This window comes from Schistocerca gregaria, chromosome 3 (assembly GCF_023897955.1).
Source record: "Schistocerca gregaria isolate iqSchGreg1 chromosome 3, iqSchGreg1.2, whole genome shotgun sequence".
Taxonomy (NCBI): domain Eukaryota; kingdom Metazoa; phylum Arthropoda; class Insecta; order Orthoptera; family Acrididae; genus Schistocerca; species Schistocerca gregaria.
In genome coordinates, this window is record NC_064922.1 from 484,541,631 (window position 1) to 484,613,719 (window position 72,089).

Below are 72,089 nucleotides of genomic sequence, written 5' to 3' on the forward strand. Positions count from 1 at the left end.
GCGAGGACCATTCACAACCGTCTCCATGAAGCTGGGCTACGGTCCCGCACACCGTTAGGCCATCTTCCGCTCACGCCCCAACATCGTGCAGCCCGCCTCCAGTGGTGTCGCGACAGGCGTGAATGGTGGGACGAATGGAGACGTGTCGTCTTCAGCGATGAGAGTCGCTTCTGCCTTGGTGCCAATGATGGTCGTGTGCGTGTTTGGCGCCGTGCAGGTGAGCGCCACAGTCAGGACTGCCTACGACCGAGGCACACAGGGCCAACACCCGGCATCATGGTGTGGGGAGCGATCTCCTACACTGGCCGTACACCTCTGGTGATCGTCGAGGGGACACTGAATAGTGCACGGTACATCCAAACCGTCATCGAACCCATCGTTCTACCATTCCTAGACCGGCAAGGGAACTTGCTGTTCCAACAGGACAATGCACGTCCGCATGTATCCCGTGCCACCCAACGTGCTCTAGAAGGTGTAAGTCAACTACCCTGGCCAGCAAGATCTCCGGATCTGTCCCCCATTGAGCATGTTTGGGACTGGATGACGTGTCGTCTCACGCGGTCTGCACGTCCAGCACGAACACTGGTCCAACTGAGGCGCCAGGTGGAAATGGCATGGCAAGCCGTTCCACAGGACTACATCCAGCATCTCTACGATCGTCTCCATGGGAGAATAGCAGCCTGCATTGCTGCGAAAGGTGGATATACACTGCACTAGTGCCGACATTGTGAATGCTCTGTTGCCTGTGTCTATGTGCCTGTGGTTCTGTCAGTGTGATCATGTGATGTATCTGACCCCAGGAATGTGTCAATAAAGTTTCCTGTCCCTGGGACAATGAATTCACGGTGTTCTTATTTCAATTTCCAGGAGTGTATGTAGAAATTACAATTAAGAACAATTTAAATTCGAAGGACTGCACGGTAAATTTTGTGGGGAAGACGATTTAAAGACTATCTTTGTTTGGCAGAACACTTTGAAGGTGAACCAGATCTACTAAAGACTCCCTGCATTACGCTTGGGCGTCCTCGTTTGGGTTACTGTTGCGCAGTATGGGTTGCTTACCAGACAGGTTTAACGGAGTACATCAAGAAAATTCACAGACATCGTACACGGTTTGGGTTGGAAATCATTAAGGTGTCTTACGTTGGGGAGCGATCTTCTCACGAAATTTCAGTCACCAACTTTCTCTTCCTTATGAGAAAACATTTTGTTGACGCCATCCTACATAGGAAGAAACGACCGTCGTAATAAAATAAGGGAATCGGAACTCGCACGGACAGATATAGTCGTTCGTTTTCTCCGTGCACTGTTTGAGAGAGAAATAAATGAGATTTGTTGTGAGGCACTTAATTGTGGCAGGCACTTAAGTGTGATTTACAGAGTAACATGTAGATGTAGTGCTGTATTTGTGGTGTACTTAGTAGAATCATTATCCCGTTGAGTTATTCGCTTCTCTATATGAAGTTTGCTTATATAACACTTCCTGTTTTGTATTTTGTAGTCAAGTCAGACAAATGATCTCCAGTGTCAAAAGGTAACAGTTTTTAGTGGTAAATTGGGCTTTGCCTGAACCCATTTAAAAATTTCCCTTGCGACTTTGGCAACTTCAATTGTAGCAACTACAGCGACCAGCAAAGTGGCTGAATTCAGGTAGTTCCCGGTAGAGCGTTTAACCAGACACTTTAATATAGGGGCTAGTGATCTTTAGTGCTACGAACTTTCCGTATACGGTTGATATGCTGTAAAACGGAAGTGTCCCCTTTAACACTCGATACCTTGCCATGAAGTGCTGGAGGCTCATTTAGACTGCTGTAATTGCAGTGTGGCGGGCTGGTGTTGTCAGGCGTGGGTGGTCTGCGGTTGCGATCAGGGTGTCGGCAACAGTCGGTTTGGCTGGTACCCAAGCCTCACCGCAGCGGTCAGCCTACATCCTGCCGCCGCGGCCGCTCGCAGCAAGAGCCGCTGGTGTATGGAAAGCGTCGAATGGAAACTAACTTTCTGTTGACGTGACAACGAATTTGTAATCTGTGAACCATACCCAAAGATATAACAAAGACATTAACGATGCGATAAATCGGGATAAGGTGCATATAAAATTTTACGCGAAATAGTCGCATCAGTCACTTTATCTTCTACACACAGGGGAGACCGGTATCAGCTGTAACATTTTTCAGGATTTTGCTTCAATATCAGTCGCCTGAAAATGGAAGGTTGTGTGCTTTTCTAAAAATATAGGTTAATATCTTGTTCTTATGCGGATGCATAATTGTTTGCAATAAGATTTAATGATATTAATGGAATATTCCGTTTATTCTTGGAGGCACGTGGACATCTAAATAACTTAAACACACAGTATTAATACCTTGTGTTACTAGTAAAATTTTATTTTAACCGACGTTTATTAGTTTATTCGGGTAGATGTGCAGTGATACAATCGACCATGCTTCTTAATTATTTGTAACAGCACACGGCACAATTGTAGAATAACATTTTAAGTTCTAAAATTAATATTTTATCTTCAATTATGCAATATTTGTATGAAAATTTAAGTTCTAGACGATATACACTGATCCGCCGTAACATTATAACCACCTATTTAATAGCAGGTATGGCCATTTTTGGCACAGATAACAACGGAGTCGCGTCTTGACATGGTAGCAGTGAGGTCTTGGTAGGTCGCTGGACTGAGTTTTCACCACATCTGCAAATACGAGGCACCTAATTTTCATAAATTCCATAAATGGCGATGAGCCATGACACCACGTTCTGTCGCATCACACATGTGTTCGATCAGGTTTAGATTTGGCCAGTTAGGGAGCTATCGCATAATTGGAACTCGCCACTGTAGTCCTTGAACCACTCGATCACACTTCTGGCCTTGTGACATGGTGCATTACATTGCTGCAAAAAGCCGTTGCCGTCGCGAAACATGTTCGTCATGAAGGGATGCACGTGGTCTGAAACCAGTATACGACGCTCTTTGGCCGTCGTGATGTTTTTCACGAGCTCCGGGGAACCGCGCGACCGCTACGGTGGGAAGCCCAGACGCCGGCCGGGGTGGCCGAGAGGTTCTAGGCTTTGCAGTCTGGAACCGCGCTACGGTCGCAGGTTCGAATCCTGCCTCGGGCATGGATGTGTGTGATGTCCTTAGGTTAGTTAGGTTTAAGTAGTTCTAAGTTCTACGGGACTGATGACCTCAGATGTTAAGTCCCATAGTTCCCAGAGCCATTTGAACCGTTTTTCGCACTAGCTCCACTGGACCCATGGATGTCCACGTCAATGTTCCCCAGAGCATAATGAAGCCGCCGCCAACTTAGCTCCGTCGGGCAGTACAGCACTCTCCGCCAATGCGCCTACGTCCAGCGCCGATAGCCAAGTGCCATTTCAGTCGAAGTTGCCATTCTCGTGGTGTTAACATTGGCACATCAACGGGTCGTCGGCTGCGGAGGCCCACCGTCAAGAGTGTTCGATGCACTGTGTGTTCAGAAACACTTTTCCTCTTTAGAATACATTATGGCAGTGGCAGTGATCAATGTCTCACAAATATTTACTGTTAAAAACAGTCTTGATCACGATTTATTTATCAAGGTGACCGTTTTCGACCACTACTGTGGTCATCTTCAGACCATTGAGTAGGAATCTCTTTCTGTAGGAGAATCACTAGTGTCATTTCCTCTGTGAAATTTTATCGTGGGTAAACAACAATGATTTCTTTGGTTATTCAAAAGTAGTAACAACTTTCACAGTTCTGTTGTTTCACATGCTTGACGAAGTGTTTCGTACAGGCAGGAAATTTTCACGTTGCATCCATCCGGAGCAGATGGCTATTCCATCACTGGCTTCGCGGCCTTCTCGAATAAAACAGCCATGAAACGTATAGCTGGGAAATATGGAGATAGGCTACACATGACTACCATGAGCCAAACATGTCACAAAAAATGTGTGTCATTCTGTATCCTTTTGCTGCTCATATTGCAGATAGGGCTATACAGTTCTGATACAACTATCATCGGCACTGTAAATTTCATGGGCTTGAAACTTAGGTGACTCTATCGAGACTCGAAGCCTCTGAATTGCTTTCCAAAAACCCCTTTAATCATTGTTCACCATCCATTTCCTTCTTACCTCATGTAGATGGAATTTAATGTAATAAACATAGGACACTTGTATGCTAAACGACGTAAATCCATAGGTGGTAATGCTCAAAATAATTCTTCAGTTCGTTTCACATATGCACTCAATTGTTCTTCTTCTTTGACAATTAACAAACGATTATGAGGTTGTAACCGACTTTTTGATCTTGGCCTTTTCTGCATCTTTAATAAAATGTATATATGGACGAGTGACATATACCAATCATTTTTGCAACACTTCGAATGCTCTACTCTGAATTGATAATTTCTTTATAAGCTGCTTTCATAACTGATTGGGATATTTGATCTTTATCAGTAGTTTTAATTTCTTGGCATCCTGGGAAAACAGAGTGAGATATTTCATTGCCCATGTATAATTTTGTTCGTGAAATTTACCATAAAGTTTCAGAAGTATTGAGAGGTCTCTTGATTTCGGCAACGGGAACGATTGCAACGAGTTACAGTCATCACTGTACCATTGTTATGGATATCTACATCTACATCGATACTCCGCAGATCAGATTTAAGTGCCTGGCAGAGGCACTTCCAAATTCTCTACTATTCTAATCTCGTATAGCGCGCGGAAAGAATGAACACACAAAACTTTCCGCACGAGTTCTGATTTCCCTTATTTTATCGTCCTGATCGTTCCTCTCTATGTAAGTCGCTGTCAACAAAATATTTTCGCCTTCGGAGGAGCAAGTTGATGATTGGAATTTCGTGTGAAGATTCCGTCGCAACGAAAACGCCTTTCTTTTAATAATATCCAGCCGAAATCCTGTATCATTTCTGTGACAATCTCTCCCATGTTTCGTGATAATACAAAACGTGCTGCCTTTCTTTGAACTTTTTCGATGTACTCCATGACTCCTATCTGGTAAGGATCCCACACTCCGTAGCAGCATTCTGAAAGAGGACGGACAAGCGTAGTGTTGGTAGTCTCCTTAGTAGGTCTGTTACATTTTGTCAGTGTCCTACTAATGAAAGGCAGTCTTCGGTTAGCCTTCCCCATAACATTTTCTATGTGTTCCGTCCAATTTAAGTTGTTCGTAATTGTAATACCTAGGTATATACACTCCTGGAAATGGAAAAAAGAACACATTGACACCGGTGTTTCAGACCCACCATACTTGCTCCGGACACTGCGAGAGGGCTGTACAAGCAATGATCACACGCACGGCACAGCGGACACGCCAGGAACCGCGGTGTTGGCCGTCGAATGGCGCTAGCTGCGCAGTATTTGTGCACCGCCGCCGTCAGTGTCAGCCAGTTTGCCGTGGCATACGGAGCTCCATCGCAGTCTTTAACACTGGTAGCATGCCGCGACAACGTGGACGTGAACCGTATGTGCAGTTGACGGACTTTGAGCGTCGGCGTATAGTGGGCATGCGGGAGGCCGGGTGGACGTACCGCCGAATTGCTCAACACGTGGGGCGTGAGGTCTCCACAGTACATCGATGTTGTCGCCAGTGGTCGGCGGAAGGTGCACGTGCCCGTCGACCTGGGACCGGACCGCAGCGACGCACGGATGCACGCCAAGACCGTAGGACCGCACCGCCACTTCCCAGCAAATTAGGGACACTGTTGCTCCTGGGGTATCGGCGAGGACCATTCGCAACCGTCTCCATGAAGCTGGGCTACGGTCCCACACACCGTTAGGCCGTCTTCTGCTCACGCCCCAACATCGTGCAGTCCGCCTCCAGTGGTGTCGCGACAGGCGTGAATGGAGGGACGAATGGAGACGTGTCGTATGCATGTTTGGCGCCGTGCAGGTGAGCGCCACTATCAGGACTGCATACGACCGAGGCACACAGGGCCAACACCCGGCATCATGGTGTGGGGAGCGATCTCCTACACTGGCCGTACACCTCTGGTGATCGTCGGGGGGACACTGAATAGTGCACGGTACATCCAAACCGTCATCGAACTCATCGTTCTACCATTCCTAGACCGGCAAGGGAACTTGCTGTTCCAACAGGTCAATGCACGTCCGCATGTATCCCATGCCACCCAACGTGCTCTAGAAGGTGTAAGTCAACTACCCTGTCCAACAAGATCTCCGGATCTGTCCCCCATTGAGCATGTTTGGGACTGGATGACGTGTCGTCTCACGCGGTCTGCACGTCCAGCACGAACGCTGGTCCAACTGAGGCGCCAGGTGGAAATGGCATGGCAAGCCGTTCCACAGGACTACATCCGGCATCTCTATGATCGTCTCCATGGGAGAATAGCAGCCTGCATTGCTGCGAAAGGTGGATATACACTGTACTAGTGCCCACATTGTGCATTCTCTGTTGCCTGTGTCTATGTGCCTGTGGTTCTGTCAGTGTGATCATGTGATGTATCTGACCCCAGGAATGTGTCAATAAAGTTTCCCCTTCCTGGGACAATGAATTCACGGTGTTCTTATTTCAATTTCCAGGAGTGTAGTTGAATTTACAGCTAATAGATTAGACTAATTTGCCGTGTAACCGAAGTTTAACGAGCTTCTTTTAGAACATATGTGGATGACCTCACACTTTTAGTTACTTAGGGTAAACCGCCAATTTTCGCACCATTCAGATATCTAATCTAAGTCGTTTTTCAGTTTGGTTTGATCCTCTGATGACTTTATTAGTCAACGAACGACAGTGTCATCTGCAAACAACCGAAGACGGCTGCTCACATTGTCTCCCAAATCGTTTATATAGATAAGGAATAGCAAAGGGCCTATAACACTACCTTGGGGAGCGCCAGAAATCACTTCTGTTTTACTCGACGACTTTCCGTCAGTTTCTACGAACTGTGACCTCTCTGACAGGAAATCACAAATCCATTCACATAACTGAAGCGATATTCCATGACGCCGCAATTTCACTACGAGCCACTTGTGTGGTACAGTGTCAAAAGCCTTCCGGAAATTCGATCTGAAATCCCTTGTCAACAGCACTCAACCTTTCATGTGAATAAAGAGCTAGATGTGTTTCACAGGAACCGTGTTTTATAAACCCATGTTGACTGTGTATCAATAGACCGTTTTCTTCGAGGTAATTCGTACACAATATATGTTTTAAAATCCTGATGCATATTGACGCTAACGATATGGGCCTGTAATATAGTGGGTTACTCCTACTACCTTTCTTGAATATTGGTGTGATCAGTGCAAATTTCCAGTCTTTGGGTACGGATCTTTAGTCGAGCAAACGGTTGTATATGATTGTTAAGTATGGAGCTGTTCTCAATTCGAATTCACGAATATTTACTCCGTCTTCTTTTGTGATGGCATTCCGGAAGGCTGTGTTAAGTAACTCTGCTTTGGCAGTACTGACTTCGATAGTATCTCCATTGCTGTCGCGCAGAGAAGGCATTGATTGTTTATTGCCCCGCACATACTTCACATACGACCAGAATTTCTTTGGATTTTCTGCCACGTTTCGAGACAAAGTTTCGTTGCGGAAACTACACTCCTGGAAATTGAAATAGGAACACCGTGAATTCATTGTCCCAGGAAGGGGAAACTTTATTGACACATTCCTGTGCTCAGATACATCACATGATCACACTGACAGAACCACAGGCACATAGACACAGGCAACAGAGCATGCACAATGTCGGCACTAGTACAGTGTATATCCAACTTTCGCAGCAGTGCAGGCTGCTATTCTCCCATGGAGACGATCGTAGAGATGCTGGATGTAGTCCTGTGGAACGGCTTGCCATGCCATTTCCACCTGGTGCCTCAGTTGGACCAGCGTTCATGCTGGACGTGCAGACCGCGTGAGACGACGCTTCATCCAGTCCCAAACATGCTCAATGGGGAACAGATCCGGAGATCTTGCTGGCCAGGGTAGTTGACATACACCTTCAAGAGCAAGTTGGGTGGCACGAAATACATGCGGACGTGCATTGTCCTGTTGGAACAGCAAGTTCCCTTGCCGGTCTAGGAATGGTAGAACGATGGGTTCGAAGACGGTTTGGATGTACCGTGCACTATTCAGTGTCCCCTCGACGATCACCAGAGGTGTACGGCCAGTGTAGGAGATCGCTCCCCACACCATGATGCCGGGTGTTGGCCCTGTGTGCCTCGGTCGTATGCAGTCCTGATAGTGGCGCTCACCTGCACGGCGCCAAACATGCATACGACCATCATTGGCACCAAGGCAGAAGCGACTCTCATCGCTGAAGACGACACGTCTCCATTCGTCCCTCCATTCACGCCTGTCGCGACATCACTGGAGGCCGGCTGCACGATGTTGGGGCGTGAGCGGAAGACGGCCTAACTGTGTGCGGAACCTTAGCCCAGCTTCATGGAGACGGTTGCGAATGGTCCTCTCGCCGATACCCCAGGAGCAACAGTGTCCCTAATTTGCTGGGAAGTGGCGGTGCGGTCCCCTACGGCACTGCATAAGATCCTACGGTCTTGGCGTGCATCCGTGCGTCGCTGCGGTCCGGTCCCAGGTCGACGGGCACGTGCACCTTCCGCCGACCACTGGCGACAACATCGATGGACTGTGGAGACCTCACGCCCCACGTGTTGAGCAATTCGGCGGTACTTCCACCCGGCCTCCCGCATGCCCACTATACGACCTCGCTCAAAGTCCGTCAACTGCACATACGGTTCACGTCCACGCTGTCGCGGCATGCTACCAGTGTTAAAGACTGCGATGGAGCTCCGTATGCCACGGCAAACTGGCTGACACTGACGGCGGCGGTGCACAAATGCTGCGCAGCTAGCGCCATTCGACGGCCAACACCGCGGTTCCTGGTGTGTCCGCTGTGCCGTGCGTGTGATCATTGCTTGTACAGCTCTCTCGCAGTGTCCAGAGCAAGTATGGTGGGTCTGACACACCGGTGTCAATGTATTCTTTTTTCCATTTCCAGGAGTGTATTATAAACATCTCGCATTGAAGTCCGCGCTAAATTTCGAGCTTCTGTAAAAGATCCCCAATTTGAGGATTTTGGGTCTGTTTAAATTTAGCATGTTTTTTTCGTTGTTTCTGCAACAGCGTTGTAACCCGTTTTGTGTACCAAATTTATTTGGTATAAATATTTCAATTGCTGCCGATACTATTTCTTGGAATTTAAGCCACATATGGTCTACACTTTTATTATTAGTTTGGAATGAGTGGAGATTGTCTCTCAGGTAGCCGTCAAGTGACTTTTTATCTGCTTTTCTGAATAGGTATACTTTTCCCATATTTTTCGAAGATTTTGGGATTACAGTATTCAACCTCGCTACGACAACCCTGTTTTGACTAATCCCTGAATCGGTTTTGATACTCGTTATTAATTCAGGATTATTTGTTGCCAGGAGGTCAAGTGTGTTTTCACAACTGTTTACCATTGGAGTGGGCTCATGAACTAACTGCTCGAAATAATTTTCAGAAAATGCGTTTAGCACAATTTCGGATGATATTTTATGCGTACCTCCGGGATTAAACATGTTTTTCGCCAACATATTGCGGGTAAATTAAAGTCACCACCACCTATTATCTTATGAGTTGGGTATGCGTTTTCTTTGAACCTTTCTGCAACTGTATCATCTGAATTGGGAGGTCGGTAAAAGGATCGAATTATTATTTTATTCCGGTTGCCAACAATGACCTCTGCCTATACTATCTCACAGGAAGTATATACTTTAATTTCGCGATAAGTTAGACTACTTCTAATAGCAACAAACACGCCACCGCCAACCGTGTTTAGCCTATCCTTTCGGAACACCGTTGGGTCCTTCGCTAAAATTTCGGCTGAGCTTATATCCGACGTTAACCAGCTTTCATTGCTAATAACGTTTTGAGCATCAGTCCTTTCTATTAGCGCTTGGAGCTCTGGTACTTTCTCAACGCAGCTACGACCATTTACAACTGTTTTACCAATGGTTCCTGTATCTACGTTCTTCCTGTGTTCAGCCTGCCCCCTTTGTGACTGAAGCCCTTTTTGTGTTTTCCCGAGACCCTATAACCTGAAAAACTGCTGTCCACGCCACACAGCCCCAGCTACCCGAGTAGCCGTCTCCTGCATATAGTGGGCACCAGACCTATTCAGCGGAACCCGAAACCCCACCACCCTTTGGCGCAAGTCGACAAATCTGCAGCTACACGGTCGCAGAACCGTGGGAGCCTCTGACTGAGCCCTCCACCCATCTCTTTATCCGAGGTCCGCAATCGGTCCTGTCGACTATGCTGCAAATGGTCATCTCTGCTTACATCTTGCAAGCAAGACTGTCAGCCTTTACCACTCCTGTTAGCCGCTCGAAACCAGAGAGAATCTCTTCTCATCCAAAGTGGCACTCATTATTGGTAACGACGAGAGCAACCACCTGTTGTTGGCTGCACCATGTGCTCTTCATGGCATCCGGGAGGACCCTTTCCACATGTGGAATCACTCCACCCGGTATGTACATGGAGTGCACATCGGTTTTCTTGCCCTTCCTGTCAGTCTAGTCCCTAAGGGGCCCCATAACGCGCCTAACGTTCGAGCTCCCAACTACCAATAATCCCACCCTCTGTGATTGTCCGGATTTTGCAGGCTGAGTGGTTTCCTCTGAAACAGGACAGGCGACAGCATCTGGCTCAGCGACAGTGTCAGCTACAGACAGCACCTGGAACCTGTTTGTCGGACAAACCGGGGAGGCCTTACGTGCGGCCGCCTGGGAAATACGAGGTGCAATCAAGTTCTAAGGCCTCCGATTTTTTTTTCTAATTAACTACTCACCCAAAATCGATGAAACTGGCGTTACTTCTCGACGTAATCACCCTGCAGACGTACACATTTTCACAACGCTGACGCCATGATACTATGGCAGCGGCGAAGGCTTCTTTAGGAGTCTGTTTTGACCACTGGAAAATCGCTGAGGCAATAGCAGCACGGCTGGCGAATGTGCGACAACGGAGAGTGTCTTTCATTGTTGGGAAAATCCAAATGTCAGTAGGAGCCAGGTCAGGTGAGTAGGGAGCATGAGGAATCACTTCAAAGCTGTTATCACGAAGAAACTGTTGCGTAGCGTTAGCTCGATGTGCGGGTGCGTTGTCTTGGTGAAACAACACACGCGCAGCCCTTCCCGGACGTTTTTGTTGCAGTGCAGGAAGGAATTTGTTCTTCAAAACATTTTCGTAGAATGCACCTGTTACCGTAGTGCCCTTTGGAACGCAAAGGGTAAGGATTACGCCCTCCCTGTCCCAGAACATGGACACCATCATTTTTTCAGCACTGGCGGTTACCCGAATTTTTTTTGGTGGCGGTGAATCTGTGTGCTTCCATTGAGCTGACTGGCGCTTTGTTTCTGGATTGAAAAATAGCATCCACGTCTCATCCATTGTCACAACCGACGAAAAGAAATCCCCATTCATGCTGTCGTTGTGCGTCAACATTGATTGGCAACATGCCACACGGGCAGCCACGTGGTCGTCCGTCAGCATTCATGGCATCCACCTGGATGACACTTTTCGCATTTTCAGGTCGTCATGCAGGATTGTGTGCACGGAACCGACAGAAATGCCAACTCTGGAGGCGATATGTTCAACAGTCATTTGGCGTTCCCCCAAAACAATTCTCTCCACTTTCTCGATCATGTCGTCTGACCGGCTTGTGCGAGCCCGAGATTGTTTCAGTTTGTTGTCAGACGGTGTTCTGCCTTCAGTAAACTGTCGCACCCACGAACGCACTTTCAACACATCCATAACTCCATCACCACATGTCTCCTTCAACTGTCGATGAATTTCAATTGGTTTCACACCACGCAAATTCAGAAAACGAATCATTGCACGCTGTTCAAGTAAGGAAAACGTCGCCATTTTAAGTATTTACAACAGTTCTCATTCTCGCCGCTGGCGGTAAAATTCCATTTGCCGTACGGTGCTGCCATCTCTGGGAAGTATTGACCACGAACGCAGGCTCATTTTAAAACAGTGCGCACGTTTCAATCTCTTTCCAGCCCGGAGAAAAAAATCGGAGGCCTTAGAACTTGAATGCACCTCGTATTTCGCCGCCTGCTTCGCCCTGGGCGACCTCCCGCTCGACCACAGGTGAGCGGTCAGCGTCAGTGCCAGCAGTAACTGGGTCGGCCACCGGTGAGGGCCGATCGGATGACTGGGACGTGCTGGACGTCCGTTGGATCCCCACGGCCGGCCCACAACAGTGGGACCCACCCGCTGCAGCCTCAAGCTGTGTAACGGAAGTCATCACAGCAATGAGCACAGTGTCACCAACTCGACTCGCATCCGCAGACAACAATCGCAGTCCCTGTCCATACTAAAGACTGTAGAAAACTAAACTATGCAGATAAACGGACTATCAGCACGTTCAGCACATCTGTACTGTAGACCCTGTAAAAACTCAGGAACTGTTTCTAATAATACGCAGACTAACTACCGAAGTACTCAGGTGAAACTAAATAATTCGCCCCTCATTAGAACTTGTAATATGTCACAAAATCGTTTTACTTTCCGAAGCAAATTAAAACTCGCTAACAGTAGCTGTTAGATATTAAATTTACCCGCAGAAACTCAAGAAACTAAACTGTTAAAAGACACAGATGTTATAATAAAATTCGCTCCTGATTAGGAACTCGTAAATGTCACAAAAGTGGTTGCTTCCCTATAGCTGCGTCTGTCTCGGTCGGCTACTACTGCCTGACACATAGAAGGATTTCCAAGATTCGCATGTAAAACATTAACATGCGTCTGCACTGGTTTGTCTTTAGAAGTCTTTCTTCACTGTAAATATTCTGAGATAACTAGGTATAACCTACGCCTACAAGCAGTTTTGTTGTTGAGATTGATTATCTGCAATATGTAGGAGGGCATAAACAAAGAGACAAAAACTTAATTTTTGAGGGGGCAAAGCAAACTTGTATCACTATAACAAGCGACTCGCGACTGAGGTCACTCTACTAAGATACAAAGATGGAGTAGTCAGATTGGAACAGCGCTGCAAGTGGCGATATACTGACAAACCAATATAATATGCGAAATTAGAATTGTTACAATTTTCCCTTGTTACTTTTGCCCCTGGTCTTCCTTCTCTTACGTTGATCAATCTCTGTCCTTACTTTGCATCCGCACTCCATTTGCCACCAGGTTCAGCTAAAATAATTCGCTTCTAGACCTATCAGGTGGAATTACTCCAACTACTCAGCAAAATCTAAGGCTATAGTTGTAGGAACATTCACCTGTATTCGTCAATGCCACCTACTCGTACATCTAAAAGTTAACAAAAGTTCAGTCACTCTAACTGAAATAGTAAAATGAAAAGGACTGAAACGTAAATGCAGTCAAAATATAGCCCGCTGTGTCTCAGTCATAAAGCTCACAGTACTAACTGAAAGAATGAAAATGGCTCTGAGCACTATGGGACTCAACTGCTGTGGTCATTAGTCCCCTAGAACTTAGAACTACTTAAACCTAACTAACCTAAGGACATCACACTCATCCATGCCCGAGGCAGGACTCGAACCTGCGACTGTAGCAGTCGCAAGATTCCGGACTGCGCGCCTAGAACCGCGAGACCACCGCGGCCGGCGAAAGAATGGAGATATTATACGACTAGGAAAGCTGGACATTCCTTTTCGTCAAATCTGCTTACTTCACTGTAATGTCGCAGCACTACATAAAATAAAATTTTGAGGAAGACTGTGAACAGCTTCTGGCCAACTAACAATAACTTTTGTAAACAGCTTATAAATTTCTTATAGTATTATACTTTAAAACGAAATACGTTATACTTTATAGTGCGGGAACTGAAGACAGTGTTAATCGATGGCTATCTTACTAGGGTAATATCATTCATAACCGTTTGAAAATGTATGAAAATGAAAATGCATACAAACTAACGTAAAGTTTATTTCATTTTATGACTGAGTGAGTGATAATAAGGTTACCACATCTCAAGTTGTCAACTGAGCTGAAATTTCTAGGAGTCTAGAGTAATAGTTTCGGTGACAATTATAGCATCACTGCCGCTGTTGTTATGACTGAAGCTCACATGCCACTTCAGTCCAGCCATATGCTACGTCAAATTACCTACTGTTTGCAGTACGTACACTAATATTACAGCTGATTTCAAGTTGTCGGTTTATGACATGACGACCATTAATACTTCTGATGTTTTATGCAGCAGAGTAGTGATATCATATTGTAAGCATACAGTCGGTCACCAATGATGATGAGTACCTTACTACTGTAACGGCCTAATTTTTGTCTTCTTCGTGGTATGTAGACACTTGAGAATGTTTCGTGTTTTAGCTAAGCTTCTTGTTTAATAAAGTGACAACACAACTGTGGGCGAACCGTAATTTTCTAAAAATGTCTTCATGCTGTAGGTCACTGTCGCCTCAAAATAGTGAAAATTACTTCCGTAATATTTTACGGAAAGAAGAGAAGTGTACGCGCTCGTCTGGAAAGCTGGTGATACGAAGGGTGTGAGCTTTCTCAGTGCTACTGATTATGATTATGATCAGGTGCCTACAAATACGATTCTACATCAAGTAGCTCTGATGATGTCAAGGGTTCCCATTTATCTCTGGCCTTTTACCGCAACGTTATTTGCAACTGTTTTCAAAAGACGATCATCTGCAGACTTTTCAGTAACTCCAGATCGTTCGCCATTACAGCAGTGGACGTCTACCTGATTTGCCAGAGAAAAGAGGCAGATACTAGAAGAAGAATTGCGAAGCAAAACCATGTTTTGTGTGCGAAAAGTCTAATGTTCATATGCGCGTAGAGAAACAAAGGAACTGCTTCCTGCTCAAAGAGTAACATCTTTACAGTTCAAAAGTATCAAATTATTATGTATTTTCATACATCGGAAAAGTATATCTGTAGTTATTCATAAAGTAACTTTTCATTCACTTCCTACTGGAGCCAATATATATGACACTTTGGAGTATGAGTAATATAAAAATGAATAAAACTTATTTCACTCAAAACATGTTTATTGGGACCCTTAAGCAGCATATGTGTAGCTTTTACGTTTCTTTGGATTTATTGCGAATTCATTCCTCAATATTCTAATTGTCGTTTCTGTACATACTATCAAACTTTCTGAAAGATAATCATGAGCATTTAGTGTAGCAGCGTTCTAGTTTAATTCATACTGACCTGAACAGCTGTAATGATCTTTTCTACATTTTAGTGGTTTTGTGAGTTATTTGTTTTAACGGCTAACCGTTTTTTTTTATTTTAGTTCAATTGATACTGATTTTGTGTGACTGTATGCAATCGATGAGTGCTGAAGTTTTACCATTTCAAAATGCTACACGTGCCTTGTACATGAATTTGTGTTGTGCTCTTATTTCAACTTCCCAGAAATTCTTATCTCATATGCGTTGTTGTGTTGTTTGAGCAAAGCCCTTGAATTTTATCCAATAGTACAGTCGTATTGGCTTTTTTTTCTTCTTGGTTCTTATCTTAGTCTAAAGAGGATCTAGTTCCACGTGCACGGTGGCTGGCGCATTTTGAGATATTCAATAGGATGAGACAAGTACAAACACTCTCAAAAAATGTATACGCCGTTTAACTGTCTGTAACTGACGGAAACCTCTAATTTTTGACAGTGTATTTTTCTGGAACTCATAGATATTTCGATTTTGTTTACGTCTTAGTCCCCACATAATCATTGATTTGTGTTGTTACGTGAAATTCATCGCATAATCGTTGTTTTGATGTCGTTCCAGTTATCTGATAAATGTAGCTGGTGCACAGTTGACGTTCGATAAAAGGAAGAGACTGTTGAAATTGTACATTAAGTACCGGTACGATAACACTAGTCAGATTCAACACCAATGGCGACATGAGGGTGACAGATACGTCCAACAATTGCGCACATTCGAGATAAATTTGAAGCCGAACGGCTGTACACAAATAACGTTGTGTACTACCTGTAACAGCAAAAAGTTTCGTGAACTCGTGCTGTGTTACAATTCGCTTGCTCACCACAAAAGCCTTCGAGTGTGCCCAGGAAGCCATAATTATGGCACATTTTGGAAACTATCGAAGTGCAAGTGGTAGATCCGTAGCTTGCTACACGCCGTAAAAGAGGACGGACCATCTCGTAGAATGGAGTACTGCGACTTGTTTACGCTCCCAACAGTGCAGCGTTTGCGGAGATAATAGTGTAATCTGATGATGCGCAATTTAAGTGTTATAGTAATATGCAACAACTAGGCTGCCGCAAATGCACACGTCATGGGATAGTGCTGGCGTTGCAGCCATCATATTCAGGTACAAGAAGCTCTCCTTAGAGCAGTAGAGAAGGCAGCAGCTGCAAGGTGACGTAATGTGGTGTGAGGTACTGATGACAGATAGTTTGTTAGGTACGGGTGTCGTGAGAAAGTCCTGCTAAATTGTGGTCCTTCTCCACGATTGGCTGCTTCATTCGGAAGTTGCGCTCCAAGATTAGAATCTTCTGTTATTAATATTAGAAGAACTAAATAGTGTATTTACTTGCATTTCATATTTAAAACGTCTCTCAACAGCGTCCTATCATTTCATTATTACACAAGTGTTGATAGCACTTCGCAGATCTTTAGATCGCGTCTATCTTGGAAGGCTGGCGAAATGGTTCAGCTGTAAGAACAGGTTGTTCGGCAGTCTCGGACGTAGGATATGATGTCAGCGCTGGTATCAGTTAAGATTTAATTTGTAATGTCTGCTTTGTAGATAGAGCTGGTTCGGCAGTGTCGCAGGACAGAGATGTTGTCTGCCGCGGTCGCTGTTAAGCCTTTGCTAATAATCTATGGTTTCTTAATAGAGCCGGTTAGGAAGCCTCGGAGTACAGATATGATGTCAGGTTAAGACTTTATTAGCAAAGTATGATTATATGTACGTGTATTTGAGAATAGCCTGATTAAATGCAGAAATACAAATTTCATTAATCTGTTGAAGAATATAAATTCTTTGTTACTCTAAAGTGGAATTTAAGTGTGCCGTTACTTGTGTTCCGCCAATAAGAAAAGCGTGTGGTCTCCTGTATAAACAAACTAATTGGAAATTAAATTACTTCTGAAATGATCAGTTCCACACTAAGAGTTTCTTACTACCTCTAGATTACGGATTCACGACATACGTGCCGTTTTCTGCGCAGGGGACAACTACTATAGAAGACCGCAGCAAATAGGCACCTCGCGTGTACTGCTAACTTAGTACAATAAGATCAGTGACACGCCATCTTTGGTAACACACAGGAGGTATGAAGAAATATACACTCCTGGAAATGGAAAAAAGAACACATTGACACCGGTGTGTCAGACCCACCATACTTGCTCCAGGACACTGCGAGAGGGCTGTACAAGCAATGATCACACGCACGGCACAGCGGACACACCAGGAACCGCGGTGTTGGCCGTCGAATGGCGCTAGCTGCGCAGCATTTGTGCACCGCCGCCGTCAGTGTCAGCCAGTTTGCCGTCTCATACGGAGCTCCATCGCAGTCTTTAACACTGGTAGCATGCCGCGACAGCGTGGACGTGAACCGTATGTGCAGTTGACGGACTTTGAGCGAGGGCGTATAGTGGGCATGCAGGAGGCCGGGTGGAAGTACCGCCGAATTGCTCAACACGTGGGGCGTGAGGTCTCCACAGTAAATCGATGTCGTCGCCAGTGGTCGGCGGAAGGTGCACGTGGCCGGCGACCTGGGACCGGACCGCAGCGACAAACGGATGCACTCCAAGACCGTAGGATCCTACGCAGTGCCGTAGGGGACCGCACCGCCACTTCCCAGCAAATTAGGGACACTGTTGCTTCTGGGGTATCGGCGAGGACCATTCGCAACCGTCTCCATGAAGCTGGGCTACGGTCCCGCACACCGTTAGGCCGTCTTCCGCTCACGCCCCAACATCGTGCAGCCCGCCTCCAGTGGTGTCGCGACAGGCGTGAATGGAGGGACGAATGGAGACGTGTCGTCTTCAGCGATGAGAGTCGCTTCTGCCTTGATGCCAATGATGGTCGTATGCGTGTTTGGCGCCGTGCAGGTGAGCGCCACAATCAGGACTGCATACGACCGAGGCACACAGGGCCAACACCCGGCATCATGGTGTGGGGAGCGATCTCCTACACTGGCCGTACACCTCTGGTGATCGTCGAGGGGACACTGAATAGTGCACGGTACATCCAAACCGTCATCGAACCCATCGTTCTACCATTCCTAGACCGGCAAGGGAACTTGATGTTCCAACAGGACAATGCACGTCCTCATGTATCCCGTGCCACCCAACGTGCTCTAGAAGGTGTAAGTCAACTACCCTCGCCAGCAAGATCTCCGGATCTGTCCCCCATTGAGCATGTTTGGGACTGGAAGAAGCGTCGTCGCACGCGGTCTGCACGTCCAGCACGAACGCTGGTCCAACTGAGGCGCCAGGTGGAAATGGCATGGCAAGCCGTTCCACAGGACTACATCCGGCATCTCTATGATCGTCTCCATGGGAGAATAGCAGCCTGCATTGCTGCGAAAGGTGGATATACACTGTACTAGTGCCGACATTGTGCATGCTCTGTTGCCTGTGTCTATGTACCTGTGGTTCTGTCAGTGTGATCATGTGATGTATCTGACCCCAGGAATGTATCAATAAAGTTTCCCCTTCCTGGGACAATGAATTCACGGTGCTCTTATTTCAATTTCCAGGAGTGTATTTTTGAGGGCAGAGTATTACACGGAAGTATATATATCACCCTCTCCCTCTCTCCCTTTTTCCACTTCCCGTAATCAGTGTGGACAAAGCCGTGAATTTACCAGTACTGAATGTGCGGTGTGGTTCATCTTAGAGAGGTTGGATTGGTTGGTGAGTAGTACCTGAAGAACTTAAGATATTCGTTTTACCTAATTTCAGGGCGCTGTATACACACGAAGGATTTTAATTTCAACAATATGAGGCCCCATCCTACTACCGTAGTTGTGACAAGGGTTTACCTGAACCAGAATTGCTCCTGTTATTGACAGGCCGAAGACATACTGTCGTGTATCCACCACTTTCTCCAGATTTATCACCTCTGGACTTTTACCTATGGGGAACTCTAAATGACGATGTTTACCAATAGAATCTACTCATTCTAAATCAACAACGAGAACACACCTAACACTACTGTACACATTTCCAACAGTACACGTTGCAGCTGGTAGGTCAGCGGTATCGTCTTCGTATGACACTTAGAAAAACTACACTGATTTCAGTAACTTGAAATTCAATATAAACTATCGGCTAAATGACACATTTCCGTTAATTAATTTGGAAGTTATGACGAGTTATGTGGTGTATACAAATATATGGGCCACTCTGTATCTCATGTCTGCAGCTGTTACTGCTGTACTGACATCGAAGTGGTGTCTGTTGTCAGATTTACGGTTAGGGACCTGCTATATCCTTCACTTGCGCTGCAGACCTCGTTGCAGATTGTAAGGCCAGCCACACCGTCCATACAGCGTCATTACGTTATTATAAATCCAACTACGGCTACTCCGCCTAACTTGCTACTTTGCATTCAGCAACTCTGTGACGTTCCAGCCGGATACTGAAGCTCTGTTGCTACTAGTCAGCGAAGTACATATTCCCATATACTTTCTATACAACTGTAGAAAACTTGACGGAGTAACAATCGACATTTGTGAGCCTGTCTCTAAACTTCCTTGTCATCCTCCATTTGCATTAACCCATTTGGTTTGAACACATCCGACAAACAGTCAATCTAGTGTTGAAAACAAATCCACTAAGTGGCAATGTGAGTCACACAATGCATTGATAGAGCTCAAAGCTCGATGCACAGCGTACAATCAGCAGATATTAGAGTAGGTAATAGAAGGGGAATGTGATGCTGCCCAATCGAACAGAAGATTTTAGCACAAAAAAAGTCCCCAAAGCCTACAGACTAATTTTAAACATTGGAAATATTTCATTTCATCCCTACAGCCTACGGCAGCCTTAAGCGTAAGATACGAGGGCGCGCTTAAAAGAAATACCTCTGAATTTTTTAGTCTGTTCTCAATATCAGTTCAGGTATTACATATCAGTCATAGTACTCGATCTATTTCCGGCTTCGCTGACACAATGCCGCTAGAGGGAGTGAAACTGTAGCGTGTAACATACCGAAGGGTAAAGTAACTAGGCGGCCGGTGTGGCAGTGCGGTTCTAGGCGCTTCAGTCGTAGGTTTAAATCCTGCCTCAGGCATGGATGTGTGTGATATCCTTGGTAGTTCTACGTTGTAGGGGACTGATGACCTTCAGCGTAACAATGCCAGACCGCATACAAGCGCTGCAACATCTGCAGCAGTTGGACGCCTTGGGTTCACAGTCAAGATCGTCCTTCATACAATCCAGAATGGTCCCTATCCGATGGTAGATGCGGTACCACACCCAGAAAACTTTTACGTCGACTTACTCTAGCCACGGAAGCCTATGCAATTATACATCCAGTATCTCTTTGGGAAAAATATGTTCGCAACTTACCGGCAATACCTTCTCCGACAGAAGTTTTGCCTCTCTTCGGCAATGTTAAAGATGAAAAGATGCAAATCGATAGGAGACACAGGTGGCAACGATAGGATAGTAATTAAAAAGAAGTTTTCTGGCTGTGGTACCGCATGATAATGTATAAGACGAAGGCCGCTGCAACTGTGGCCGAAACGTTGGTTTTTCTCCAGCAGCAGTAGTTTTTTACATTATGATCCGGGTACAACACCCAGAAAACGTTCATGCCGAGAGATTGGTTGGTTAGTTGATTCATTTGAGGAGAGGGGACCCCCCATCTAGTACCGTGGGACGCTCAACGGCAAATCAAAAAATTTCTGTTCCACGTTCATACACCATGGTCGGCGAGTGCCTGATTTAGTGACAGATGGTAGGGATTGAAATTCTGTCGATGCAGGATACGAATAACACTCATCTGGCTGAATCGACATTCCTAGGCAATATGTCTTGTACAATCGTGCGGATTCCTTAGTTTCGTAGTCAGAACATCTTCTTCGTGTTGTGTGTCAGTTGCAACTTTCTTTCTTGTCCTCTTTTTGGCGTTCAAGCACCCTGTCCGCAATAACGTCTTAATAATTCGTTCTATTGCCTGGCTCGTCGGGCATAGACGATCTGGATAGATAGCCCTATACCACTGTACTGTGTTTACGCATTTCTTTTACTTCCACCATATAAAAACAGTATATCCAGCTGCTCTTCATTACTGTACATGTCTGCACGCAATGAATGCTGAAGCAGAAAGGAGTGGACTGTAGTGGAGACAAGTAAACAGGCAAATCTGTTGACTTTCTGACACAGCATAGCACGAGAACTCTGCTTAGCGTTGTTTGCACCACTGATGCCGATTCCGGCCTACGAGCTCTCAAATTCTAGGATATTTTTCAATGTTTTAAGACACATTTCAGCGTCAACATTAACAAATGCTATAACACTGTAACTGCCCTGTCAAGAGCTATCGAATGTAGTTAAAAAAGCGTACATTCAAAAACAGTTCTTGATTCAATATCTCCGTTGATATGAATGCTAGAAGCATTAACCATACAGAAAAACACGAGCCCATCGACGCTCTAGCATTTCAGAAAACCGTGTTTCGGTATGTGTAATCATTCACTGGAATATAAGAGGTGTTACATCTTACGTTGATCATTCTGTATAGTATTTATGACAACATCATGTAAGAGCATTAAGATTGTAGCAACTGAATATCGTATGCTTAGGCTTCATATGGATTTATATTTGTTAAACAGCAAAAACAAACTCACCCTTCGTATGTGAAATATTACACATACACATATGTTAAAAGAATCTACTATGTGCTGCCGTTCTGGAGAGGAAAAGAAATTATCAAAGCAACGCGGGTAGGTCAGTAATCGACTAATTTCAAATCCACTCGTCCTTCAGTTACGGAAAGGACAGAAAGAAGGTCATTAAGTAGCATTTTACTGGTTCATCCTCTACATCATTTTACGAATTTGTCACTGATTCTGATCATGGCTGTGAACCCGATCACTGTAACAGCACCAAATGTTTAGGTGCCATAGTGAAATTCAATATCTGGATCATTTATCTATGAAAAATTTGTAATCTTCTGGAACCAAATAAACATCAAGGAAAGGTATTTATCTAAACAAACAACTACTCAATAGGGACTTTTAATAGGATTCACATGGCCAAAGTTTAGAAAAAGAGACTGTCAAAACGAGGGAACATTATTACATAAAAATTAGACTGTGTATGGAAAACAAGGCTTGCTTAGACTTACTTTAAAAGCACACGTCAGAAAGTTACTACAATAATACGGAGATGATTTAGTTGATGCAAGCAAGTTTGAATCAACTCAAACTACATAGTTATACAGAAAATCTCAAAAAAATAAAAAACGTAGCTCCTTGAAATTACATACATGAAAACTACGAGCCTCCTTCTATGTGACCAACTAGAAAAGTTAGCACCATAACACCAATATAAAAACTTTTAATTGAGGGGTCTCTCAATAAACTTACCTGCTTATATGGAACCTACGTCACAAGCCCATCTCTACTACATCACTACTAGTAAAACACGCAACTGGCGTGGTCACAAAGATACTACCACACTACGAAACTATCGGCTGTTTTCGTGATGGGTCAAAAATAATCGTATAGTAGACTACGAATGAGAGACTTGTTTGACACGTATGGTGCTCCTTTCTGTTTCGGCCTCTGCGATTAATATTCGTGGATTTCTGATATAAGTAACACCGGAACATCAGCAACGCTTTAATAGCATTTCACACTCTACGTTGGTGCGGAAGGGTTCCGATAGGGCCTGGTATAATTTCTACACAATCCGCTATCTGCTAACAAAGTACCGTACAGTGCTAAGAAAGAAACTCCAATCAGTAATGTATCACACGGTGCTTCAGCCTCATCCTCAACTGACAGAAACAAACTGCAAGAAAACGTCACTAGGCATTATTTATTAACAACCACTCGTTACATATAGACAAAGCAACACACCAACACTCACATGCTATTGCGCCTTCCTATAGGTTTGAAATCAAAGCTTGTGAACGTGGAGGTGATGTGCTTGGAGTTCACCCGTGACCTACAGATCAGAGTCGGCGTGTTCCTCGTCACTAACACATGCAACGTCAGGAGCAGCAACCTCCAGGCAAACCTAGTGTGTGGGCCGCAATCGATGCCGTACCAGTCCCGGGACGAACATCTTCCGGTTCAGCGACTGCCGACGCTTTTCGCAGTACCACAATCTTGTTGCACTAGGTGAGTGTCTGAATACGTGCCTTTCGGTGAAGTTAAGACGTCTTTGTGCACACAATCGCTTGTAGACGGCAGGGACAATGTCACAAGAGATTTAAGCCGTGAAATGCTTTGCGTTGAAGTGGATGAGGTACTGTGAGACAGACTACTGACAGACGAAAGTGACGTTAATTGAAATAAGGTATCTGGAGAAAACTTTCATTCACAATTATTTAGATCCTTGCGAGAGTCAATCCTGAGAAATTATTGCACCTCTTAGGTAAGATTTGTTCGAGTAGCGAAACTTCCTCAGATTCATTGTATCTCGTCATGGTATGAAACATTAAATACACACCCTCGTCCATATGCAGTAAGGAGCCGAAGGAGAGGCCAAAAACAAATTATTTCATTGTCTTTGGCCTAAACAATACATTACACCAGACAACAAATTTTAAATTTTATTTTTCTGCAAAGGCACAATAATTGACTTAAATGCATTTGTGAGTGCTGAAGTTGAAAATGGCAGTTAAAATTCTAGATTATCTGAAGTTTCGAAGTTACTGACTCTTTAATGTTCTTCGTAAATTATAATGGGCCATAGTCTAACAAGCGTGGCGCTGCTGAACACACACTTATGTACCCGATGTTTGACACTGATTTTGGGATTAATTCGAAACATCGGTCATAAATTACATGGAGTACGTTTTTCAAGAATGGTTGTACTCAGTTAGGTAGAGGGTGCTGAAGTTTATATGTTTACTGAAATACTGATATAGATACTTTTTATGTTCTAGTTAAAATTCTTAATAATGACTTGACTATCTAAATGGATTTACACAATTTAAGGGGCTATTAATCCACATATCAGATTATTTTTGTGAGATAGGCTCCAGTTTTTTAGGTATTAAGAAGGCTGTAGCACTTAAGCTATACGGCCAGTATCGTAAAGCCTAACCTACTCACAAATCAATTGGAAAAATGAGTCATAGTGCTTTAGTCCAAGTACATGAAAAGCTACAGACAATTTACTTTAACAGTTACCTTGGTATTGATGATCCAGTACAGAGAGTTTTTTCGCGAAACCTCTCATCATTTTCATCACAATAAGCCCCCAAATTTTCTGTAGAAAGGTTGTCATAACTGAATCAAGTGCATTTCAAATAATATGCCACGTTTCAATTTTTCATACGCACATATAATATCAGTCATAAGCTGAATATAGTTTTCATGCCTGCTATTGCCAAGAACAATTCTGTAGCTTTCTAAAAGCATTGTCAGGCCTTTAGGTCATCAGGCCTAAGAAAAAACTAGAATTGTTTCTCTCAAAAGACCTCACGTATTTGTGGACCAATGATTACTCCGTGCTTCATCTTCTGAGCACTCAGTCCAGGGAATGTTTCATGCAAGAATTGCGATGTTCGTTTGTTGCTCTTATTCACGTGGCGTTCCTGATACAACAAGAAAATGACAGCTAGAAAACAGTACGTAATAATAATCATATAGCACGCAAATGGGAGCATTATCATTTCCGAATTCAGTGAACCAAAGCCTATAAAGATTGCGTATTTCATTCTGTGCAAAAACTTCATTGTTGGGTGTAGTTATTTTCTTATGTTTTAATAAATTTTTAGTCCCGTTTTTGTAATGATTCTGAGTGTCCCGATTCGAAGATGAAATGACAGTTATCTTTGTTGCAGAAAAGGTTAAAGCTGATATATCGATATTCAAGACGAGATTTGATTAACTACAGAAATTAATGTACTGCATAATTCGTAATTACACGTACGGGTGCTAAATGAATAACTATAATTATTGGTGCAACATCAAATACAATATAGTTATTATATCACAGTTAAGGACACATAAAATATATCAGTATGCACATATCTATTTAAAAAATTACTTACAGTGCGAAACAATGCTTATAGTTACAAAAAATAAATTGTTTAACATGAGATTGTGGGAGCAAGAGAACCACTCACTGTGTGCATATTTCATCATGTGGCACGCATGCGGCAGGATTCCTAGGCCGGTTAAGATGTCGCACAAATTTTTATTCTCACACGTGGCTTGCGAAGTTCCTTTCATACGCGAGAATGTGTCCAGCAACGCGTATAAATTTTTCATCGCAGTAGGTTTATAATCCAGTTTCCGGAGACGCGACTTTCGCATACAATTTCCCTTCGCGCTCATGCCCTTCATGTTTTCGGAATAGCTTGCCTTCATACATATTTTGGAAGACGACGCTTGCGTCCCGGAAGCGCGCATGCAGTTCTCCAGTACACAACAGAAACGTTCGCTACTCTGGAGGCAGATGCGGTGCTCGCTGTGGAAGGGGGTGATAGGGTGGAGCAGGCGGTGCGGGAGGCGCTATTCACGACGTAGACGGTTCGGGGACACCGTTCGGTTTTCACAGCGAAGGCTTCCTTGTGACTCCAAACGCTCTGCTTCTCGTAACCGGTGACAACAACATTGTGCAGGGCGCAATAAACGATCGGTCCACGGCGACAAGCAACGTGAATATGCTTTTTGGTTCTGACATCCTTTCTCGACACGTTAAGCTCATGAAATTTTCATACATTTCATTCTTCTTCCTTGCATGATTCACTGCCACATGCACTGATCAGCCAGAAGATTATCACCACCTACCTGATGGCTTGTATGTTCACCTTTAGCACTGATAACGGCGGCGACACGCCGTCGCATGGAAGCAGTGAGACCTTGGTAGGTCGCTAGAGGGAGATGGCATTACATCTGCACACACAAGTCACCTAATACTCCTGAGTTCCGGGGAGGGGGCTGATGAGCTCTGACGCCAAGTTCAATCGCATCCCAGACTTGTACATCCGGTTCAGATCTCGCAAATAAGGGGTCCATCACCTAGATTGGAATCGCCATCGTTTTCCTTGAACCACGAAATCACACTCCTGGCCTTGTGACATGGCGCCTTATCTTGTTGAAAAATGTCACTGCCATCAAGAACATGAGTGTCACGCAGGGATGTACATGGTCTGCAACCAGTGTACGATACTTCTTGAACTTCATGTTGCCTCGCAGGAGATCCACTGAACCGAAGGATGCGCACGTGAATGTTCCCCAGAGCATAATGGAGCCGCCTGCAGCCCGTTCCCGTCTCGCAGTACAAGTGACAAGAAGCTGCTCCCCTGGAAGACGACGGATTCGTGCTCTCCCGTCGTCATGATGAAGGAGGTATCGGGATTCATCAGACCATGCAACGCTCTGAAACTGCATCAGCATCCAGCACCGAGTGCTACATGCCCATTTCAGTCGTAGTTGACGATGCCATCTTGTTAAATTGGCACTTGCATGGATCGTCGGCTGCGGAGGCCCATCATTGGAGTGTTCGGTGGACTGTGTTTCTGACACACTTGTATTTTGCCCATCATTAAATTCTGCCCTGTTTTACCAGTCTGCCCAACCTACTCTGGAATGAGGTGTGGCCGCTCAGTTCCATTATGTCTGGACGTGGTTTCAGCTTGATTTCGCCATAGCACTTCTCGAACACTTGACAAGTAGTGACTACATGTATCGAGTGTGTGATTGAGCAGCAGTCATTCCTTGCCAGGTGACACTGCTATCATGTAAAGGAGTTTATATCGATAGTATGTAGGTGGTCATTGATATGGCTCATCAGTGTAACAACATTAATGAGACATACAGTGAATGAATTTTTCTTCTCATACACAAATCGGGGTGATCTCCGTGGATTAGTAAACCTGAGAAATCTCGCTTCACAAGCGGACGAGACTATTATTTTCTTTGTTGTACGCTGGATCTTCTAGTTCTGATGTTCAGTAAGTCACTACACATCTTTAATTCCTTTACGCGTAACCTACATCACTGTTCAACACATTAAATATTACGAAAATTAAATGGACTCTTTAGTTACCACTGATGATTCAACTGATGCTAGAATTGGTACTTTGGTTCTAGTCTTCTAGTTTCAGCTGTTATCTGTCAATTCCAACGGGGGCCTTTTGGACGGCCGAGTAAAATGTTATTGCGTCCATTTGCTGTTAGGATGGGGTGCGCGGGCGGTAGTTCCAGGTAGTGCAGAATGTGGAACACTGAAAACTTGGTTATACCATTTATTATTAAAGACGGTGTGACATTGCATTACGCGCGTCTGGTAACCCGTCATCAGTGTGTCGAAAGCGACACAGTTTCGCAGCTCGCCGGTCTCAGACTGACTGCCCGTCTGCAGCTCGTGGTCGTGCGGTAGCGTTCTCGCTTCCCACGCCCTAGTTACCGGGTTCGATTCCCGGCGGGGTCAGGGATTTTATCTGCCTTGTGATCACTGGGTGTTTTGTGATGTCCTTAGGTTAGTTAGGTTTAAGTAGTTCTAAGTTCTAGGGGACTGATGACCATAGATGTTAAGTCCCATTGTGGCGTCGCAACTAGTGCGAGCGCACAGTTTTCTATCAAATATTTACTGTGAAATGTAGACAGACTGTAAAGTAGCCATCAGATTAGCATATGTGCTGTAGCGGGCAGATTACCGGTGTCCGTTCGTCTGACGTCACGACCATATGGCATGTCTGTACCGTGAGAATGTAAGACCTGTGCGCTAACTAGCCGCGTGTATAACGTGGAACTTTCATCTTTAATAACTTCTAACTGAGGAACCTGAGGAAATTAAAAGTTAATATACTAGTTTCTGTTATGAATAAAAATAAGTCATCCAAATTTGAGCTTTGAAACCTGCATATTTTGGAAATTAGAAAAATCTTACAGAAAACGCAAATTTCTACAATTTTCGAGTCTAAATAAATACCATTATGTATAGATCACCTTCAGTGACCATCCAACTATGAAACAAAATCACCTTCCGTGCTTTTGTATTTATTTTGAGAATTTTACTTTTAGAAATTCACCTATAACTTTGTTAAAACCATAAATGTTTTGAATTTTTGTGAACAGTTATTTTATATGAGTAGGTGAGAGTGAATGAGTGTGCCTGAGTGAATGAAAGAGGGACATTCGCCATTCTTTGCAAGTGTATAAAATCTAGGTTGGAACTCGCAAGTGTTCAGACGATGTAACCGTGGGAACAGAGTCGCCAGTGGTTCCCCATCTTAGTGAATGTCGGATGTCCAAGAGTGTATGGTATTGTACAAGCAGCCAGAACGTTCGCGAGTATTTAAATAATTTCTGGAAATAAAGTAAAGTCTAGTTTTCCTTTCGGTTTGTTAAATTATACAGTAAATTTTGTGTAACAAGAAATCATGACGTAAATGATTCAGAAGTCATGACTGGTGCGTGCTAGATTTTGGCGCGAGGCGCACCCAAAGAGTTAATTCTGATTGGCTGTGTGATGTGTGAGCCAATGAGATGCGAGGACGGTTAGCAGACTAGGAGAGTGAGTCGCGAGTGGATGAGGGGTCGCGAAGGAACTGTGATCGAGAAGAGACATGCTTGATGTGTCCTCGCGAATAATGTGTAAAATGAAGTCATAAAACGGCTTCATCGGTTCGGTACTGTGCGATTTGAGACTGGAAGAGTCCAGTAACGCGTAGTGTGAGTTTGAGCGAGTTGTGACTTTTCGTTCCGCGAAAGACGCGAGTAACTTTAATAATTAAAAGCGTGGCGGTACTTCGTAAACTTTTACTAAGTGCTTATGGCGAGCATTAACGTTAAAAAACGAACTATTATTGAACATCGACTGCAAACGTGTATGTTAGAAAATCGTCTGTGTTGCAGTTAAGTAAATTCCGTAACTTTGAAAGCTAATTCTGGCGGGGTTTGAGTGTGGATAGAATTGTGAACTGAACTTTCTTCAAACGTAGATTAGCGGGCTGATGATCAGGCTTAAAGACAATAAAGAGCTTAAATAGAATTACCAACTTCGCGTTCTCGTTTGAGTAAACAATTACTACCATTCCAATAACTCAATTTATTTAGGAAGATTGCTCATAGATTGTATTTCAGCAAACATGTATCGCGGCCTCCGGTGAGCGGCTATTAAATTGCAGTTTCTTCAACACTGCTTTTCTGCAATTTTTCCAGTAGCTGCTATCAGGAGAGGCGAGTGCAGCAACTACCTAAGAAACGAGGTAGGTGGATTTTCTTTCAGGGAAAGGAAACTGCGCGATAAGAGCCTGACCCGTCGCAAGTGGTGCATCGGCCGGGAAATAAAAATAGTAAATTCCAGTGAATTTCAAAAAAAGCAGTAGTGACAATTACCGGACAATACAGAAGTGCTCGCTATGTGTAGGAACTGTGTAGCGTACAAATTGATATCGCCACGTGAATAGGAAGGACAGTGAAAGTGTCCGTGAACTGTAATGTGTTGTACGGAACGGAAGAATTTTTCGGTGACTACGCGCCGATTGGAATAGCAGTCTACAACGGCGTCTGGCAGACGACGAGCTACGGAGACTACGCAGAGGCGACGACAGCAGTGGCAGTTGGCAGCGCTGATTCGAGCGGGGGCCCGGAAACTGGTACAGCATTGCAGTGTATGGTGAACGGACCCGCAGTTTCATCTAGCAGCAACGCAGCACACCGAAGCACAAAGTTAAGTACAGTGCTTTTGAAAACTTTGTGTGTTTGTGGAGTCAAACTGAGAAAAATGGCTGAGTTTCAACCAAGTGACAAAAAGGCGGAACTAAGTTGTGATAGTGGGATGGAGACAGGGGAAAATGACCCCATGAATTTTAGTTTAGACGTGTCTCAACCCAATTTCAGTAGTAGTTTGACTGATTCATCCTATGTTAATTATAGTTTGGAGTCAGATCCAGATATGTCAGTGCCCAGTGAGTTACAGTTACCCATGCCGGTAGTTAATGTTAATAGGGACATTGTATCAGCAAATGAGGGGGCGAAGGATAATGTCGCCAGTATGCTGATGAATCTATTAACTAAGATGAACGTGTTGGATTCCAATATGTCAAGTAAGATGGATTCCAGTATATCAAAATTGGAAACTAATATGTCACAAATGGAAACTAATATGTCAAGTAAAATGGATTCAAAAATGTCTAAATTAGGATCTGATTTAAGTAATGAGATGACTAAAATGGGCGCTGATTTAGATTCCAAAATATCCGATCTCAGAGACTGTTGGAAGCAAGATTTAGCAGTGCTCAGTAGTAAAGTAAATGTTGAAATACAGCAGGTTAAACTAGAATGTACAGAAAATATTGTTCAAGTGCAAAGTGAATTGACGACACGAATCGAACAGGTTACTGAGGATCAACAGCAATTTAAATCCCATGTTGATGCAGAATTAGATAAAGTATGTGAGCACATAAAAGTGGTAGAGAATTCCAATGAAATTAATCATGCCGCCTTAGAATGTAAAGTAAATGATACCAAAATTCGGTGTGAGAAACTTGGAGAGCAAGTTGTAAATAAGGTCAATAATTTAGAGACTCACATAAGCCATTTCAGTGAAAGTGTGAATGAGCAACTTTGTGGGCATGAATGCAGACTAACCAAAGTAGAACAGTGTGTTTCTAACCATAGTGGTAGTATAATTTCCAGTGGAATAATTGAATCTACCGAGGTTGCGTATGTTACCCACAGACAGTTTTTAAAATTTGACCCAAGTAAGAACATGCACCCCAGAGAATTTTGGAACGATTTTGAAGACGTTTTGCCGAAAGTATGGAGCGATAAACAAAAGATAGGCTTTATCACTTCAAATTTGATGGGAGAGGCCAGAGTATGGGGGAATTTAGCCTCTGAAAAATACGCGAAATTGTCAGAATTTAAATTAGCGTTCTTTGAGGAATACTGGGGAAAGAGAAAGCAGATGGATGTTCTTAATCGGTTCTGGTCGGGAGAGAAGTATGACCCCAAGAGAGAGGGCATCAAACGATTTGTTCAAAGGTGGGTAGCAACTCTGTCCTACCTTAGTAATAAGTTAGAAACAGAACAGATCATATTAGGGGTAGAAAATAAGCTACCGTGGAACTGGAAAACTAAGATCATATCTGCGCCCCGAGATAACATTGACAAGTTCGTACAGTATTTAGAAAGGGTTGAATCCGTCCAAAAAGAAGAAGAAAACATGAGGAGGGAGCATCGCCCGCCTGCTAGGCAGAATGACAATCGCGCGGATGTAAACATTAATAGGATGGGTGTTCAGAGAGGCGGCGGATACCGTGGCAGTTCACGTGGTAGAGGAAGAACATATGTTAACAGGTTCAATGAACGCGAGCAGTATGACAGCGGCCGACAGATGTCAGGAGGTGAGGCGGTCAGCTGGAGGCATAGTGATGACGCACCGCGCTCGGAAAACCATTAATTGTCTACGAGTGTGCTGGCGATCGTAGGCAACAGCGTTTAAAGTTAAATCCGCTGGCAAAACCATTCATAAGAAAGCAGCCTGAACGACCACCTAACATAAATGTTGTTGCTACAAAATTTAGGGAGGATAACGTAAAACAGACAGAGATAGTAGCTTTAAGTCAAGTGGAGGTTAATGAACAAATTAACTGTAAGAATAATCATAAGAAGCCACTTATTGAAGAACTAAGTACTAGTTATAAGGGTAATAATCAGAAAGACATTATGCACAGTAAAGCTAATGAAGAGCTGTCGGATAGGGGTGAGAACAGTAATAATGGCAGGGTTGTGACTGTGCTTGATAAGATAATTGATGTTGTAGATAGTTACGAAGAAGAGGATAGATTAGAGGAGGAGGTAGAGGTTAATGACGACGCCTTGGATAGGGTCGTAGAAAAGGAGGTTAATGAGAAAGAGGGGGAAACATTGGAAAAATGTTTTGACTTAGCAATAGTGGATAGGCTAATAGGAGCTGCCACTAGAATTGAGGGTGATAATAAGCATGAAATAAACCCTGTAAGTGTGAAAGTGATTGCCACCCAAAAGACAGGCTTCGAAAGGAGAGAAATTGTGCAAGATTTATTGGAGGAAGCAGAACCCAAAATAAATAAAGAGTACTTAGGGCAACCGATAGTAGAGCTAAGAGTATTAAATGAACCAGTTAAATGTTTGATAGATACTGGATCGGAAGTCTGTGCAGTATCCCAGAACTTGGTAAATGAACTCCCTAACAGTAAACAGATTGTTAAGATGCCAGTAAGTGGCTTGAACATTGTAGTAGCAACCGGTAAGACTAAGAAGACAGTAAAACAGGAAGTGTTTCTACCCATAGCATTTAAGGAAGTAGAAATAAGACAGAACTTCTTAGTTATAAATGGACTGAGTGTAGACATATTGGTGGGGGCTGACTTTTTGAATAAATATGAAGGATGGGTGAATTTTTCTACCAATGATGTTATGGTAAAAATTAAGGGTAAACTAATTACTATACCTTTCATCGGTAAGCAGCTATGTGAGGATCCTGAGCAGAATGATTTTCCTATATGTATTTGTAAAACAGAGAAATTCTTGGAGGGCTATAATGAGTACGGTGGCAAAAAAGTAGAGGATCCGTCTGAGCTTGTGAGTGTCAGAAATAGGATCGAGGAGAAATTACTAGAATTAATTGATATTGATGAAGCAAGGAAAAACGATTTAAGACAAATACTAGTCAAACATGCCGAGGTTTTCTCAGATCAACCAGGGCTAGTAAAGGATTATGAGTGTTTTTTGACAGTGCAGAAAGACGCTCATTTCTTCAAAAAACCATTTGCAATCCCAGAAGTACATAAGGAGGCAGTACGTGACTTAATTCAAAATATGTTAGAGTGGGGAATTATTGAAAGGGCTGTTAGTGTGTACAATAACCCGCTAGTCATAGTTCCTAAGAAGGATGGCTCAATTAGACTAGTGTTGGATGCTCGAGCATTAAACAAAATAGTACTACCTGAGAGTGACCGTCCGGAGAATATTGAAGAACTGCTACAAAAGTTTAAAGGTGCTAAGTTCTTTACATCCATGGATGTGACCTGTGGATATTGGAACCTACCGTTAGCAAAGGAATCAAGAAAGTACACGGCATTCTTATTCGAAGGTAGATGTTATCAGTATAAGGTGGTGCCGTTTGGTTTAAATATAAGTGTATGTGCCTTTGTAAGAGCTATGTCGCAGGTATTAGGGGACCATCTACTAAGAAGAATTACAGTGTATGTAGACGACGTTTTGATATCGACACCAACGTGGGAGGAACACTGTATGTTATTGGATGAAGTATTGAGGGCCATAAAATTGGGGGGTATGAAATTGAAGCTAGACAAAACTGAATTTGTGAAGAAAGAAATTAAATTCTTGGGGCACATAGTGAGTGGCGATGGTATCATGCCGGATCCAGAAAAGATTAGAGCAATAAGGGATTATGCTGCACCTACAACACGTAAAGCATTAAAGGGGATGTTTGGTTTGTTTGGGTTTTATAGAAAATTTGTGTCTGGACAATTATTCAATGCACCGTGCCTGCGAGAACTCTTAAAGAAAAATGTAGTTTATAAATGGACTTCTGAGTGTCAGAAGGCGTTTGAAGAATTGAAAGAAGCTCTTATTAATAGTAAGATTTTGAACCATCCCGATTTTTCGAAACCATTTTGTCTGGGATCTGATGCTTGTGGTTACGGGTTAGGAGTTGAACTATTTCAGTTGGAAAAAGAAGGAGAAGAGGAAGTCCACAAGACCATAGCCTTTGCGAGCAGGTCATTGCAACAATCCGAGAAAAATTATAGTATATCTGAACTTGAAGCATTAGCTGTTATTTTCGGCCTGCAAAAATTTGAAAAGTACCTTTTAGGACATGAAATTTGGATCTACACAGACCATAGTGCCCTTACATATTTAGACTCATGTCAGCTAAAACATGCTAGATTAAGAAGGTGGTCCCTGTATTTACAGCAATTTAATTATAAGATGATATACATTAAGGGTTCCGAGAACATCGTGGCGGACGCCTTATCAAGAAGTGTGAAAGATACAGGACAAGAAGGGAAATCTTTAAGAAATACCGATAATAATGAAGTAATGTTGGCCATCATGCAGCTCCAGGACGATGGCTTAATTAAGCGCATTTGTAAGAACCTACGGAGGGAACAGAACCAGGATGACAACATTAAATTAGTAAAGAGTTGATTAGGTCATCCAGACTACCCAAAATTACTGGTCTACTATAAAGTGCATAAAGATGTCTTATTTAGGCGCAGGAAAGACAGTGAGGAGAATTGGAAAATATGTTTTCCGGAGCAACATGTAGATGCACTTATAGACTACGTACATTGTAAGTATGGGCATTATGGCGCTCGTAAATGTATAGCTAAGTTAAGTGAAGTGGTAATTTTTGATAATATGTGGAGAAGGGTGCAACAGCGATTAGAATCCTGTGATCGTTGCCAGAAAGTTAGGGCCAACAATAGAACTATCCAAGGACAGATGTATTCAGTAGAACCACAAAATCGGCTGGATTTAGTAGCTGTAGATTTATTTGGTCCACTACCAGTGTCTAGAGGGGGATGTGAATATGTGTTTGTGATGGTGGATGGGTTTACTAAGTACGTAAAATTTTACCCAATTAAGAAAGCCAACTCTAAAGTATTAGTGAATAAGTTGGAGAAGGACTATTTTGGGAAGATAGGAGTGCCAAAGGCAATATTGTCAGACAATGGGCCCCAGTTTATCTCTAAGAAATTTAGTGAATGTTTACAACAGAGAGGTATCGATCACATAAAAATCTCCGCGTACTTTCCTCAAGGGAACATGTGTGAGCGAATTATGAAGGAGTTAAACAGATTGTGTAGAACATATTGTCATAAAAAACACTCCGCTTGGGCCAATTATATTGAATACTTCGAAGAAGTAATAAACCATCTGAAGCATGAAGCCACAGGATATGCACCAGTAGAGCTAATGTGTGACATTAGGCCGAATAATATTTTATTCGACCTGGTCGAGTTTCCAAATCTCACAGACATAGCCATCGAAGAGAAGGAGAGACTGGCACGTATTAATATAAGAAAGAAGGCCCTGGAAAGAAAGAGAAGGCATGACGCAAGAGCTGATCCCACTAGTTTTCAGGTAGGGGATCTAGTGCTAGTGAAAACTAGGGAAAGATCTAAGAAACTTACGTCAGAAACAAAGAAGTTTACCGATGAGTACGTGGGCCCATTTAGAATCGTAGAGAAGCCTCACCCAAATGCTTATAGACTGGAGTTTGTGAAATCACATAAGGTGTTAGGGCTTAGGAACATTATGGATTTGAAAAGATATGTTCAAAAGAGAGACGTGGCCAGGAGTGAGTAGATACCTCAGAGAGCTTTGCACTCTTTGCAGAGCTAAGTGCGTGACGAGCACTAGGTCTCGAGTCGTTTGACAATATTTCTTCCACTTTCTTTTCCGTATTGTCAACCTACCTCTTCTTTCATTCAGAACTAAAATTCTATCGTCTTTCCTTCTTCTCTATCGTAGTTTTTAAGTGATAAAGTGTTTAAGTAATGAGTAGGAAAGAACCTCAGTGCAGTATAGGTTAAGCGTAAGGAATGAGTGTAAGAGAAAATCAAAAAGGATTAAGATACCTCAGATAAGTAATAAGTCTCAGTAAAGTAAATGTTTGGCCTAAGGTGTGAGTAATGCCCTTAGAAAGGTAAAATAACTAAGAAATGTAAGAGCCTCAGAAAATATGGTGACGAACATTGAAGCTGTTTGTTAAGTAACAGAACCATATGTTAAGACGTAGCATTAAGCTAATGTTTAGGAAAGGAAATGGAGCAGTACAGCAAAACTGTCTGTTCAATGAAGTCAGAGCCTCAGGAGGTGATTTAGTGGTAAAATGAGTAAAGGTACAGTGCAACAAGGTTGACTGTCAAAGGGGTAAAGGAAGTTAAGTTAAAGGGACAGTGCAGCAGGACTGACTGTCAAATGAAGAGAAATATGTGAGAAAAGGAGAAAGAATGAGCATAGTGTTTGGCTAGCTCGATATTAGGAAAAAGTGAGGCTACGAAGGTGAGTAAATAAAAAGCTTAATGTTGGTAACCAGAGGTGGCGTTTGTTGGTAAACAGAGGAGATGTTTGTAAACAAAAGGAAGTGAGGCTACGAATGTAAACAGAGCTGAGGCGACGTTGGTAACTCAGGAGGTGGATGTATGTTAGAAAGTATGGGTAACGAGGTTTCGCAGATTAGTAGGAAACGCTTTAACAAATACTAACCTGAGTGTGTGAAGTATGAGTATGAGAGTTGTAAATTAAACCCGAATGTGACTAGAGAAAACCTGATGTTGACAAGAAATTGAAGTAACTCCAGATATGTGAGATGAGGAAAGTACCCATGACATCGATTCCATTTTTGACCAGAGACACACAAAGCTCCCCAAGTTTGTTGTAGAGATTAGTATAAGGATTGTAGTGTTGATAAATGAATAAGTAAATATGTATTTTTCAGTGTTTAATTTATGATACAGGACTACAGGAGATTGCCTGGAGACAGAATTGTAATATTGATAATTTTGTGTATATTTTATATTGTTGTGTATTGTACAAGAACTGGAGAGTCACCAGTGCTGGCGGAGATTTATTATGTATTTGTGAACTATTTGTAGGAATTGTTTTTCTTAGTATTTCTTATGTAACCATAACTTGTTTGATTATGAGATGAAGAAGTAATTAAAGAGTAAATGTGCCACTTCGGTACTGCATTAGGAAAGTCAATTCACTTTTCACTTAAAAAAAAAAAAAAAAAAAAAAAAAAAATTTGAAAATTGTACATACTGTAAAGTAAATTTTATCAAAAATATGAGACTTTAGAGTCAAGCAGATAGCGCCATTTATCGCTGCTGTAGGTTAAGACGTAGCAGTTAGAAAGGGAACTGAGGCCAGCTGATGTTTCAGGTGCGCCGAAGTAAACAGAGGTGGTAGCACGAGACTTGAAATGGACCTCCCAAGCAGGACCCGGTCGAACTACGAGTGCTATCAAAATCTTAAGTGTAAGTGGTAAAAAAAAGTGACGCTCACCATAGCGATAGTAGTGTTAGTGTGCGTGTGACGTACATCAAGATAGTATTTAGGTTTGTTTCCTTTTTCAGGAATTTGTAAATAGAATTTTGTAATCTGAAAAATTTTTTTTTTGAATGATGATAAAAGTGCATGTTTAGATATAAGATGTTTTGTAGGTCGTCAGCCCTAGGTATAAGTAGATGATTGATGTACAGGAACTATAAATGTTAAATAGCTGTTTGAGTAAATATTTAATAGAAATTTTTTTTAGAAAACTAAAAGTTTGTCATGAATGAAAAAAATTTAGTTTCCTCAGGAGGTGTGTGGCGTCGCAACTAGTGCGAGCGCACAGTTTTCTATCAAATATTTACTGTGAAATGTAGACAGACTGTAAAGTAGCCATCAGATTAGCATATGTGCTGTAGCGGGCAGATTACCGGTGTCCGTTCGTCTGACGTCACGACCATATGGCATGTCTGTACCGTGAGAATGTAAGACCTGTGCGCTAACTAGCCGCGTGTATAACGTGGAACTTTCATCTTTAATAACTTCTAACTGAGGAACCTGAGGAAATTAAAAGTTAATATACTAGTTTCTGTTATGAATAAAAATAAGTCATCCAAATTTGAGCTTTGAAACCTGCATATTTTGGAAATTAGAAAAATCTTACAGAAAACGCAAATTTCTACAATTTTCGAGTCTAAATAAATACCATTATGTATAGATCACCTTCAGTGACCATCCAACTATGAAACAAAATCACCTTCCGTGCTTTTGTATTTATTTTGAGAATTTTACTTTTAGAAATTCACCTATAACTTTGTTAAAACCATAAATGTTTTGAATTTTTGTGAACAGTTATTTTATATGAGTAGGTGAGAGTGAATGAGTGTGCCTGAGTGAATGAAAGAGGGACATTCGCCATTCTTTGCAAGTGTATAAAATCTAGGTTGGAACTCGCAAGTGTTCAGACGATGTAACCGTGGGAACAGAGTCGCCAGTGGTTCCCCATCTTAGTGAATGTCGGATGTCCAAGAGTGTATGGTATTGTACAAGCAGCCAGAACGTTCGCGAGTATTTAAATAATTTCTGGAAATAAAGTAAAGTCTAGTTTTCCTTTCGGTTTGTTAAATTATACAGTAAATTTTGTGTAACAAGAAATCATGACGTAAATGATTCAGAAGTCATGACTGGTGCGTGCTAGATTTTGGCGCGAGGCGCACCCAAAGAGTTAATTCTGATTGGCTGTGTGATGTGTGAGCCAATGAGATGCGAGGACGGTTAGCAGACTAGGAGAGTGAGTCGCGAGTGGATGAGGGGTCGCGAAGGAACTGTGATCGAGAAGAGACATGCTTGATGTGTCCTCGCGAATAATGTGTAAAATGAAGTCATAAAACGGCTTCATCGGTTCGGTACTGTGCGATTTGAGACTGGAAGAGTCCAGTAACGCGTAGTGTGAGTTTGAGCGAGTTGTGACTTTTCGTTCCGCGAAAGACGCGAGTAACTTTAATAATTAAAAGCGTGGCGGTACTTCGTAAACTTTTACTAAGTGCTTATGGCGAGCATTAACGTTAAAAAACGAACTATTATTGAACATCGACTGCAAACGTGTATGTTAGAAAATCGTCTGTGTTGCAGTTAAGTAAATTCCGTAACTTTGAAAGCTAATTCTGGCGGGGTTTGAGTGTGGATAGAATTGTGAACTGAACTTTCTTCAAACGTAGATTAGCGGGCTGATGATCAGGCTTAAAGACAATAAAGAGCTTAAATAGAATTACCAACTTCGCGTTCTCGTTTGAGTAAACAATTACTACCATTCCAATAACTCAATTTATTTAGGAAGATTGCTCATAGATTGTATTTCAGCAAACATGTATCGCGGCCTCCGGTGAGCGGCTATTAAATTGCAGTTTCTTCAACACTGCTTTTCTGCAATTTTTCCAGTAGCTGCTATCAGGAGAGGCGAGTGCAGCAACTACCTAAGAAACGAGGTAGGTGGATTTTCTTTCAGGGAAAGGAAACTGCGCGATAAGAGCCTGACCCGTCGCACCATAGTGCTCAGAGCCATTTGAACCATTTGAACTGACTGCCCTTCGTAGCCGGTGGCTGTGTACACGCCACGGCGCTCGACTTAGATCGCATTTCCCGTCAGCATTCCGCACGATAAGCGTACAGCGCGGCGACTAACTAATGTTAGGTACCAAGTATAACCTGTAAGTAGAAATGCCGAAGTATAGTTTCACTACGTTGTCAATGTAATGAGCGGCGCTTTGGTCAGACAAAGGTCTTCGGTTATTAAGAACTGGAGCAATAAACGGTAGTTTCTTCGACAGTCCTCGAAATGCTTTCATGAGAATTTTGACATACTTCCAGCTGTAATCTACTATTAACATCCACTTAGTATCAGTGCTGCATAAACGTGTTTGTGATCTATATAACTTCTGCCACATTTGCGATAATGTGACGTTTGCTCCAAAGCGGTGTCTATTGCAAAAGGTAGAACACCATGACCAATAATTAGTACCAGACGTATCCCTTAGACTTTGTGTGTTCAAACACAGATAATGGATGGATTAATGGAAAAGGATGTCGTATGTCATCGAGAATGGACACTACCAAACAAATAAATGACTTATCTTTGTACAAATAGAAACCCGCGTGGCCGTCCTTCATCACGTCTGAAACTGTTTTCTAGGAACCTGCATAGGTGTCAAAAGAACTTGGTGTCAAGATGAGCTGCAATGCAAGGTTTTATTGAAACACCAATTTCTGACAGCGCACTTGGATTTCTTCTCGACAAACTTTTATAATTTAAATAAGGCACTGTCAGCCGGAGTGGCCGAGCGGTTCTAGGTGCTTCAGTCTGGAACCGCGCGACCGCTGCGGTCTCAGGTTCGAATCCTGTCTCGGGCAAGAATGTGTTGATGTCCTTTGGTCAGTTAGGTTTAAGTAGTTATAAGTTCTGGGGGACTGATGACCTCTGTTGTTAAATACCTAAGTCCTCAGAGCCATTTGAATTTGAACTTTTAAAAGTTTCTAGAACACTATAACAAACAAAGGGCAAATTTATTATAAACAATAGGTGTGGAAATAAATCCGAAGTTAATTTGTAGTAGAAATATTTACTTGTTGATGTAATTTGACGTCAAGCTACCTGGAATAATTAAGCTGCTATACGTAAGAGCAGAACCAGGGAAATAATATATATAAATGACAAAGATAATCGAAAACGTCGTCCACGCTGTAAGAATAAATATGAGAAACTAGCATAAGATAGGAAGATGGGGTGTTGCATCAAAGAGTTCAAAATTCGTCTAGCTTAAAAAAAAACCTAAGAGCTGCCGCTAAGTACCTCAGCAGCATTCTAATAGTACAGGATGGGGCAAATGAAAATGTGCTGGAGAACAGAGTCCCAGGGTACAAAGAAACACAGAGGAGGAAAGAAAGCACTATACTAACCTCACTACAGCACATGTTGAAAGAAACCACCATTCACCTCTTGGCACTTTTGGGCCCTGGTTAGCAGCTTGCTGCAGGCACATCGAAACTGGCCTGTTGGAATTACTGCAGTCTCATCCGTAATGTTCTTCAGCAGTTCTGGAGGACTATGAGGGTTGTTGCGATACATCTGAGACTTTAGAGTTTCCAACACGAAGTAATCGTACAATGTCGGAACTGTAGGTCTTTTCCTCCTTCGTTGATGCTGCCACAAATTCACGTCTAATGTTATCCACTAGTCCGGGTCACTTTTATTCACCCCACACTGAGTATTCTCTCTTCTCTCTCGGTTCTAGCATCTTCCGTCAATAGAAGCAGGAAGAGACCCAAATAGTGCGTTTCAACTTTTATGAACACAGTGATAAATATTCCACGTAGATGAAAATACTTGGAAACACGACTTAGCATGCAGGGATCTCGATTAGATTCGCTTTCACACAGTTCACTGATGCATAACGTTTCAAGTATTCATAATACAGGGGCAACGTTTTGAAGATCTCATTTAAATGCTAGATGAATCTCTAATGACTTTATCGTCGACGAAATGTTACATCATACTGTTTCTAATTTAAACAACAGCGCTGTAACGACTTTAGGAAGAAAATCCCTTCTTTCTATTTGTGCTTCCACGTCCGTTCGTAACAGACAAACGTTATAACGTCTCAAACCATTAGGAATTATAGTTGTAGCAGAAATAGTGAGATATCTAGATTAACACAGTAAAAGAAGCAATAAAGGAAAAAGAAAAATATAAGGATGGCCCCAATCTAATTGAAAGATCAACGATAGTTGAAAGATCAACGATTTTAAAATAAACCTAACGAGAGAAGTGTGCCTTAGTACGTGGGGAGCTGATATCTAAGTATTCGTTAACAAAGCAATAAAATATGTTCCTCGCATAATACCGTGTCACACAGGCGAGGGACAGTGTGTGATTAAGTTATAAAGCGCGACCATTTCCTTCTCCTCTCATTCCTTCAGTCCCCAGATCAACACTAGCCAACATGGTTCGGCGTAACATCGTTTGGTATCAACAGTAGCCTACCTCAGTGTTGTAGCTCTTGAGACACCGTGATATGTATCTATTTGGAACGTGCCGCTGTCTGCAAGATCATTTATACATGATACAGAAATGTACCTCTCCGGTCACTTGACAAGACCCGAGTTACAAGGCCGGCATCTGATGTGATGAAGATAGCATCTACCAGTTACAGTTGTAACCCTTTAGGTGTAAAGGAAATATGGCCTGGCCGTATTCATATCCCACCAGCCGATCAGACACTCAGTATCGTTATACGACATAAGGAACCCATAAATAAAATATGTTCCGACGTTGGTTTTTACAGCGTGTAATACAAGGCAGGCGAATGAGTTTTCTATCAATCTGAGTGTTTTCCATACTAATAACTGCGTCAGTGGGGACTTTCTTTGGAGATACAGTAGTACCGAACAACCTCTAATCTAAATTCTGGTTAGCGTTCTGTCTTGAGGCCTCTCTGTGCAGTTTAGTTAAACAAATAATGGTAGTGAAGATTTAGAAACACACTATTATTAAAAAGGGTGCTGGTAAAGTGTGAGATGTTTCCATTTATTTGTGTCGATGTTGTATAAAGAATCGCAGACACTAAGATCGCAGCTAAGCAAAATGCTAGAAACATATTTTTCCAGATTTTGGGAGAGATTTTTTCAATTCTATTGTCGTCATCAAAATACTGGGAAGTGCGTTAAATAAAACAGGTGCAATTAGTCAGCTTAAAAATAGAACGGCAACATCACTTTGACGTACTTTGAATTTAATTGCGCATTTTTTAAACTTTGTGGGATTCATTGAATATACCATTGTAATTTAACAATATGTCAAAGGCAAATCCGATTACAGCGTGATCGGAGTACATTACTGTAACAGTCGCTGTATCAGCGAGAACACAATTATGAAAGACCAATAATAACTGAATAGCGAGCTAGTAACACAAAAGACTTTAACCACACTGCAGTAATATAATAATACATATATTAAGCCTAATATATGCGTTAATGACCTGTTTCATGGGATTACGGCTCACCTAACATTTTTTATGGATCACATAAAAGCACAAACCCTATCAAGACATACAGTAGTGCCTTGGTAGGTTGTTCTAATTATGCAGTCAAATTTTAAAAAGTAGTACTCATTTTAGACCCTGTAAGAAATCCGAGTCCATAATTACATTGTGTGAAGTATCTCCCAGGCTTTCACATCTTTAAATTAGGTTTTTTTCCCTTGTGGACTGGGAGCGCATTTGAACTTGTTTAACACTTTTTATTTTTTTACTACCTGAAATCTAGATTACTTTACAATTTCTTTACAATCTTCTGCCCATTTTCAAATTTGTTGGATAGGCTTCGGAGAAGTTTGAATTTGTGGATGAAGGATCTATCGTGAATGAGTTTTTTCTATAATACCAGTTTCATTTATGTTTTTTTGAAGTTCTGTTAGACATTGATTGTGGTTGTACATCATTCCTTCTATATAGGTGAACGTACAATACCTCTAATCATCGTTACCTCACGGTGTCTGTAACTTTTTCCATAACTTGATATCACTACTCTGAAACTGTTTCATCGTAATTCCGTCTGCTCATTTTAAGCCTAAGATGTTTTCGAGAGTCCAACCGTCCTTGAATTTTGTACAGTGTCATTTGCCTTGCTTGTCTCTCTCTGACATATTCCTGTTGTTATCAGAGCATTGGATGTCAAATAGCATCCCTATATATAGTTCTTATTTCGGCTAATGGTAAACTTAAACAGTTGTTAAATATTTGTAAAATATTCATATTACTCCCAATTTCCCTCCTTACCTAGGCAAATTTTAACTAAAAAGGTCATATTCAGGAATTGGTTCGATAAATAGCACAATTTTTTCCATGTGATGTTACTTGTAGCTATTCACTGCCTAGACTCCAAACAGATCAGGAAATACTGTTGCGCTTGCATCTCTATTTACAGCTTACTTTGATGTTTTTTTGTTTTTCAGAGTTCGCACTGGTCTTACGTGAAACGCACATTCTCTCAGCACTTCCCAGCAGTGGTGACTGGGTTAGTTTTAATACACTGAATGCTGGACCCAAAACCTTGTATAAACTGAATTACATGCCCCTGTATATTAGGTTTCCCGACATCATTTCGATTTACACTGTCACAGAAACTTGGTGTTTCGAGTACGACAATGGTCTCATAGTATTTCAGTTCATGATTATATTCAACGCAGAACTCTGTGACAGCTCATTTTCGGCGTTGATTTATTCAGGTGCGTCGCTGATGTTCGTTGCACGTCTCCTCGAGTGTTCTACCTGTCTGCCCCATTAAGACGTGTCTTGTTTAGTGTAATGCGGTAGACACCCGACTCTCATGGTGGCGAGCACCTAAACAGTCAAATTACTCGTGTAGTAAGTCTTACTACTGTAATATGGACTACTTTCGTAAATTATTTCCATAGTAATATACTCTTTTAGTAACTGTTAAAAAGCTCAATTTATATTTTCTTCTTTAGCTTCAATTAAAGTAGTAACACATTTTTACTAAGAAGTAAGTCATTTTTGCACACTGCTGGCACGTGCATTACGTTTCTTACAAGTTGCGGATGGGTACCTGGAGTTAACGACAATGCACAAAATAAGATAAAATGGTCCTCTGAAGCAACATTGGTGGTGATAAACTACTTTGAATATGTCAATGAAACTGCTGAATGCGGAACTTTCATATTCTGATGGGAGCATATCAGAAGATGCACCCATGAAGAAAACGCAGTGAACATGCATTTGCAGTGAAGGGCACGAGTATTGTGGGAAAAAAGCAGACATCCTTCATTCGCTAAAACGCGTTTAATACGAGACGAATATAATGCCAAATTTTCTTAACTGAAAGGCAAAGAGAAATCATGGAAGGAGACCATAACCTTAAAATAGAAGTTATGAATAAGTTCGAGAACGAAATGGAGCTAACACTAGATTTCCTGTTCCTTAGGCAATATACTTGTGAAATGAAGGACACAGACAACTGGTTGCGCAGATTCGTGCAACAACTGATTGTCTGTTTCTATCCTTCATTAGAATTAAAATGCCGTTGCCGAACGTTATCCATGTTGAGGATTGTGGAATATGAATATGTTTTATACACAAAAAACTTAATTTATTTGTTTAGTATTTTTTACAGTGGTTAACATGTTGTTGCTTTCACATGACATAATATCTGTGTTTCTTACATCAGCATCAGTTCATTTCGTTTTTCCAGTTACCACATTCTACTATCTATTTATATTAGGAAATAATAAAAGTAGACATCTTATTTCTCTTGCAAATCATCAAAACATCTTTTCTGTATGACTGTATATTGATGTAAGAAATAAAAAGAAAATTTTAACCCCCTAACTGCAGAAAGAAAGAAAGAAAACATAGGGAGAGAACTTGTAAGAGTATACATAAAAATGGATCACATTTCATTGCAGCAGTGACACTCCAGTGCTTTATTTAGTCATTTAAGATGGAAAAGTCGTTACGCAAATTATTTATTTTACTAGTAGATTAGTTACAATTTCAATTAAACATAATAGACCTTCTGACAGATTAGACTTGCAGCATCTGCTGCTCGTTGAAATGGAGTTTTGTGGGTCATTCACCTATACATAATCAGGGAGTAATAGATCTCCCACTTATGTTCCGAAATTGTATACAACTGCACCAACCACAATAACAGTCCCACACTTGTTTTTATATCGCATTTTCGTAGTAAAAATTCGGAAACCTTTCTTCCAAAATCGAGAATGTACACTCCGTTGAACAGCTAGTTACATAGCGCCCTTCAGCTCCTGTGTGAGGTCGAAACACAGGAGCTATAAGAAATTTGAAAAGAATATATCCAGTATATAAAAAACACCATACTGTATATTTTAAATTCTGCTGCAACTCTGCTATTGCTCCTAATGCGTGCATCAATTGTGGAACACGGCCAATGGCTTAGCACTTACAAAGTCGTCACATTGTCCTCGTAGGTGATTTGAGTATTAATGTAAAGGAAATTCTTTCTGTTTCAGTGTAGCCCTGCTTGTCTTCCAGAGGGACAAGGTATGGTTAGATGTACACAGTCTGTAGCCCCTATAACATGCGGGACTCCAACAACTGGATAGATTTCCCCTTTGTTCCTTGATTTATTTTCTTGATTCCGTGGCACACATACAGTGATTTTAAGGCAATTTAACTGTTTCTCGCCCTGTTAAGAGCTCTTCCAGCAGAAATACGACGGATGTTAATGTGATTCCCTGGTCTTACTTGGTAAGTAGCATTGCGAAAGATTCGCATTCCAGCAAGAAGATCGAGCCTTGAAGAAAAACTACTGTTCCTGTCGCAATTATGCTGCAGTAACGGCTCCAGCTTATCAAGAAGTGACTCAAAATATTTCTTACGATACACAAACACCTCTTTGGAACCATTGTTTTTATACATTGCAAATGAGACCTATTGTCCATTAAAACCTTTTTGGGATCTCTACATCTTCTTAAATATCCTTACTTTAATCGTAGGTCAGGTTGTAAATCGGCTGTTTAGGTTTATATGTTGATAACGCCACGTAGCGTTCTATATGAAAATCACTGGCTGTGCTGTGGGCAGTCTGTGGCTGGTTGGCTTTGTTGTAATATTCGCCATTGTAGTGTTGGGCAGTTGGATGTGAACAGAGCGTAGTATTGCTCAGTTGGAAGTGAGCGCCAGCAATGGTGGATGTGGGGAGAGAGATGGCGGAGTTTTGAGAGCGGATGATCTGGACGTGTGTCCATCAGACAATGTATAACAACAATGGTTCCAAAGAGGTGTTTCTGTTTCGTAAGAATATACATATATATATATATATATATATATATATATATATATATATATATATATATATATATATATATAATGACTTTTGAACACTATTAAGGTAAATACATTGTTTATTCTTTATCAAAATCTTTCATTTGCTAACTACGCCTCTATCAGTAGTTCGTCCCTTCAGTAGTTTGAATCTTATTTAGCTGGCAATAGTGGGGCTCGCTGTATTGCAGTAGTTCGGGTAACGAAGATTTTTGTGAGGTAAGTGATTTGTGAAAGGTATTTAGTTTTAGTCAGGGCCATTCTTTTGTAGGGATTATTAAGTCAGATTGCGTTGCGCTAAAAAATGTGTGGCAGTTTAGTGTTGATCAGAATAAGTAAAGAAAGTAATGTCTGAGTACGTTCAGTTTTGCTCAGCTGTTTGAAAAGCAAATAACGTACGGGTTTACCAGCACAGTAATTCATCAATTTTTCTAAGGGGACGTTTCATTGTCGACCCTTTGCCGAGGATACCTCACTGGAATCTTCTGATTTTTTCTTGTAGTTTGTGTAATTAGTGTAGATAGTGTTTATTGCTAGCGGGTAATTATAGGGAGAATTTCCTTTGTAGTTGTAATTTTTCATTGTTGTACAGTAAAACAGTTGTGGCATGCATGTAGATTTGCACAAAGTATTTCTCGGCTGCATTTCCAATTAACGAGATATTATTTTCAATGCTATGTTAATGTGTTTTCTTATTTTGCTAGTCAAATTATGCTTTTCTGTGTTATCGTGTGAAATATTGTGACAATAATGGCGTGTGAAAAACGTAATACTAGGCTTCAAAGTAAACTGAGAAATGACAGTGAAGTCGAAAGCAGTGTGTTTGCGCCACCGAGTAATGAATTAACTAATGTTCAAAGTAGTAATTTGGTAATTGTGCATAGGGAAATGGAGCGGGCTGCAAATAATGGTGTAGGCAGTAAAACAATTAGTGAACAGGGAAGCATTATCGATCGATCGGTCGGCAACAGCTCGCCTCAGGATTCCGAAATGACTGGACACAATCTTGCAAATACTGTAGTTTCAGGTTTTGCGTCCTCACCGTTTTCGCAAATAAGTCAAGACACATTTTCTGCTTTTCAAAATGCGAATATTGCCGGTTCAAATGCACTGCCGAATAGCACTGAGGGACATGTTTCGGACACCAGTCCATTGTTATTACAGTTAATGCAACAAATGGGACAAAGTCTACAAAAGTTAGACACAAAGTTTGAACAAAATCAGAAACAAATGGGACAAAGTTAGACACAATGGAACAAAATCTTCAAATGTTAGACACCACGCCTAAACAAACACGTGAGGATTTAACTGCTGTAGTACTTAAAATCGAATCGAAATGTCAATAGGTCTGTAATGACGTAAAAACAAATATTTGTGAGCATTTTCAACCTATTTTTTCGCGTCTTGAAAATGCATTACAGAATCACGAAGCAGCCGTAAAAGAACTGCAAACTATTGTTCATGAAACCACAACACCTTGCAAGCTAAAATTGACTCAGTTGCATCTACCGATTCGGTTACGCAACTTGCAAAAGCTCAGGAAAACCTAAAGGACACAGTAGAAACGATTTCAACACAAATAGACGCTCTGAAACTTGTTTCAGAAAAACACACTGACGAAATAAGTTCACTATCGAATAAAGTAGCCGAATTTCCGGATCAGTTCACTAATTTATATACAAAGGTAGATGATGATCAGAATTAACGAAGACCCGTAGCCTTTCCTGACACAGAAGAGTATGAAAAAATTAGAAAATTCGAACAAAATCAAAATCAAATCTATATACAGTACAAAAGAGAAATCCGGGAAGTACAAGATCAGTTAGCACAAGTAATGCAAAAACTACTATTTCAGAGGACACTCGCGCTCCAATACGGGAAGCGGGATATAGAAATACGGAAGAGCCACAAAATAATAACACAGGACACTTCGGAAATTATGAAATAAATTGGCGAGGTATACAAAATTTTGAGATGCAACCGCCGAAAAGAAGTAACAATCTGCGACATGATGATTTTGACTATAAGCTGTTCATTACTACGCGTAAATTGAAAACATTTAAGAATCCAGGCAGGGTCGACACATGAAACGTCCCCTTAAAAAAATTAATGAATTACTGTGCTGGTAAACCCGTACGTTATTTACTTTTCAAACAGCTGAGCAAAACTGAACGTACTGAGTCATTACTCTCTTTACTTATTCTGATCTACACTAAAGGGACACACATTTTTTAGCGCAACGCAATCTGACTTTCAGTAATCCATACAAAAGAATGGCCCTGATTAACATTAACCCATACCTTTCGCAAATCACTTACCTCACCAAAAATCTTCGTTACTCGAATTACTGCAATACAGCGAGCGCCACTACTGCCAGCTAAATAAAAGATTCAAACTACTGAAGGCACTAACTATTGATAGGCGTAGTTAGCAAATGAAAGATTTTGATAAAGAACAAACAATGTATTTACCTTAATAGTATTCAAAAGTCATTATATATATATATATATATATATATATATATATATATATATATATATATATATATATATATATATATATCAGTTCATGTCATCCAGTCTTACAAATTTACTGTTTCTGATGGACACACGTCCAGATCATCCGCTCTCAAAACTCCACCACATCTCTCCCCACATCCACCTCTGCTGGCGGCTAACCTCCAACTGAGCAATGCTACGCTCTGTTCACATCCAACTGCCCAACACTACAATGGCGAACATTACAACAATGCCAACAAGCCACAGACTGCCCACAGCACAGCCAGTGATTTTCATATAGAGCGCTACGTGGCGTTAGCAACATAAAAAACTAAACAGCCTACTTACACGGTAATCCACAGACGTACATTACTATCTAACCTTTTCTTACTACTGCTTAGGAGTACATTTAGGCTTTATGCCCCCCTGAAGCTACTAAGATACGTATTAGCACAGTCTTTGACTGTGGTGTCCACCATTAAGGAGTAAATAAGTTCACTTCAGGAATAAAATATAAATATAATCCTGTACTTCTGTACTCCTTTAATGCAATACTCTGGATTGGAAGTCACCGATTTCCCTCTTCGTTGGTAACTGAATACTTTAGTTTCAGTTACCTTTTGTTGGTGCTCGTTACCAGTGCCATATACATCCTCTCTGAACGAACTTAGAAAGAATCGCACCTCTTGTATAGTCAAAATACGGGCCAACATTCCGTCAGTGGTATCCGTAGACTTTCTTTTTAAGTGTGCAGGTGCTGATAGAAGGGGTATCGTTTTTAAAAAGAAGGCTACGAATACTAGTGACTGTATGCTGATCCCTTTTTCGATCCTATAAGAAGCGGAATTCTTCCTACACTTCGGTCAGGGGGCCTGAAGATGGAGTAGTGTAACGCTGAAACGCAGCAAAAATAAAATAAAATTAGAAGTAGAGTCAGCTGAGGTGTTTTTGATTTCACATTTTTGAGTCCTAAGTCGTCTTTAACATTATAAAGAAGACTTTTTATACTTTTTCACAGAAGCGAAATACTCTGCAGACTTTTTCCCTAAGAGGCAGCTGGTCTTTCCGGATACTGGGAAACAAGAACGAAGATGAGCGATTTTTGCTTTGTTTCCGTCTCAATGTCGTTCTCGCCGTTCTTGATTTTGACTTCAGAACTGCTCAGTTTGACGATGTAAGTACCAGTTTCTTCGAACACTTTTTTCCCTTTTCAGATTTTCTAACTTCCCTACCACATTGAAGCTTCTGACATTCCACGCCCCGACTAGTATTATTATTCATGCTTTTTCTCATGGTCACCTTCCCCTTGGCAGTCCGCTCCCAGAGATCCGGATGGGGTCTATTCCAGAATCTTTTGCCAGTGGAGGCATAGTCATGACACTTTGTCAATTGCAGGACACATATCCTGTGGATACACCTTATGTTTCTGTAATGCAGTGGTTTCCATTGCCTTCTGCATACTCATGACGTTGATCATTGCTGATTCTTCCGCCGTTACGGGCAGTTTCCCGCGCTAAGGGCAAGAGAGTACCCTGAACTTCAGTCTACTCCTCACCCTTTTTGACAAGGCCGTTGTCCGAATGAGAGTGACTTCCCTTGCCGGGAGTCTTCGTCCCCCAATACTGCTTATTTAACAACATTTAAGCGATGGCGGATTTCGAACCTGGAATGAAAGATGCTATCCCTAGACCAAGGGTGTTCCTTATACTAACATAATCATTTGTCATCTTTTCAACTTTTGTTTTCATTTCGGTCTAAACCCTATTCGGCAAACTGAGATATATGTCATATGTGGACGAGCATTGTCCTTTGAAAAATAGTACCAAAGTACCTATGATAGTGACCTGAAGACATATCTTCTCGCTCTCCACACTAAGACTTGAGGAGTAGCACCGCTGCTATTCCCCAAATAATTTTAGATTAGATTAGATAAGATTCAGTTTTCGTTCCATAGACCCAAAAAAATTATACGATTCTCGTGGGTGTGGAACATGTCAGAAAGTGTAACGCAAAATTCATGAAACATTTGAAAATAATACTCCCTGATCATTTGTCTGAAGATTATGAAAATAGGTGAATACAATATAGTAAACGGGAACAGCTAATATTTATAGAATTAATACGATATCTAACCATTCCAGAATTAATACACTGTCGGAATGATACATTGCTACGCATTATTAATAAATTTATGATATACAAAATAGCTAATCTTGACTGTTGTGACCAAGTGCTGTCGTAACTGAAATCTAACAGACATTTTTACTTAAGGTGGCCTAACACTCACTGTTACAATATTCGTCTGTGGAGTACAAGAAATTGCCTATCAAAAAGTCATTCAAACTTTGCTTACAAAGAGCTTTATCTAAAAGCAAGAATTGATGGTTGCAGGAAATCTATTGAAAATGTGTGTTCCTGAGTATTTGACCCCTTTTTGGACCAATTAATTTTACAGCTTTATGTAGATTTTGTTTCCTAGTGTAGATCGTACGTATTGAGCTAGTGGCTGGAAACAGAGATATATTGTACTGAACTGGGAACCTAGAAACGACGGAGAGGCTTCGTCCCCTCCGTAGCCCGCACTGGCACTCAACCCTTCAACGTATTACAGCAGTCCACTCACCCCACCGCCACCCCACACCGAAAACAATGTAATTGTGCGGTTTGGCTTCCCAGTGGACCCAACCACCAGGTAACATCTGACACCAGACGAGTGTAACCCCAATGTTTGTGTGATAGAGTAATTATGGTGTAACTTACGAGGAATAAGGGGAACCAGCCCTCATTCGCCAAGGCAGATGGGAAACCGCCTTAAAAACCATCCATAGACTGGTCTGCACACTGGACCTCTACACTATCTCGCCGGACGGATTTTTACCAGGGACCGGCACACCCTCCCACCCAGAAAGAAGTGCCTTAGACCGCACAGCTAACCGGGTGGGCAGAGATATATCACTTGCAATATTTTCGTTAAGGAATAAATATACTGAGAAGCACTGGTTTGAATACAAAGTTCGTTGAACAGGTTTCTACATTATGCTCTTGAATCTACTTCGCAAATTGTTCTTATTACACGTTAAAAACTTCTGCTCGGTTTAATGTCACTTCAGAATATGATCCCTTATGATACAGTAGAAGACATAGTTGAATGCAATAAGCAATGTATGCAATTTTTTTGTATTTATATCTCCTATATTTGACATCCTTCTCACTGAAAATACAGACTTATTTAGACGCTTAAGCAATTCTGTGGTATGCCCTTCTCAACTGAATTTATTATCGAGTTATAATCCGCGGAATTTAACACTGGCAACCTTTCGATCTGCATGTCTTCGTATGTTATACACATGCTGAACGGAAATCGCTTAATGGTTCTAAATGGCATATAGAGAGTCTTTTCAAACTTAAATGACAGTGAATTAGCCTTGAACCATTTATTAATGTCAGTGAATATTTGGTTAGCAGCTTTTTCTAAATTTATAGTTGACTTGCTACTTATTGCAATGTTTCTATCATCGGCAAACAAAACAAGGTTAGCACCTGGCAATGTAACAGACGAGGGAGCATTAGTTTACACACGAAAAACAATCGGCGCAAGATGAAACCTTGGGGAACACCACATGTAATTAATTCCCCACCAGATGAAGATAGTCTGCTTACTGCACAAGTATTTCTCAACGACACGTTTGTTTCCTGTTAGTTAGATAAGACTATAAGACTCAAACCATTTCGCAGCACTGCCAGTGACAATCATACTATTCTAATTTACTTTACAGAATGCTCTGGTGCCACAGAGTCAAAGGTTATAATGCGATCTCTCCCCAGCTCGCACCACACTCGCCGACGATGGTCAGCCAGGATAATGCAGAACCTCGATTCATTGATGACCGCTATGTGACGTCCTTCATCATACACCTCAGTCACGGCACCACTCCAGATGGCACCGTTTGATTTGGAATGTTGATGGCACCTGCGCATGGGACGTTGATTCCCTAGAGCAGGTGCTGCTAATCTCCGACCGAAGGCACGGGATGACACAGAATGTTGCAGGGATCCATTACATAGTCTCAAATGGCTAACACAGGCATGAAAGTGTTATCTTGTCAATTGTCATGTTACTATGTTGTCCCACATAGGGCCCCTGTTACATCCAGATGTCGCAAAAATCAGTATATTGTACGATTCGCTTTACCAGCAAAGTGGAGGCCCAAAATGTTCCTTTGTAACCCTGTTAGGCCCTCACAACGATGTCTCAAAAGAGAATAAGCATCTCTGCGTCGCTCATAGACATCACTCACGATCTGACGCTGTTCACACCCCTCTTATACCCTACCAGCGATGTTACCGAGAGTAATGGGATCAACACTAATGCACGCTGGTGACCGTTTTACCTGTCAAGGAGAATAGCAACTGTAATCATTCACATACCTGCTGACGGTATTTACATGTACGAAGTAATTTAGACATACGATCATGCCTTCTGCATATCTGACATTTTTCTGGCATGCAGTGTATTTAAAGGTATCTTTGATTTAACGTCTTAACATTGTAAGCAATGCAGTTAATAATCTGGAGAAAACTGTAAATTGGAGTATATAACTTTTCAACTTCGTTGTTTAACTGGCAGATTTGTTTGAGGAAAAAACACTTAAAAAGATGTTCCTACGAAATACACTCCTGGAAATGGAAAAAAGAACACATTGACACCGGTGTATCAGACCCACCATACTTGCTCCGGACACTGCGAGAGGGCTGTACAAGCAATGATCACACGCACGGCACAGCGGACACACCAGGAACCGCGGAGTTCGCCGCCGAATGGCGCTAGCTGCGCAGCATTTGTGCACCGCCGCCGTCAGTGTCAGCCAGTTTGCGGTGGCATACGGAGCTCCATCGCAGTCTTTAACACTAGTAACATGCCGCGACAGCGTGGACGTGAACCGTATGTGCAGTTGACGGACTTTGAGCGAGGGCGTATAGTGGGCATGCGGGAGGCCGGGTGGACGTACCGCCGAATTGCTCAACACGTGGGGCGTGAGGTCTCCACAGTACATCGATATTGTCGCCAGTGGTCGGCGGAAGGTGCACGTGCCCGTCGACCTGGGACCGGACCGCAGCGACGCACGGATGCACGCCAAGACCGTAGGATCCTACGCAGTGCCGTAGGGAACCGCACCGCCACTTCCCAGCAAATTAGGGACACTGTTGTTCCTGGGGTATCGGCGAGGACCATTCGCAACCGTCTCCATGAAGCTGGGCTACGGTCCCGCACACCGTTAGGCCGTCTTCCGCTCACGCCCCAACATCGTGCAGCCCGCCTCCAGTGGTGTCGCGACAGGCGTGAATGGAGGGACGGATGGAGACGTGTCGTCTTCAGCGATGAGAGTCGCTTCTGCCTTGGTGCCAATGATGGTCGTATGCGTGTTTGGCGCCGTGCAGGTGAGCGCCACAATCAGGACTGCATACGACCGAGGCACACAGGGCAAACACCCGGCATGAAGGTGCGGGGAGCGAACTCCTACACTGGCCGTACGCCTCTGGTGATCGTCGAGGGGACATTGAATAGTGCACGGTACATCCAAACTGTCATCGAACCCATCGTTCTACCATTCCTAGACCGGCAAGGGAACTTGCTGTTCCAACAGGACAATGCACGTCCGCATGTATCCCGTGCCACCCAACGTGCTCTAGAAGGTGTAAGTCAACTACCCTGGCCAGCAAGATCTCCGGATCTGTCCCCCATTGAGCATGTTTGGGACTGGATGAAGCGTCGTCTCACGGGGTCTGCACGTCCAGCACGAACGCTGGTCCAACTGAGGCGCCAGGTGGAAATGGCATTGCAAGCCGTTCCGCAGGACTACATCCAGCATCTCTATGATCGTCTCCATGGGAGAATAGCAGCCTGCATTGCTGTGAAAGGTGGATATACACTGTACTAGTGCCGACATTGTGCATGCTCTGTTGCCTGTGTCTAAGTACCTGTGGTTCTGTCAGTGTGATCATGTGATGTATCTGACCCCAGGAATGTGTCAATAAAGTTTCCCCTTCTTGGGACAATGAATTCACGGTGTTCTTATTTCAATTTCCAGGAGTGTATCACCATCTTCTAGTTTACACCTTTTCTTCATTGTTGGCTCTGGATTATCACACTGTGACTCATTTTCATTTTACCTTCACAAGTCAACGTTCTATAAGGGATAGAGACTTATGTCAGATTTAAAAGTGACACCCATAGTCGTGACGCTACACCAGTCTGCGACGTCTCCCCAGGGAGACAACAATACTGTCCCAAGATTATAGCTGCCACCGTCTCACTCAAATCCCATAAATTTACTTCGTAGGAGCGTAAACAAATTTGGAACCGCCGCTAGCAAAGCTTATAGATAGCATATCGTATACAAGGGAACCTGCAAGACTCCCCAAGCAGTGTTAAGGGCATCCTTGGTCTCAAATTCTTCGGCCTATCAGGGGCATATATTTTTCTTATGTTCGTATTTGTTTTGAGTGATTTTAGTCATTAATTAGGGGGATGTTATTCCTAGGTGGATGACGTCATGTCACTTCAGCTAACTTCCACGCTGGAAGCTCCACGTCATCACAGTCTAACGTAGTCCTCCTAGGTGGACTGAAGGGCTTAGGCGGTATTTCACCATCTTAAGAAACCGGTTTAAAGTAGGTATCACAATAATCCTACCACTTTGTGATTTTCGTAGTAGCCTTGCCAACCAAGCAAAAACGGAATGGAGATACTGGACGTTACGCCCTTACAATTTTGTTCGTTCTGCTGTCCTACGAAATTCTGGACGCCTCAGCCTTCACCGCTACAACTTCGCATAGCTATTATCATCGCAGCACATTACCAGACTAATAAAATGAATAGTTAAACTAAAGCACGGACGATAATTTATTTTACGCCATTCTGTGCTGAAATGTTTAGTGCAGAATAATCTGATTCCATCTCTAACAACGACGCAGACAATTTCATAATTATCTCGAATATTCTATTAGTATTCACACGTAATTACTACTCATTAGGTAACAGAAACCACTAGAAACATATGTTGCCCGATTTGGTCTCTGTACAATATATACCCTCATTAACTTACGTGCCACCAGATTCTAGGTAATATGACTCAATTTTGCAGTGATAAATGCGGTCACTGAATTCTGCAAAGCAGATTAACATGGGCTGCAACGCCCCGTCATAATATATACTAACGAAAATCATAGCTGGGACTTGGTTATTGGCTCAACTTTCATGGCAGCTTATTCAACTGTCAAAGCTTCTTCGCTATTCTCTGACTCTTAAAAGCACTTATCTAATATTTTATTCCTTTAACTTTAATGAGGAAATATCTATTAGTTTAACTTATTGGTAATAGCCCATCACATATTCCGTGCTTCAGGTTGAACAACGTCTAGAATTTTGCAACTGTATTAACTACATTTATTTTACTACCAACAATTCACCATTTTTATTTAACTTCTTTATTTCATTCTTTTCGCAATACGCGCCTGTGTTTATGTGTGTAATCGGTGCATGTCTGATAAAAATTACTTTACACAGCTGACTGTGCGCTTTTAATAGGGAATACGCATAGCGGCGAACAAAGCAACCATAAAGCGAGTTGAGCCGAACTTTATTTCCAGAATCTTACGCTAGCACGAACCCCAGTGCGGTTCTACAAGCAACACCTTAAAACTGACATCACACATCTTGAAATATTTCTCATAACACGGTATGCTTGTAGCTATTGCTTGAACTGTATGCTTAGATAACAAGGGCGCAGGTTGTTATTGGAGTAATAGTAGCCTTAGAGATCACTATCAAAATAAATTCAAAAAATGAGTGTACATCAATGGGAATATTGTAAGAGGAGACGATATCGACAGAAATCTTTTTTTCACAGTCGCATATGGTCAGAGAAGAGGTGAACTGAGAGTGTCACTACTTTCTAAGGGGGGGGGGGGGGAGGGGAGGCTCACAAGAGTCCTGATCAGGATCATATCCAAGAAGTAGACCAGCCGCTGGTGGGAGCAACAGCCGTCTCTTCTGGTCATCCAATGACTGAGGCTTGCCGCATAAGTACGTGTCGCGTGTACCATCTTCGAAGGTGGCGGGTTGACTCCTCTCTCACAAAATCAAAGGCCAAGGCGCTGAATGTATATACGCCTGTAATGTCCAAAACTACTTGGAATGCTTGTCAGAGGGTTCGTCCCACTGTGCCACACATTAGGATCTGTCCCCATCTACTTCGGATGTTGAGAGTGGAAAGGATGACTGAACTTCTAGAAACCTCAAGTCAGAGTTATACAGTAAATCGAACAAAACGAGCTTTAATATGTTGTTTGGCACCTCTGATTGTAAAATGTTCATGAATAACTTTTTCTTACATTTACACATTGTTGCAGGCGATATATCACATTCGATACTTCGGGTTGGTTCAAATGGCTCTGAGCCCTATGGGACTCAACTTCTGAGGTCATTAGACCCCTAGAACCTAGAACTAGTTAAACCTAACTAACCTAAGGACATCACACACATCCATGCCCGAGGCAGGATTCGAACCTGCGACCGTAGCGGTCTCGCGGTTCCAAACTGCAGCGCCCAGAACCGCGCGGCCACTTCAGCCGGCTACTTCGGGTTGCTAACATGTCAATCTGCCACTCAGTAAATAAATAAATGTTACTTTATTTTTGCCTATTTGCAAGACATACATTCCTTCTCATGCTAGAAAATGCACAAATTTGTTGCAATTGTCTCATTACATGTTGTTGTTGGAATATAAATTGTTAAAAATATAATAAATAAAAAATTACAAAATCATTTAAATTTTTTTTAAAAACGTTGCAGGATATTCTTATATATAGTCTGAAACTTTTTGAAACAGTCTGTTTCTGAAGGAAAGCACAAAAACACCATACATTCAGAACATCTCACATTCGTTAACTTTGAACAACCCGTTCCACCCTCATACGTAAGAAAATCGAAGGGTAGTCTACTTGATGAAGCCATTACAAAGTTTTTCAAGCCCACAGGTTGAGGTTTTTCTCTAACATGTTGTTTCATGTGGACTTGTCCATGGAATGGCACCATTAGTTTGTCAACAGAAACCATTTTTGGACGAGAATGATGCAGACACACTTTTCTAATCATTGACAACATGAGTCTTAGTTTTCAGCATTTTCGTGCTGTTTTTCATTGTCACTGACAGAATTGTCATCAACAACCATGAGAGATGCTCTAATGCAGTAGAAACGATCTCTGCAGACGTTTTAAGCTACCACTGGATATCTAGTACGTAGTTCCCAACACATCCTAAGCTTATTAAAACCAAGAAGTAAAATCACAATACTTGCAGCCCAGTATTTCTTGATCTCATCTGGGGTGGTGTTGTGAGATTTTCCATGTGATGAAACATAGTTCATGTTTGTTTTTCCTGCCATATTATTGAAGAAATATTCATTTAAATACTTATTGAAATATTCAAATGGTTTCGTAACTCCTGTATTGACAGATACTACAACAGAACTTGATGGTGTTAATGTTGTGGCAGTTGAGATACTGAGAGAAAATCTAAAATAGAAAGAAGAATATTGCTTAAAAACGATTGTTTTGCAATAATTAATATGAATGCCAATTAAAAGAAGGCCAGTGTTCACTCTGTCTGCTTGCCGGGGGGTCTCATCCGAGATGTGGAAGAGGCCCTGCCGGCGGCGATAGAGAGCACTGGGTGCACCCGACTGCAAATTGCTGCTCATGTCGGCACCAATGACTCCTGCCGTCTGGGTTCAGAGGTCATCCTCTGTTCGTACAGGCGGCTGACGGAACTGGTGAAGGCAGAAAGCCTCGCTCGCGGCGTGGAATCAGAGCTAACTATTTGTAGTATCGTTCCCAGAACCGATCGCGGTCCTCTGGTTTGGAGCCGAGCGGAAGGCTTAAACCAGAGGCTCAGACGATTCTGCGAAGATCTGGGGTGCAAATTTGTCGACCTCCGCTATCGGGTAGAGAAATGTAGGGTCCCCCTGAATAGGTCAGGCGTGCACTACACGCAGGAAGCGGCTACGAGGGTAGCGGAGTACGTGTGGAGTGCACATGGGGTTTTTTTAGGTTAGAGAATTCCCTCCCTAGGCCCGACAAGACGCCTCCTGATACGCGGCACGGTAGGATTAGGCAAAATGCACAGGGAATAACAATATTAATGTGCTAATAGTTGCCGGCCGCGGTGGTCTGGCGGTTCTATGCGCGCAGTCCGGAACAGTGCGACTGCTACGGTCACAGGTTCGAACCCTGCCCCGGGTATAGATGTGTGTGATGTCCTTAGGTTCATTAGGTTTAAGTAGTTCTAAGTTCTAGGGGACTGATGACCTAAGAAGTTAAGTCCCATAGTGCTCAGAGCCATTTGAACCATTTTTTGTGCTAATAGTTAACTGCAGGAGCGTCTATCGAAAGGTCCGATAACTGCTCTCATTAATAAACGGTCACAACGCCAATGTAGTACTAGGGACAGAAAGTTGGCTGAAAGCAGACGTAAGCAGTAATGAAATCCTAAACTCAGACTGGAATGTATACCGCAGAGACAGGCTGGACAGTGAGGGGGGAGGCGTGTTTATAGCGATACGAAGTGCAATAGTATCGAAGGAAATTGACGGAGATCCTAAATGTGAAATAATTTGGGTGAAGGTCACTGTTATAGCAGGCTCAGACATGGTAATTGGATGTGTCTATAGGCCCCCTGGCTCATCAGCTGTTGTGGCTGAACACCTGAAGGATAATTTGGAAAATATTTTGAGTAGGTTTCTCCACCATGTTATAGTTCTGGGTGGAGATTTTAATTTTCCGGATATAGACTGGGAGGCTGTAACGTTCATAACGGGTGGCAGGGACAAAGAATCCAGTGAAAATTTTTTAAGTGCTTTATCTGAAAACTACCTTGAGCAGTTAAACAGAGAACCGACTCGTGGCGATAACATATTAGACCTTCTGGTGACAAACAGACCCGAACTATTTGAATCAGTTAACGCAGAACAGGGAATCAGCGACCATAAAGCGGCTACAGCATCGATGATTTCAGCCGTAAATAGAAATATTAAAAAAGGTAGGAAGATTTTTCTGTTTAGCTAAAGTAACAAAAAGCAGATTACAGAGTACCTGACGGTTCAACACAAAAGTTTTGTCTCAAGTATAGATAGTGTTGGGGATCAGTGGACAAAGTTCAAAACCATCGCACAATATGCGTTAGATGAGTATGTCCCAAGCAAGATCGTAAGACCGAGTTAGAAAACTGCTGCGGAAGCAAAGGGAACTTCACAGCAAACATAAACGAAATGTAGTGTGAGGAGGGCTATGCGAGAGGCGTTCAATGAATTCGAAAGTAAAGTTCTATTCACTGACTTGGCAGAAAATCCTATGAAATTTTGATCTTATGTCAAAGCGGAAGGTGGATCAAAACAAAATGTCCAGACACTCTGTGACCAAAATTGTACTGAAACGTAGGATGACATACTAAATGATGAAATACTAAAGGTCTTATTCCAAACTGTTTCACACAGGAGGACTTCACTGTAGTTCCTTCTCTAGATTGTCGCACAGATGACAAAATGGTAGATATCGAAATAGATGACAGAGGGATAGAGAAACAATTAAAATCGCCCAAAGGAGGAAAGGTCGCTGGGCCTGATGGGGTACCAGTTCTATTTTACACAGAGTACGCGAAGGAGGAACTTGCCCCCTTCTTGCAGCGGTGTACCGTAGGTCTCTAGCAGAGCGTAGCGTTCCAAAGGATTGGAAAAGGCCACAGGTCATCCCCGTTATCAAGAAGGGATGTCGAACAGATGTGCAGAACTATAGACCTAAATCTCTAACGTCGATCAGTTGTAGAATTTTGGAACACGTATTATGTTCGAGTATAATGACTTTTCTAGAGACTAGGAATCAGCATGGGTTTCGACAAAGACGGTCGTGTGAAACCCAGCTCTCACTATTCGTCCACGAGACTCAGAGGGCCATAGACACAGGTTCATAGGTAGATGCCGTGTTTCTTGACTTCCGCAAGGCGTTCGATACAGTTCCCCACAATCGTTTAATAAACAATGTAAGAGCATATGGAATATCAGACCAACTGTGTGATTGGATTGAAGAGTTCCTAGATAACAGAACGCAGCTTGTCATTCTCAATGGAGAGAAGTCTTTCGAAGTAAGAGTGATTTCAGGTGTTCCGCAGGGGAGTGTCATAGGACCGTTGCTATTCACAATATACATAAATGACCTTGTGGATGACATCGGAAGTTCACTGAAGCTTTTTGCAGATGATGCTGTGGTGTATCGAGAGGTTGCAACAATGGAAAATTGTACTGAAATGCAGGAGGATCTGCAGCGAAGTGACGCATGGTGCAGGGAATCGCAATTGAATCTCAATGTAGAAAAGTGTAAAGTGCTGCGAATACATAGAAAGATAGATCCCTTATCATTTAGCTACGAAAAAGCAGGTCAGCAACTGGCAGCAGTTAATTCCATAAATTATCTGGGAGTACGCATTAGGAGTGATTTAAAAAGGAATGATCACATAAAGCTGATCGTCGGTAAAGCAGATGCCAGACTGAGATTCATTGGAAGAATCCTTAGGAAATGCAATCCGAAAACAAAGGAAGTAGGTTACAGTACGCTTGTTCGCCCACTGCTTGAATACTGCTCAGGTGTGTGGGATCCGTACCAGATAGGGCTGATAAGAGAGATAGAGAAGATGAAACGGAGAGCAGCGCGCTTCGTTACAGGATCATTTAGTAATCGCGAAAGCTTTACGGAGATGATAGATAAACTCCAGTGTAAGACTCTGCAGGAGAGGCGCTCAGTAGCTCGGTACGGGCTTTTGTTAAAGTTTCGAGAACATACCTTCACCGAATAGTCAAGCAGTATATTGCTCCCTTCTACGTATACCTCGCGAAGAAACCATGAGGATAAAATCAGAGAGATTAGAGCCCACACAAAAGCATACCGACAATCTTTCTTTCCACGAACAATACGAGACTGGAATAGAAGGGAGAACGGATAGAGGTACTCAGGGTACCCTTCGCCACACACCGTCAGGTGGCTTGCGGAATATGGATGTAGATGTAGGTGTAGAAAATTACTAAAACATTATTTACTCTGTTCTGTGGCGCCAGCGTTTCATTGGATCTCTAGGTGATGGAGTTTCATGAGCTTGTGTTAGTACTATTGAACTTTCAGTATTTGAAACTACATCTTCTTCAGATTGTATCAGTGGCGATCCATGAAAGTGAACTTCAGCATCATCAGCATCATTATTATCATTGTCATCATCAATTTCAATGTCAGAAGAATTTGCGTCAAAGAGCTCATCTAGAAACTGAGCGATTTTTGAATCAGATAGACCTGTTAATAATATTTAGCTTTTTATTTTTAAACTACGTTTGCAAAGTTTTTTTGTACAGAAAGAATTAGAAATATTTACCCCATTTTTAATGTTGTGAAATGCTCTCTAAAAATAACAAATTAACGTTGAAACAATGAACAATAGTATAAAAGGCAGCCGACCGCCATTTGCTCACACGCGTATAAAATGTAGTTACAGAGACCCAATGTATTAAATATGTCGCATACAATAAAATACGACTTGTCAGAATTAAAATCGTCTTCCACGTGACTTTCTTTAGTAGAATTACAGTCTGGGAACCGTTAACAATATGTTAGCACTGATTCAGAAGTAAATAAATGATCGGCGTCTTCTGGCGGAATTCATCAACCTTTATGTTCACAGGTGACCCATTTGGTGAGGCCTTCGTTCTCACCAGCCACGTGGTAAGTCTCTCACGAACTCCTTTCTCGTAACATGTGGGATAGCATCTTTTGCATCGAGCTATAGGCGCGGTACCGTGGAGCGTAAGTACTAAGTTGTAGCGAAGTATGACTTCCGCTGACTAGTTTCTAATGTTTTTTATTTTTTAATTTAAGCAGTCTTTTATAAAATATTAATAATGAAGAACTATTTTTGCAATGAAAAATGTCTTTTTGTTTGTGACACGTAATTCAAAACAAGAATACCAGTACGTGAATTTTTCATAAACGTTGTGATTAGATATCTGTTAATTAGCATATATTTGACGAATTTTATAATTAAATGAGGTAGGTGTTCAAATGGAACGATAAAAACGAATAAAATAATTGACCGACATCAGGTCAGAAGCATGGATTGTGCCTCGAGCGAATCTGATTTTTTTCCCTACTTTCATATACTTTAAACCTGACTTTATTGCTAGTAGAACATGCACGTGTGTTTAAAAATATGCATCAGCTGCTACTTGGCTGTTCAACGTTCTGTCACACACCACTCGTCCTGTCCAGAAAAAAAACAATATTGCTTTAGCATATTAAAGGCACTGGGAAAACTTCAAAGTCGATTTTCTCGAGAAAATTTGTGAGCTTGGGAGATTAATATTTGGGTCCTGAGTTTTGCTTGACATAAATACAAAAAAAAATTAAAAATGTGGATGCCTTTGGTCCACATGTAAGATGGCTCCCTAAGTAGTCTACAGATGCAAATGAAGAATATATGCATGCGAACAAAACGTAGCTGCGTTCGATAAAGGAGTATTACAAGGCCGTCTAATATGACATATTATTTCCTAATAATTGTATTAGTATTGTTTATTATTTCAAGAAACGGGTATAAAAGTAATTCGACAAACCAAGAAACTTTTCCTAAGCAGGTGATGCCTTAACTGTCATAGACAACTACGTTATTCGTATAAGTAAGAGAATGCAATGATTTCCAAGTTTACTGCTTTTTTTTTGTGTCTGTGACACGACTCGATTGAAATGAAATGAAATGTCGTGTGGCTAGGACCTCCCGTCGGGTAGACCGTTCGCCTGCTGCAAGTCTTTCGATTTGACGCCACTTCAGCGACCTGCGCCTCGACGGGGATGAAATGATGATGATTAGGACAACACAACACCCAGTCCCTGAGCGGAGAAAATCTCCGACCCAGCCGGGAATCGAACCAGGGCCCTTAGGATTGACAGTCTGTCACGCTGACCACTCAGCTACCGGGGGCGGACACGATTCGATTAAAATGCTGTGTATAAATTGATTTTGGAAGTAGTAGAGCCGCTCTGTTATTTACGTCACTGGGGACTAAACAGTAACTTGTAGCGTAATCTATCTTGGAAGTTGGAACAGAAAACAGAAAATATTATTAGGACTATGGCATTACCACGATACTGTCACGAAACTCAACACTGTATTACTAAGAAACGGATGTAGATAAGACACGAAATCCACACATCATATTTCTGAGGAGAACCGAAGGACGCTCAGTAATGAACAACGCACAAAACTAAATGAGACGGAAAGACTAACACTATGTGTAGAGCTAAATATGCAAAACCTGATAGGAACCTATAGAGAAGGTGCATAACAGAAGATTCTCAAAATCAAATCTCGTTTCAATACATCCGGTAGAAAGCAAGTTAAATGATGCACAGACAACTTACAAGTTCGTATGAGCCTTAAAACGGAGTGTATGAATCGTTGTAGAAGTTGTATCACTAGTAGCGAAAGTAGAAAACAGTGACAAGAAAGCGGACATATATTATATCAGCTGTGAAGCCGTAGACTGTTGATGTCCGCGAGAAGGCAAAAAATCTTTATAGCCATGTTTACAATTAGTAGAGCAAAACCGCAACGAATGTATTCCTTTCTGATCTTTTACAAATAGTATGGGTGAACAGAGCTATCTTTTGGTATGGTCGTGTGAGTTACAACAGACTGCTGTGTGTGTTGCTGGGAGAGACGGAGCTGGGGGTCAACGCGTAGTGACAACCATTCAGGCGGCTCATTTTGTAAGCGTTGTACAAGCGGGACGTGAATCACGGCTGATTGACAATGCTGCCAGAGGTTGCCATAAATAACCGTGACATGTATCCAGTCTGGCGAGAATGAATGGTGAGTTTCCAACGAGCAGACTAAAGTCGGTCTGTCAGAACTATAAATAACGACATTATCCAAGTATAGGAACATGTATCAGAACATAGCCGTTGAAATTCAATGAGCGTAAAGCTGTTTTTTGGTCGTCAGCATCACACAAATACGTTACATTCGCCAGCCCTAATTTTATTTGATTTTTCGAGAATTTCCACGACGTTTCCGCCAGAAAAATTGCGATCTTCTTTCGCTTTGGGTGCTTTCATTTAATCGATCTTTTTCATTTTCTAAGAGTGTAACAACGAAGCGTCAGCCACGAGGGTTACAGACAAGTAGCATAGTTTTCTTGGATAGTCCCCCTGGATTCATTAGTATACACGCCCATTGGATATCTGCCCTTATTCCGTTTGTGTGAGCGATTCAAAGAAATATTTTCACACAGCACGTGGAGCAGGAATGTCACGACTGACCAACCGACCGCACAACGGCTTCCACATTGTCGATGGATTTTCAATAAGTGTTTACTTCGGACGCGGTCTGTAGTTATCGTCAAACCCAATCTAAGCTGATATGGGGAGCAGGGAAGCAAGAAAGACTTCTCATTGATCTGCCCTGGAGCGCATTCCATATCTCTTCTGTGTGTTATTGTATGGCCGCTTTAGTTTGTACAGAGTTAAAGCGAACTAGTCTAGTACGTTGCTCCTGAAAACCTTTCGGACTCTTTGAATCCATATTAACAAAACAAAATTGATTCAGTTCTAATATTCACTTCTAATCTTACGCGACTGGCTAATTTTATTCAAAATCACTTCGAGGTCACATTACGCAGTTGGCCATACTAACCAAGTTTCAAGATCACTTCCTGTCTCAGGTTGCACACTTCTACACACTACCCCATTTTCAAGGTCACTGAAGACGGCACTTCCGGTGTTACACAATTGGGCTAGTTACTTTCTAGATCTCCATTGTGACTTGGACATGGTAATGTAGGTGGAAAACGCATCATGTACTGGCGCCAAAGATTCCTACTCTTGATAAAAGTGGGGCCATATTCTTAGAAGTATAAGACATACAAAAATAAGATGAGCAAATATGGCTTATCACATACTCCAATAGGCGCTCAAATGTTAGGATAAAAGGAGTGTAAAGTGGATATCTACGGCGGGGCAATGCTAGGTTGAACTTTATAGCACACGAACATATATCTAAATTTCTCAAGAGATTTGAAATTAGGTATTCCGTGTTGTGCGTTGTCGATCACCACAAACGGATTGAACCGCTGGATCCCACATTTGAGAGGGGTATCTGTGGGTCAGTCGAGTATTCGCACAACGTCACAGAAAATATAGGCCAAATGGAACGATGAGTCAATGTATACTCTGTCGTTAGGTGAATATGTTGTGCACAGTGTACTCTATCGTTAGGTGAACATGTTGTGCACAGTGTGCCAGACATAATAAAATGAGGTCATGAAAGTCCTGAATGAGCAACATGTACATATACAGATGGCGGTACTACCACGTACACAAGGTATAAAACGACAGTGCATTGTTGGGGCTGTCATTTGGATTCAAGTTATTCACCTGAAAAGATGTCCGACGTGGGTAGGGTCGCACGACGACATTTAACAGACTTTGAACACGGAATGATAGTTGGGGCTTGACGAATAAGTTGTTCAATTTCGGAAATCGTTAAGGATTCCAATAATCCAAACTCCACGGGGTCGAAACTGTGGCGAAAATAACAAATTTCAGGCATCACAAGGGACAACGTAGTGGCTGACGGCCTTCACTTAACGAGCGAGACCAGGGGCGTTTACGGAGACTTGTCAGTACTAACGGACAAACAACACTGCCTGAAATAGCCACATAAATCGTTTGTGACGTACGAAGAACGTACCCATTAGGACAGGGTGGCGAAATGTGGCGTTAATTGATTGTGACAGCAGACGACCATGTGAGTGCCTTATGCTAACGGAACGATGTCGCGTGCAGCGCCTCTCCTGGGCTTGAGACCATATCAGTTGGACTCTATACTACGAGAAAACCGTGACCATGTCAGATGAGTCCCGGTTTCAATTGGTAAGAGGTGATGGGAGGTATCGTGTGCCTACCACACGAAGCCATGAACCAAAATTGTCTAAAATCACAATGTGAACAGATGGTGGCTCCCTAATCGTGTGGGCTGTGTTTATATGGAACTGACTGGTCCTTTGGTTTATCTGAACCGATCTTCGTTTGGAAATAGCTGTGTTCGGTTACTTGAAGATTATTTGTAGCCATTCATGGACTTCATGTTCCCAAATGACAATGAAATTTTTATGAATGACAATGAGCTATGTCACCGAGCCACAGCTGCTCGTGATTGGTCTGAAGAACATTCCAGAGGACGGGATCATATGATTTGGTCATCCAGATTATCTGTCATGTATTCCACTGAAAATTTATGGGACGTAATCGAGAGGTCACTTCGTGGACAAAACCCTTCAAGGCAGCACTTCCGTAATTATGGACGGCTGTAGAGGCAACGAGGCTAAGTATTTCTGCATGGGGCTTCCAACAACTTGTTGAGACCATGACACACCGAGTGGCTGCACTATGGCGGGGAGCAAGAGGTCCGATATGATGGTAGAAGGTATCCCATGATTCCTATCATTTCACTGTGTGTTTAATCAATTATTTTGGATAATGCATTGAGCTCAGCGTTCCGTGGTTTGCTTTCATTACTCGGTGGCTGTTATGGAAGAAGTGAAGGAACAGATTTTTATTGAAAGTGATCAGAGAAAGGAATTTAAGAACTATTAAATAGTAATATAGAGCTTGTAACGGTTTCTGTACTCAACAACATCGTTTTAGCTTGGCATGGTATTTACTAGCAAGGTAAGTAGATGAGAACTACAAGTTCATTTTGCCAGATCACCTCATAGTGTTAAACAGAATAGATAGTATAACTCATGGGGAGAACGTGCTGCCTGAAAGTAATCGAGTGACTGATAACTTCAATCGAAGTCCGATTTTACTTACAATAGGGAAGTAGCCAGTCACTTGTCAACAAAAAAGTACATTGAACTCTGTACGGTTTTTTCCAACCTGTTATTATCCAGTCTGTGCATTCAGTTATTAGAGTAACATTCTGAAGATTAGAGACTTTTATTTATTCACGCCTGTATGAGGCATTTCAGTAAACGCTAATTAAGGTTTCTAAGTGGCACATCTTTTCAAAATACTGAGGTGCAGTGGACGCTGTGTAAGTAAAGCAATAAAACACATGTACGTACTGCAACTAACTCTCTAATAGTTTTTATTAAACACTGACCTACAGAATTTTCGCTTACAATGATAACTCAAACTTAACCTACTCATTTATTACCCATAAAATACAAGCACAACGCAATCTGACTGCTATGCATTGACAACATGACTTCCAATAATTAACACAAAAGAATGATCCTGAATGCAAGAAATCCTAGATATAATAAGAATCCAAAAGATATCAAATTAAAGATATATGAAACTACCTACAACTCTGTTGATTGCTTAAACTCATTTCAGTCACGAATCCCAAAAGTGGAAACCCTATTCTTTTTCATAAGTCACTTACCTCACAGAAAATCTTCATAACACGAACTACAGTAACTATAGCAAGTAGGAAGAATTGCCAGATAAACAAATAATTCTAACTACTATAGACTCTAACTACTAGGAGACATATGATTTGCAAAAGAAAGATTTTGTTGAAGAGTTGTCAATGTATTTAGAAAATGTTACATTGTTTATGTGACATCAAGTTCCAGAAATTATATAGTTGTCAATAATTCAACTGCCCAAACATTATCCATCCTCATACATTTCCTTGCTTATTATCTTATAAACACATCATTTCATCTCACTTTAAAATGCATGTCCTACCTACATAGAGTCTCCACTAAGAATATCATGTCCATACACTTCCCTGTCCATTCGCTAACTGCTAGTCCGTCCGACCACTGATTCCCTTGCCGAGGGCTCAGAGCGCTGTCAGCGATATTAAGATAGTCTATAGTGCAGCCAACATACAAACAGGCTAATTACGTTACTAAAAAAAATTCTTGTTTGTTAATTCACCCATCATGCCCTAACCAACTACATACAGTTTACAAAATGTTACTGACACACGACAGCCACTGCCACTATCGACACCACCAGCACTATGTTCACAGTCGTCACAGTCTATAGTGGAACAGTATTAGAGAGATATGACCGTGCTTGTGTCGTCAAGACTTTCAGGCATACAGTGTATTAGCTCCAATAAGCAGTCGCCGAAGTATGTATAGCTTCACAGCAGCCAGATTGATGCACACCCACCCACGCACCCACCCACCCACACACAAACACACACACACACACACACACACACACACACACACACACACACACACACACACACACTGGCAGTGCTTCCTCATTCAGAAAGCTGCGTGAAATGAGAGATGTAGCGTGCTTCTTAAGCTGCACAAATAACAATAATAAGTTCTAATGCGAAGAAAATCATTCATGCATGTAATTTACAAGCAACCCAGTATAGTTAACTGGAGGCCGCACATCAAACTGAAAACTGCTGCATACATGTATATTTACAGTGACCGAAAAATATTTCACCCAATCATTTGAGAACTACCAAAGAATAAAGATGTCGAGAAACATAACAACACTCTATGCACTGAGATGATGATTATGACTATATATAGAAGGTGTGTCACTAACGATTGCCACCAAGAGTGGCTAACAACAACACAAACACAAACCCATGCCCGAGGGAGGACTCGAACCTGCGGCGGGAGAGGCCGCGCAATCCGTGACATTGCGCCTCCGACCACGCGGCCACTTCGCGCAGCTAGCAGTTATAGTGCTGAACGTTTGTTACAATTTAAACAACATTTGCTGTAAACATGTCAGGTTTAGTATGATGCCGGTTAGGAGATCCATCCCATGGTTGTATTTGAAAATCCGAGTTTTAATGACGCTAAAGTAACATTATATGTCGGTGAGTGGGATAGATTATGTGATACATCAATGCAGATTTCCGCTTTGTTTCATGGAAATTTTCTCTGTCAGTAGCACTGACAGACCATATAGTCACAGTAGGGGACTTCTCCGGAACAGGTCAACTTGTTAAATGCAGAGAGTGTATATAACTACAGGAAAAGAATTTTAAGAACGTAATGTACATATGTTGTGCTATAAATTACATTGTAAATTGCAACTGAGGTCCACCAACTTGTGGGAGACATTGTAATCTGTTGGCATCTGCTCAGAAAACTCTGTGCCTGTCAGAAGAAACTGTCTCCCAGTTCTGTGATTCATGTCGTGCTTGTGCGCAAATAGAATTTAGTGAGCGAAGTGTGCCAGATTTTCGGATGGAACTGTGATCTTATTTAAGTGTCTTCATATATCCAGGATATATAGATGTTTGTGAAAAAAATTACCCTGCAGGCTGTTGTGAATGCATGGTCATTATCATGACTGAGTGGACGAAACACAAGAGACACTGGTTCTGCAATGATACTGGAAAACTGACGAAGAATAAAAAGAATAGATAACATATGTGCATTAATTGTCAGACCTGCAAATTGTCAGAAGATTAATCTCGTTATATCAGTGATATTACATCCTCGGAAGATCCGCTTCGAGTATGTATATACTTTCTCAAAGACCCTGTTTCTGCCAAAATATCAGCTAGTGCAGCGAATTTTCCAAAGGAACTGTGGAACTATGTACCAGATGCTCACAGAACATAGCGATAGTCCACCACTTGAAAATGTAAATCGAAACGGCGTATTTGTAACTGACGACATTGCAGTGGAAAACCAGGATGAGATGTGGACGTTTTTCTTTTGTTCCTCTCATATGATACTGGATGTCCTCTATTTCAGTAAGTTATACCCAAGGATTCTGAAGCATACTGGCAAACTTATTGTCACTTTCAAACAGGACAGTATGAATTTAAAGCATATTTATGAAGCACATGTAGGACCAGACATGTCATTGAACGGATCTGTTACCATATGTGGGGGTTTGTTGGAATATCTAGCAGTATGGCTTTCTGATTATTAAGAAATCAAGAAGAGTGAATGATGGCGGAGACAGATGAATTTTCTGGAAGATTCTGTATAAAAGGTAGTGCATCAATACGTAACTGAGTTAGTATGCTGTCGACTATGGAGAAATTTGCACGTGTGGAATGTGCGCATTCTGAAGGAAAGTAGAACATACCAGACATATATCCATACGCCGACGTAAAATTTGAGACAATCAATGCAAGATCAATTGTATTGTCAAGTGGTATAAGGGCAGCGAAAGATGATATCAGGTGTGGGAGTTGAACGACAGATCAAACACGTAGTGAAGTGACAAAAGGAAAAATCAATGAGACTCTTACAGTAACTGTAAAAGGCCATGAAAAAGAAAAACAAAAATTTGAAGAGGTAAAAGATTTCCTCCTGCAAATATTACAGACACGAAAGCTGGGGAAGAAGGCAGTGAAACGCTTCTGAGGTTACTCATTAAAACGGAAGGAAGGATTGATGAGACTGAAAAAATCGTGTATAATAATATATGTGTACTGTCTTAAAGTTACATCAGTATGCAACAACATATCAACAAAGCACAAAGTCATAGAGTCACAGACAGCTGTTTGTGACAAACTACGACTCCCGAAACTAGGACAGCTGGAGCATAGACAGTTTCTCTCCGAAGTATTTATACCCATAAGTATTTGCCAAAATAGGAGGATGTTTTCCTGAAATATTGTGTATGGAGACTGGTAAGACAACACTTAAAAATGACGATTAAGAAGCACAAACAGTAAAAATCCAAATTGTAAATGTTAATTGCCATCTTTTGCGATGTAATGAAAGTCTTATTAAGACCAGATGCGTTCCGCTTTATTCTAAAGCATCTTCTGTGGTCAGTGCAGTGAAAGTGCTGTGTGCTGGATGCTCAGAACATATATGTGGATGAATACCAAGAATTAAGTAACCAAAAAACCTGACTTTAAAATATAAAACTAGTATATCTGCACTGTGGAATAGAAAGACCAAAAACAAAGAAG